The sequence below is a fragment of the Mixophyes fleayi genome, chromosome 10, assembly GCF_038048845.1.
Source record: "Mixophyes fleayi isolate aMixFle1 chromosome 10, aMixFle1.hap1, whole genome shotgun sequence".
Taxonomy (NCBI): Eukaryota; Metazoa; Chordata; class Amphibia; order Anura; family Limnodynastidae; genus Mixophyes; species Mixophyes fleayi.
Window position 1 is genome coordinate 7,071,366 of NC_134411.1, and position 72,089 is coordinate 7,143,454.

General features: G+C 42.4%; 1 protein-coding gene across 1 annotated transcript; it reads right to left on the reverse strand.

The window, feature by feature from the left end:
• Nucleotides 1–9,258: 9,258 nt before the first annotated feature.
• LOC142103399 (solute carrier family 22 member 6-B-like) lies at nt 9,259–48,853 on the reverse strand. Its single transcript, XM_075187463.1, has 10 exons — nt 48,560–48,853; nt 47,727–47,830; nt 41,123–41,277; nt 35,260–35,428; nt 32,689–32,809; nt 27,106–27,218; nt 23,389–23,603; nt 18,138–18,246; nt 12,647–12,850; nt 9,259–10,787 (listed from the first exon to the last, which is right to left on the reverse strand). Exons 1-10 carry the CDS (start codon nt 48,851–48,853, stop codon nt 10,730–10,732), a joined length of 1,542 nt encoding a protein of 513 aa, XP_075043564.1. The 3' UTR covers nt 9,259–10,729.
• Between the last annotated feature and the right edge of the window lie 23,236 nt (nt 48,854–72,089).

The following is a 72,089-nucleotide window of genomic DNA, read 5'->3' on the forward strand; positions in this document are numbered from 1 at the left end:
GCAACTAGTTAAGTGTAAAAAAAAATGATTATGGCTGTGTAGCTGTCTGTGATTATAGTGTAATCTTTAGGCCCAATACCTTTATATCTATATGTATGTATGCAACAGTATTTTTAACTTTTTTGTCAGTATTATGACAGAAGCTCTGGGCAAGAGGTAAATGGCAGGTTCCCAGGTTCCTGTCGTTTGTTTTAAACACCAGGGAGATTGTTTGTTTATGAGGAAAAGCTTCTCATTTGGTTTCTTAGCTTCAGGAATAGTTGGTAATGGGTCCCTGGTGTTTTGTATGGAGAGAGTAGGGTGGGCTCCATACAAAAGGACCAGTCCGGGTCTTTGGCTCTGCAGACTTCCAGCAGAGTAATAAGGACACACATCTGTGTGGGGCTTATAAAAGGCTCCAGCCCTGATCTCTCGCTTTCACTGTCTGGGGAGGAGATCAGGGATCTCCTGAGAGAAGCTGCAATCTATGCTGTGAGTTCCACTTGTTTGATTTAAAGTGAGGGACATTAGACCCTTCACTCTAGAGAGTGTACTACACTGTGTTAGCTAGTAGCCAGACGGTGAATAAAACTAGCTGAGGCTATTAAGCTGAAATGTTGGACTTATGTCATTTCTCTGGCTGAAGTGCAACTGTCCACCCCAGAGGACGGCGACCCAGATACAATTCTACTACAGTATGTATTGCAACTTTCTTCACTTTGAACATTTCACACAGGAAGCAATATTTCAATCGTCATCTAAAGGACAAACTGAGAGACCGCAGGCATGCCAAGGGGACGTGCGTCGGTCCCATGGAGTCCTTAGACCTCTGTTCCCTGGAGTGCACTGCATTGGCCGTGCATAGGTGATCAATTGGTGCAAGGTGTGGGGTGCATTGATACCGGTGTGAGCCCTGTTCTAAATGCACAATAATCCCCTCCAAGTAACATTCATACCAGAATACATGCATACATTTGTTAAATGGCTGTAGTGCCGTGACTAAAGAAATCTAAGTACCCACACCAATAATGTAAATATGCCTGTGTTTTATAAATTATTCTCTACTTGCCTTTTTACAAATGAGATTGTGAATTTGTTATGAAAAACCCCACCAAAGTCTAACTCCCTAGACCGCAATCTAGTAAGACTATTGCATAATCTTGGAGTGTATTCAAGATTAGGGCAGCACGGTGGCTTAATGGTTAGCACTTCTGCCTCACAGCACTGGAGTCATGAATTCAATTCCCGACCATGGCTTTATCTGTGTGGAGTTTGTATGTTCTCCCTATGTTTGCGTGGGTTTCCTCCGGGTGCTCCGGTTTCCTCCAACACTCCAAAAACATACTAGTAGGTTAATTGGCTGTTATCAAATTGACCCTAGTCTATCTCTCTCTCTCTCTCTCTCTCAGGGAATTTAGACTGTAAACTGCAATGGGCTATGGGGCAGGGACTGGTGTGAATGAGTTCTCTGTACAGCACTGCGGAATTAGTTGCGCTATATAAATAAATGATGATGATGATTACTATGTATTTTCTGTAATGATCCCTTGGAGAATAGGAAAATGGAAAGAGATGTGTACATCCCTTCAGTTTCTTAATCTACTCTGTTGGACATTCCGGAGCCCATGCCTCTCTTCAGAAGATCGTTCTCAACGGCGTTCTCTGGGCCTTTGTATGTATTGTGGCTACTACTCCGTGGTTGCCCTAATAAGCCGCGAAACGGTCAGCCCGAGGCGCTGGAGAAGAGGTGCTCCTAGGTCTTCAAATAATCTGTTCAGAGAACTCTCTTCTGATCTCTGCACGTCTAATCTTTGGTTCTCAACCCACTAATGTCTCTGGTGTCTTTGACAGTGGAGCAGCGGGTAACTTCTTGGATCTTCAGTTGACTCAGACTCTGAGTTACTGCCATTAACTTGGACTCAAGCATCACTGTCTGCGGATTGGATGGTAATCCCCTAACTGGCAGCAGAATTCTCGCTAAGACTCCTCCTATTCAGTTGTCAATGGGTGCCCTCCATACTGAGGTGCTCCCATTCTTCTTGATCTTGTGTCCCTCCGCTCTGTTGATTCTGGGGTATCCTTGGCTTCCAAGCCATAGCCCCCTCATTGATTGGAAAAAGGGGGAGATCATTCGTTAAGAGCCCTGAGTGTCCGTCTACTTTCTTCACTTTGCCTCTCCGAGTTCTTCAGCCTGATCTAGAACCTGTTCCTGCTCCATACGAAGAATTCCGTAATGTATTTTCTAAGAGGAAGGCAGATTCTCTCCCTCCTCATCGGGAGTATGACTGTGCAATTGACCTTATTCCAGGCTCTAGGTTGCCTAAAGGACGTTATTAATATTTGACCAACTCAAATCAGCTACCATCTTTTCTAAAATTGACCTCCGGGGTGCCTATAACTTGGTACGGATAAGAAAAGGAGATGAGTGGAAGACAGCCTTTAATACTCACTCTGGACACTTTGAGTATTTAATCATGCCATTTGGTCTCTGCAATGCTCCGGCGGTGTTTCAGTATCTCATCAATGATGTTCTACGGGAGTTCTTAGGCAAAATGGTTGTGGTCTATCTGGACGACATTTTGATTTACTCACAGTCTTTAGCTCTGCACCGTCAGCATGTTCTGGAAGTAGTGCAGAAACTTCTCCAGCATCAATTATATGCGAAACCCTAAAAGTGTAAGTTTGAAGTCTCCCGTGTGACCTTTTTGGGATATATAATCTCCTCATCTGGAGTCTCCATGGATCCTGACAAAGTCCGGGCGGTTCAGGATTGGGTGCTCCCTACTAATTTAAAGGCCATCCAGAGATTTCTTGGTTTTTCCAATTATTACCGGAGATTTATACAGTCTTTTTCAACTATAGTAACACCCATTAGTGCTCTCACCCGCAAAGGTGCAGACACAGCTAATTGGTCTCCAGCAGCATTGGCTAGTTTTTCAGCTCTAAAGAACGCTTTTACCTCTGCTCCAGTTCTTAGGCATCCAAACCCAGAACTTCCCATTATTGTTGAAGTAGACGACTCAGACGTAGGAGCTGGTGCCATCCTTTCTCAGAAAAGCTTGCAGAGTCAGAAATTGCACCCCTGTGCATATCTTTCCTGGAGATTCTCGCCCGCCGAGATCAACTGTGATGTGGGAAACTGTGAGTTACTGGCCATCAAATGGTCTTTGAAGAGTGGCGACACTGGTTAGAAGGTGCTACCCATCTAATTACCATCTTCACTGACCACTAAAACCTTCAATATATTCAGGCAGCACAGACCTTGAATCCCAGACAGGCTCGCTGGGCTCTCTTCTTCACTCGTTCTAAATTTATTATCACATTCCAACCAGGCTCCAAGAACATCAAAGCTGACGCTCTGTCTCAAAGTTTCTTGGCCTGCCATGCCCTGCCTCCGGACCCACGGCCCATCATATCATCTTCTTTGATTCATGTGGGTTTGACCCAAAACCTTGGAGCTACACTCTGCCAGTTCCAGAGAATTGCTCCTGCTCAAACTCCTACAGGCAAATTATTTGTTCCTGTTCATCTTAGGGAATTGGTACTTGCTGAATGTTATGGGAACAAACTCGCAGGGCATCCTGGAACATCTAGGACCATCAAAATGTTATCACGTTGAGTTTGGTGGCCCACTTTATCTTCTGATGTTAGAAGCTATGTTCCCTCCTGTCAAGAATGTGCCAGAAATAAATCCTCTAGAACTCGCCCATCGGGTCAGTTGGTTCCTTTGCATGTTCCAGTTAAACCATGTACATCTCATTGGACTTCATTGTGGATCTTCCATGGTCCTCAGGTCATAATACCATCTGGGTGGTCATGGATCGCTTCAGCAAGATGGCCCACTTTCTCCCGTTGCCCAAACTGCCTGATGCTCGGACCCTAGCTTCATTGTTCATTCAACATGTTTGCCGTTTGCATGGGATCCCTGCGGACATCGTCTCTGACCATGGTTCCAAGTTTGTCGCTCACTTCTGGAGGTGTTTCTGCCGTGTACTTGGTGTGAAGATTAGTCTGTCATCCGCTTATCATCCACAGTTCAATGGTCAAACAGAAAGAACTAATCAGTTCTTGGAACAGTTTCTTCGGTTGTATATTTCCAGATTTCACGATAACTGGTCTTCTCTACTCCCCTGGGCTGAATTCGCTTATAATAATTCTTATCACTTCTCAACATTCATTTCTCCTTTTTTTTTTGGGAAATTACGGATTCCATCCCAGGGCAAACTCTCTCTATTCTTTGCTGGATTCTGCTGGTCCCAGGATGCCTTCCACAGCCTAACGGCTCAGATACATTTGGATGAAAGTACATCACATCATGCATCTTTCAGATTTAAATCTCTTATCAGACCGTCATCATAGAGTTTGCCTTTTAAAAGTTGGTGATAAAGTTTAGCTTTCCAATCTAAATATTAAACTCAAACAGCCGTGTAGGAAGCTTGGACCCAGATTCATTGGACCATTTATGATCATTAAAAAAATGAACCCTGTGGCATTTAGACGTAAATTGCCTCCGTCTCTAAAAATTCCAAACACCTTCCCGCGCTCTTTGTTAAAACCTGTTGCCGCCTCAAGTAAGCTTAATCGGCACAGGTCACACAGACCACGCCCAGTCTCTATTGATGGAAACTGTGAAATCATTGTGTGAAAAAATCCTCGTCTCTAGGAGATTTCAAGGGCAAATTCAGTTTTTAGTATATTGGAAGGGCTATGGCCCGGAAGAACGATCTTGGGTTCCACAGGGACGCCTCCATGCTGACAAACTTATTTAAGAGTTCTTTAGAAAATTTCCTGGGAAACCTGGATGTTGGGGTACCTCGACCCCTCCTCAAGGGGGGGGGGTACTATCACGAGCCGCTGGCTGCACCGGCTTGATTCCGGTTGCCTCTGGTGCCCAAGAATGTCCAGCAAGCGCCAGGATCGTCTCCTAAAGTTGATTCAGCTGCGGGATTGGGGCACCACCAGTGCAAAGCTTGCTCAGGAATGGCAGCAAGCAGGTGTGAGTGCAACTGGATGCACAGTGAAGCAAAGACTTTTGGAGGATGGCCTAGTGTCAAGAAAACCAGCAAAGAAGCCACTTCTCTCCAAGAAAAACATCAGGGACAGACTGATATACTCAAAAGGTACAGGGATTGGACTGCTGAGGACTGGGATAAAGTCATGTTCTCTGATGAATCCCCTTTCAGATTGTTTGAGGCATCTGGAAAAACGCTTGTCCGGAGAAGGAAAGGTGAACGTTACCATCAGTCCTGTGTCATGCTAACAGTGAAGCATCCTGAGACCATTCATGTGTGGGGTTGCTTCTCAGCCAAGGGAGTGGGCTCACTCACTATTTTGCCTAAGAACACAGCCAGAAATAAAGAATGGTACCAAAACATCCTCCAAGAGCAACTTCTCCCAGCCATCCAAGTACAGTTTGGTGACAAACAATGCCTTTTCCAGCATGATGGAGCACCTTGCCATAAGGCAAAAGTGATAACTAAGTGGCTCGGGGATCAAAACATCAAAACTTTGGATCCATGGCCAGGAAACTCTCCAGACTTTAATCCCATTGAGAACTTGTGGTCAATCCTAAAGAGGTGGGTGGACAAACAAAAACCCATAAATTCTGACAAACTCCAAGCATTGATAGGCAAGAATGAGTGGCCGTCAGTCAGTATGTGGTCCAGAAGTTCATTGACAGCATGCCGGGGCGAATTGCAGAGGATTTCAAAAAGAAGGGTCAACACTGCAAATATTGACATTTTGCATAAACTTAATGTAATTGTCAATAAAAGTTTTGACACTTATGAAATGCTTGTAATACCATAGCAACATCTGATAAAAAGGTCTAAAAACACTAAAGCAGCAAACTTTGTTAAAACAATACTTGTGTCATTCTCTAAACTTTTGGCCAAGCCTTTCACTGGCTCCCCCTCCACTTCAGAAGCTTCTTCAAACGTTTCACACTCACTTTTAAAGCCCTCTCTAATTCCACTGCTCCATATGTCTCCAACCTCATCTCCACTCGTACTCCTTCTCGCCCACTGCGGTCATCCAACGACCGTCACCTTACCTCCCAGCTGATCACCACCTCTCATTCCCGTATTCAAACTTCTCCCATGGTGCCTCCCTTCTCTGGAATGATCTCCCCCATTCTATCAGGCTTTCACCTAGCCTGCCAAACTTCAAACACTTCCTTAAAAACACCTGCTCAGGTTAACATATCCTTCCTCCGCCTTACCCTGCCCTTTTCCATCCCTCTCCTCTCTCACTCTAACTAAACTTTCTATACCTCGCCCCTCTTTCTTACTCCCTGCTCCTCTCACATCAGTGTTTTTGTCCCTCACCCCCGCTTGCCACTCTGTGTCTCCTGTCAGTCTCCCCCCTCACCTTTAGATTGTAAGCTCTCTTGATCATGGCCCTCTTTACTCGTGTCCTCCTCCTCTTGTTTTCCTTTGTCCTTAGCCATCCGCCCCTTCTCTCCATTTTGTCACTTGACTCCTGCCCACATCGTTCCTCTCTTCCGTGCCTCCTCTTCTCCATCGTCCTGATCCTGTAAGTGTTGCCCACTCTATTGGGCACAGGGCACAGGTGCATCCCTTCACTCCCCCACCTCTCTCCTTCCCTTCCTATCTGTACATTAGTATTCACTTTTACCTCTTTGTCCTATGTACTTCTCTCTGCTAAAGTAGAACTTGTTTATACATATTGCTCTTCGTCTATATTTATTACACTTCGCTTACTGCACTTTGTTTTGTACTACCTTGTATGCCATGTTATGTATGCCATGTATTGTCACCCTGTACTGTTTCGCCAACCTCTATGTGCGGCGCTGCGGACCCTTTGTTGCGCCTTACAAATAAAAGATAATAGTAATAATAATGTCTGCACTTCCAGCTAACATAGCTTGGCCCATACAAGTATACAAAAAAATAATTTTTTTGTGTTGCAAAAAAAGTGTATGCAACTATGTCTAACCTGCGTCACATAACCAACAGTTCTAAGATCTTAAAATATAAAACCACATTGCACAATGTATGCAGCTATGTTTATACATTTGAAGTAACGCAAGACGAGAATTCATTTGATGTATTTTATAAGTCTCAGATTGAACATTTTAAAGGGTCAGTTGGACAACTTGAATCATTCTCACATACTAACGTATGCCATGCTTTGGAAAAGAAGTAGTTTTGTTCCTACTGAGACGCTGATGTGAAAGTTTCACCTATCTCTTTTCAGTAAGCAGTCAGCAATTTCTTTTATTGTGCTTTCTATGTTGAATCTAAACGACACAATGGCGTCCATCTGCCATGATGTTATAAAGTTATTTGATGAGATGAGTGGTGTCAGGTGTGTGTGTATGCCGAGCTTAGTCATCACTATCATCCGTCACTTACACTTGACCTGGAACAGGTGCAAACCTTAAGTCTGAAAAGGAAATTCTTCTGTGTACGCTCGAACTTCAAGCGCTCGGATCTGCATGACAACACCTTTACTGTACTTCCACCTCTTCCCACCCCTGTTCCGCCCTTCATGTCTTAAGTATCCTTTGCTTTCGAAGATAAATTGCCACCATTGTGTTCTCTGGTGCATATTTTGGTCTTGCTTATGCGCAGAGCAATATTACACAAAATACGGCACGTATTGGCATCTGCGTTCCTTGATTAATCAGGCCCTTGGTGTGCAGTTTGATGTGCACTGGACAGACCATCAAGGTCATTGCACATCCAGTGTTAGATTCCGTTTGTACTTCCAGACCATGAAATGTCTGTGAAACATCAGTGGTCTCATAGACCTCACTTTCTGGTGCAGATCCTGGAATATCATAGTATTTATGCCCATACTTAATTGATTTACACCAATTAATTTTTGAGGAAAATATAACTAAACATGAAAAACATCTCAGGGTGTGGAATATTTAATAAACGCCTAGACAGTGGATGCAACCAATACGTGAACTGAACGGATACACAAGTGAATACAGCCTATTTACTAGGAATAATTGCCTCATGAATATTGGTTATGAAGTTCCTCAGTGATGTCAGTGGTTCCTAGTAAATTCCTATGCTATATTCTTATACTTAAGCCCGCAAAATGGCTGCACCCTTGTGAATACTTAACAGGTGTCACTTGCAGAAGCAACTATTCCTTTTGTCTGTCAAATTACTATCTTTAGCTAAAGTGTCAACTGTCTTGCAGATTACCCTTCACTCCACAAAATAAACAATTACCCATTTCCTTTACCAGATTGATACTGATAAATAAATAGAAGGATTTAAATGTGTAAGATTTGTAGGTCTATTTAGAAAGCGGTGACGAGCCAAAATACTCTATGAAGGCAGCAGCATTTGCTAATTTATTAAGCTGCGAAAAGCAGGCTGGTGTTATGGGTTATTTTCAATGGGATCCAGCTAAAGCCTTTCCAGCTTTGCTGATTCCTCACCGGTAAAGAGCGATGCTCATAACGCTTTCTCCATTCTCAGGCCGACTGCTCAGCCAGTGAAGAGGGAAAATTCTTCCTGGAGGAGGAGGGGAGTCAATGCCAGGGCTCCCAGAGCAGCCTCAGCATCAATAGATTGCTTGGTTTCTATCAGTAAAGAAATTAAGACTGGGTGAAGAAAATGCAAAGATTGATAAATAACCATAACAAGATTTACAATGTGGTTTATTTAGTTGCGGTATGACACAGTTACTTTTATATTAGTTTGGACAACCCTTTAGGTATTCAAAAGTCTCAGAAATGTCAGTCTAACAAAACAAATGCCTTGGAGCAAAAACGGACGGATTGAGGGCATTTCGTGCTGTGTGTTTGCACTGAAATGCAAAATTGAGACTTAATATTGCAGGTTGGGATTATTTATTTCAGATAAAGTGGTGAAGACACGCAGTGCAATTCTGTGATTTGGGGTAGGGGTCACAGCCTTTTCCTCCGTATAAAAGGGTTGCTAATTTTCCACCAACTTAAAGGTCCCCTTTCATCAGGGGCAGATCTAGACCATTGTCCTACTCGGGCGATTTTAGGGGGGGGGGGGTTAGGCCCCACCCCTTTCCTGATGTCTAATGCTGCCGGCGGCTGCACAGTATGTGCAGGTCCGTTCAGCAGTGGCAGTGTGCTGTCCCGCTGCTCTGATTGTGTTTAAAACACAATCAGAGCAGCCGGGCAGCACACTGTCACTGCTGAACGGACCTGCACAGTGTACAGGTGTCGGCAGCAAGCCCCTGGTCACCCCCCCCCCCCCTCCCCCTGGATCCGCCACTGCCTTTCATCTACAATTCTGTGAAAATGCTTTTTTCTATTTCTAGGCACATTTTGACCAATGCAATAAAAATTGGTAAAAACACAAAAGTGACATGCAATAAAGACGGTCACCAACTAATTAATGCAAGACATTGATGAAGATAAACTGACAGGTATCGCAGGAGGACAACTGGAAAGTTTAATGAAGTGGTTGATTGTACAGCAGTAGGAGGTAGGCTTTTGATATGACATTTTTAATGTCCCCACCGTGCACCTTGTCAAGTATCTAAGCAGAACTAGGCACAGATAGCTTTTACTTGGACATTTTTAAAGACCGCGAAGTGAGCATGGACCCTGTAATGCTCTTGACAGACAAGTAAGCACACAAATGTACATAGAGGTATTGCAGATACATAGATTTTGTAGTTTGTAAATGACCCTCTATGTGTTAGATAAACCATTGTACAAACAATTAAAATGGTAGAAAAGCAGAAACAATTAGTTGGTTATATATAGACATAAGGTTGCGTTTCCAAAGGATCTACTAAAGTCAAAATCTTTTTTCTTCATGTATAAAATGTGGGTTCCGTTCTGTAAAGAATATAAAATATCTTGGCCAATTGAGCAATACTTAATAAAGCAGATTTCAAGACTGCTGCTAGAGCTAAGTAGTAGTAAGTAAAATATAACAAGTTAAGCAATTTAATATTGCACACAAAGTAACTGAAGACTGATACAGATAATGTAATGGTACTGGAACGCCCACATATCACCAATATCAGGAAGAGGCCATGGAACAATGCAATAAAGCTTAACTGATGCAATTTGTTGAGGTTTACATGACTGTTTCTGTCAGTTGTCCCATGTCAGGACATAATCGCACACATCAGCATACAAACATAATTAGATGGATTAATTCTGTGCAATATATTCCTAAAGTGGAATATATGTATAAACAGTGGAAATGTTGGACACATTTACTTCTAAATTGTTAGTTGGTTCTCCTGTACATGTGCAGCTTTCACTCAGGAAAGCTGAGGGGTTGATCCAATACACTGCATGAATGAAGTAGATGCTATTCCACCTATGTTTATTTTTCTAATTATGTACCTGATGTTAAGTGCCTTTATGTCCTGATGATGGTGAACCCAATACACATCGATGTCAACGTCAGTAAATTTGCAACAGGTTAAGCTCAGCTCTGGTTTTCAATTTCCTCTTTTTAATGCTCAAGCTAGGAGCTTATTGTACAGATAAGAGGTGTGTACATAGGGATAGGTGTTTGGGTGAATAGATCTTGCAGCAAGCATGGCTGCTTTCCCAGATCTGTTTGTTTAATGTTCTGTGTTCTATAGTCATGGCTAAAAGTATTGCTTGTGCTGTTTGCTGACTAAAGGTGTAAGTACAGCCAGAGCAGACGATGGAATGGCTATGGATCCCGGTGGTGAATGGCGTCCAGGACAGGTACTTCAGCTCCAAAAAACTACTGATCATTTAAGAGAGCTCTCCTGCGTGATGTGACATGAACATCCTCTAGAGTCTGGTACCATGTATGGATCCTTTTTCCTTGGCCTGAGATGTAGCGAGGTCTCTGAAGAGAAATGCAAACAGGTGTTAACTTTTAAAGCCATAGGTAGTATTTTGATACATGAACATACTGGAATATTGGTTGTAAAAAGAGCCTAATGTACTAATAAGCAAAACAATCAAACATGTTTTGAGAGTTTCACAATTTCAATGATTTTGAGCCTCAAATAATACTGCATGATCTAAAAATATTCAGATTTTTTTTTTTTTTAAATGAACAAATCTAAATGCATGGATTTCTCATATAGTTCCATATTTCAATACCTTCACCTTACACTAGGACACTTTCCAATTTTAGCTCATACTGACAGAGAACCATTGTGGTGCTGTCTTTGTTTTAAGTACCACTGGCATTGGCCACTTGTAGCTATAAAAGAGAAATGTGACCTGATTCAGTTCTTAATGAAAATCAGAATACGTGTAACCCTGAAGAGAATTGGATTTCACTCCTTTTCCACTTGTAGTTGGTCATCGCTACACATCTAAGCACACTGATTACCTTAGGATGGTGGTTCTCATATTTCTCTGTATATAGTTTGTGTGTTTATGTGTATAATGGTTTTATGTACACATTAATAAACATATTACACTGTCTGCAATGCCATCTGATTAGCTGCTAGACTTACTCTTGCGTCTCTTTTCACCCTTTGGTTAATGTTTAATAATCGGTGCATTATGATCTGTTCATTATGTAACTTAGTATTTGCTTTTGTTGTTAGATATTCTGTAATTTCATAGATTGATTGGTTGATTTTTGATGGTGTTTTCCATTGTGGTCCAATACTACGAGCATTCATTATTTACAGCACACAATGTTCCGTTTACTTTAGCACTTGTGACTTGTCAGTGTGATTAGGAAGGTTAGATTTCAGTTTGCTTCACTTACAATTGTTTACTTAAGTGCCTATTAGGAGGTTTATGTCTTGAAATTTAAAATGCAGTTCTCTTTCAGTTTTGGTGCAGACATTGAAGCCATTCATTGGCTAATGGTCGGGGGAGTCTCCCTAAATGTCAGATATATAAGGTGAACTAATAGGCTTTCTATTATTGGTGGATTTGTTTGATACAGGGTGATTTTCTTCCCAATATGTCACAGCTTGGGTGTATTTTACTCTGCCATTGGATACACTTTATTATCTAGCACCAACTAGAATATATTCTTTCACGCATGTATTTGAACTAAGAAGCAACACATGTTAAATAAAAAAAGGTTTGCTGTTGAAAATAAAACTCTATCTTTCATTATTGCACAGGACTTGGCATTTACAGCTTTTAGATTATAGTTTCCTATACTCTTAAGTGTGCCAGGTTCTCCCCAACATGTAGTGTTGTCCCATAGCAGCCCAATGTTCTCCAGTCTGCTGCCCTCCAATTCATACGATAACCGCAGCATGTGCAAATCTGTTTATTCCATTCATTTGGGGGTGCTTTGCAATCATGTGAGATTTGGGAATGTATTATTAATATTGTCCAAATATATAAATTTAATGGTGTCTTGTGACATGCACAATCTGTCCTTCTTTGCAACCTAGAATGCTGAAAGATGAAATTCTATGACAGTCCCATAGATACAATCCAACTATTGTCTGACTGTCCTGTTTGCAAATGTTTGATACATAGAACAAGTTAATAACAGCATATTTAATTACATTTCCTTAATAGCTATACATTTGTTTTTAGATATAAGGATATCTGTGTCTATCAAGCTTGTAGTGGTTATTTAAATAACTGGCCTTTGTTAGGCAAGTTAGGGGAACACTAAATATTGATTGCAAGTAGCTCCCTTGCTTTTTTTTGTAGGTCAGGCACAGTATGGGGTTTCAGAATTTTAGATATATTGAATTACGTTCTGTCAGTACTCACCTGGCTTCTACCTCCTCCACTGTGTCCAGCAGTGGAGTGTTACGGGTCTCTGGTAGCCATAAAATAGGCAATCCACAAATAATGGGCACCACTCCAAAGATTACCAGGGGAAGAAATGATACGTACACCTTTGTCATCATCACAACGGGGGCAACTACTGCACCTAATCTCATCATCATGTTGGTGAATCCCATTCCAGTCTGTCTGTAAAAAGAAAAGATCACATACAAGTATGTGTTTAAACATATAGGGCGGGATTCATTAACAAGCGTGAAACTAATGTAATGTGGATTTTTATTTTTTAAAAAACGCACGTATATTGGAAATACACATGTCCGTATTCAGCAAGGAGCGGATCTGAAGAAACATTTGTTGAAGAATACGGGTCTAGGTCCACTCTGCTCTAACAGACAATACACTGCAGGATACGTCCAATACATATGTGGAATATAAAGTCCCAAAACAACGCACAGAAGAAAAAAGTATTCAATTAATGTCACCTGTCAACAAAGTAGTCATTAAAGACAAAACATTAAAAAATAACAAAAAAATTGTTTTTGTTTTTTTTTTATAATTTTCTCCATAAAATACATTGGGATGTTCTTAATATCTACTGTACATAAAATGCATTTTTACAGTTGCGCTTAAATGCAAACACATGTTCTAGCATACATACACAGCCATCATCATTAGTAATCGGTACTTATACCAGACGTGTAGCTGGTGCAAGTGATACAACTGAAAAACATGTACCTTAGAGATGACCAAAGCTTGAATTGGACACTGCTGAGTGCACTCGAGCTTGGCACGACCTTACTGTAAATTGACTACGTGCATACACCCATTTGCCTCCCTTTAAGGGTCCTTTGCATTCACAGATCAGTTGGACATATCTGCATTCTCTGGTGTATGGTTAATTTCTGGACATACACAATTCAATTTTATGCACAATACGGCACATATCTGCATTTATCTGCCTTAATGAAATCGGCCCATAATTTTATTTTTCCAATACTTTTATTTTGTTTCAATACTGGTTATTCGCAGATATTTTTTTGAAAGGCACCCTCTTTTCTGTGTTTCTCAAATATATTGGTTGACTTTTTCCTTGCTAACCAAAGTCAGCTTTAAGTTTATTGTGGACACATAACTTTCAGGGTTTTCAATAATCTTCACTGGTAACAATGTGTCATAGTGCTATCTTCAGGAAGCCTATTTATTAAGCTTTAAACCATTTGGTTTAGGCATACTTTAGTATCATAGCTATGTAACAAAAGCCCAATATAGGCGATATAGATATCTACTCCATTTGGCTTAGTATTGCATTATACAGCAGTCCCCATAATTCTCAATGGGGACTGCGATCTTTGAGATGACTAACGCTCCTATGGAGAGAGCATTGTTGGAGAGGTATCTTCGGATCCCTTTCCGGTAGGCTTTGTGCTCTCCCCTCTATTAAATACCGAAAATGACACCGAAGTTATGGCACAGAGCGCATTAAAGACTCAGAGTCAGGTCCAGGAATTATTGCTAAATTAAAGTCATTGCCGGGACAGCCTCTTATCAGATGCGCAGTCCCTTGATGATATTTTAATAAATGGAGGCATTACATCATCTCTTATTGCGATAAGGGATGATAAGTATCGAAGGAAATGCTGAGATTAATAAATAGGCCTCTTAGCAACATGCTGATGCCAAGCAGATGTTAGTGAAAAGGACATTTATGAGAAGACGAGTGCATACCCCACATGTTCCATTTAACAATGATCTTAGCCGTATTGCATTTAAATAATATTAATTTTGTTTTGTAAAGTCTTTCTTCGCATTCTTGCATAAGAGAAAAATACAAAATACAGGTATAGGGTCTTTATCCAGTAACACGTAATGCAACAAATTCCAAAAACTAGAAGTATTATATAAAAGTAATTATTTGTTTCTGTTCAGTGCTAAGGTCATGCACAGAGACAAGAGACCTGTTTTCTCATGAGAGTAACCATTTTATCATCTGAAAAACTTTCCAATAATCCACACTTCAACTACTCTACCTTCTTTGGAATCCAGAAGCATGGGGTGGCTGTAATAGCTGAAGACAATTTCTGGATGTGCTGGTTTTTTTTATTTCAAAATAATGGGAGCTCTAAAAATACCTATATAATCAAACTTGTGACATCTATTTGCAGCACCTATAGATAGACACTCAGATCATTTTTTATATTTTTTTATTAAACACTCTGAACTATCACGATAAGTGTATTCCAGTTGTCTTATGTCTAAAATCCTCAGCAGAGGGGTTTTCAACTAGCAGTACAGATATTTCAATCTCTGGGGGCTGGCAGCATTTTTACATATTTTAGCTTTGACTGTTCATATAGTATATTCAGTAAACTGAACATCACACGGTGGTCTGCCACATAACAGCACAGTGGTAATTTCAGCCACTTCGTCATACATAGATTATATGCATGATGTTGATGGTTGCAAATTACCATAAAATGACAGAACAAAGAAAGCAGTTAACTACCAAACATGGATTAACCAAACATTACTTAATTTTTCCTGAATTTAACTTTAACCTAACTCATGATTCTATGTGGAGGCCCCGAAGGTCAGCTGCCCCTCAGTTGTGAGATAACTTAGTTCAAGGATGACCACCTACATCCACATTCCTTCCCACATGACAATGCCTTTGGGGGCACCTCTACAACTGCACCAGGCTCCTTTTAAAATGGCGTAACTCCATACTTGCCAACTTATGGCAAGAATGATCCGGGAGCCTGTCGGGGAAGGTGGGCGTGCAGGGGACGGGGCCCAAAAATCACATCATTTTGGCCAAACGCCGCGATTCCTGGTGAATCGTGGCGTTTTGGACCTAATTCTGCCCACTTTACTAGGAAGTGGGCAGATACAGGAGAATGCCACACTCTCCCGGGAGTGCGTGAGACTCTCGCGAAATGCGGGAGTCTCCCGGACATTCTGGGAGAGTTGGCAAATATGCGTAACTCACATTTGTCAGAGATCCTCCAAGACCCACGTACAGCCAGCAGGCTTGACCCCTTAAACCTGCTCAACCCTTCACATCGTGTCTCCACCACTTCCTGGATACATGCACATCATGGGCTGAGTCATTAAGCAGAGCAAAGCATAAAAAGGAGTAACTTTGCACCTGGGCAAAACCATGTTGCATTGTAGAGGGGGGGGGATAAATTTAAAATGTGGGGACAGATTTATAGGTGGAATAGGGCATGTCTTAGATCAACTTTAAATTTCAGTGTAAAAATAAAGCTATCAAGTATTTGTGTGCTAGATAAAAAAAAAACAGCCAAGTATTTAACTTATGTGCAAAATAATAAACTACTTTGCTTTCCTCACAAGTACATTTTTTAAATGCATGCTATAATTGTATGCTCCCTCGATTTTGCAAACATTGTAAATGTAAGAGTATTAAATAAATGTTTGTGACTTATATGTGTTTTATACTTTTTGTTTAGAAAATGTTCATGTCTGGTGACAGTTTATCCTTAAAATCAACAAATAATACAATAAGTGATACTTTAGCTGGTAAAACTATTACTGGTGAATAGATTAATAATCCTACATCCAAATATTGCTAGCCAGAAAAAGTATTTCAGTTTGAACCAAAGTTTTATAGCACTAATGTCATACAATAATACTTCCACAGACAAGTCATTTTCATTAGCGAAAGAGTCTGTTCCTTTGCATCAACCAAAGAATGTACATTATTTAGCAGTACACCATCTACATGATCTCACTCAGAGTATCATTAGCAGACATTACTGTACTTCAGAATTATTTATGGTTTAAATGGTGCATTTTCATTATCCTCATTGTACCTTTTCCATTTGTGAAGTTAAATGTGCAGAAATTGTTGATAAAAGGTTAATAAATGATCACTATCAAAAGGTTACAGATTATTTGGTATTTTGTTTTATGATACATCCAAGGAATCTCTATACAGAAAGTAACAATACTTCAGATCCAAATGCACTAATTCAAATGCTTTAATCTCATTGCTACATATATTGATTGCACTTATAACTGAGGATACCAATCTTCCCTATGGGATGACATGGGAACTGTACTTGAGAAAATCATTGAAACCAAAGGAATTGACAAAGTGGTCCCCAAATGTTGGGTATGGAATGTGGCTCCCCAACAACTTTCGACCATCGTGTCATTATACACACTACACCGACCGAACGGTCGTATGTCGTGTCGGCTGATTTGCCTGATTATTGGACGAAAAAGCTCCACTTTATATGTTGTGATATAAGTGTGTGTATACATCCACCCCCCCAGTCAATGCCGTGATTTTCAGCATGTTATAGTAGGTGCGGGGCTATGGTGACAACATCACCACGCCCCCCGGGTACAAGGATCCGGGAGGTTTCCCTACTCCCTGAAATTCGGGAGCCTCCCGAGGGAGAGTAGGCAAGTATGCCTTACAGGTAGTGAGGTATTTGCCTGTATGCATTGATTAAGGTGCCAGAATCCCTAAAATACATTTTTGTAAATGGTAAATTAAGTTGCACATCTTATTACAGAGCATAGCCAGTAACTGGAGCTTCAAGGGGAAATAAGCAAGGTATAGGAGATGAGATGAGGATCTCCTCTTAACTAATGGCAGGAATGCCCTGCATGTACAGAATTCTTAAAATGAATAAAGTATGACCATTGAAATAGATACTGTCTCAATATTTTCCTTACTTTTTTGAGTTATATTAAAGCAAAATAAAGATTAAATGAGCAGTGAACATGGGTTGGATTCTCAAACATGGCCTTATCTGTGTGGAGTTTGTGTGTTTCCGTGTTGCATGGGTTTCCTCCCACACTCCAAAAACACACTGGTAGGTTAATTGGCTGCTAACAAAATTAACACTAGTGTGTAAGTGTGTTAAGGAATTTAGAGTGTAAGCTCCAATGGGGCAGGGACTGATGTGAATGACAAATATTCACTGTAAAGTGCTACGGAATTGGTGGCGCTATATAAATAAATGGTGATGATGATATGAGCAGTAAATTTGTAGAGAAAGGTTCAACTTAATAAGTTGGATGGGAAAATAGTAGGCAGTTGTTTGAGCAATTTTTTTTTTATACTTTTGGAGACTATGTATATTTGAGCCACAGTAAAAAAAATTTCACTTCTTCCTTAGGTTTGTTTGCATGTTGGACATGCAACACACCTGCTCTAGTAGACTTTAATGTAACTCGCATAGACATGATCCTATATATGCACCATTCAGTAAACTAGGCACAATTAAATACTGAAAGTGTGCTATGCTTTTCTTTTTAGCATAAAAAAGGAGCTTTATTATTTATTTTATTGCACTGTTAAAAAAAATATATAGTATGTGTAACTTTTGTAGGAGCTACTTAACTTGTGAAATTAAAATGATCTTACAACGGGCTGTGTGACGTTGGCAGCTGGAAAGTAAAATAAGCAATATGAATATATGTTTCATGCAAACCTTACCTGAGCACAGTTGGAAAGAGTTCACTAGTATAAAGATAAGCACAGACAATGGAGGAGCCAAGAAATCCCTTGGCCAAAACAGTAGCAGCCATCTCCAAAAGTATGAAGTCTGAAATATATAATGAATAGATGTATAGTATCATTATAGTGATGGGGACCTTAATCTGTAGATCAGGAAAAACATGGATTGCCACGAAATTTACAGTGGTCCTCTTGTCAAACCTATATTCTACTGCTAGCTAATAAACTAATTGTTAATTCTGCTTACATATAATTATTTTTGTAAAAGTATTCAATATTCTACTCATTCAGAAAACTGTAATTAAATGGAAGTCCATGATTTATTAAAATGTAACAATGAGTTGCAAAGCCAAATGACAGACACAATTTGGATATTCCCACAAAAGATTAAAAGACAACTCAGCCTAAAAGATATAATAGTATTGGTGCTTGATTCTCCCCTCCGTAACAGTTAATATTTAGACTTTTTGTGCAAAATTAACAGATGTTAAAATATACTGTATTCTTCCAAAGGTTATATTTAAATTAGAGATGGGCGGGTCCGGTTCCCCGAGAACCGAACCCACCCGAACTTTGCCTATCCGAGTACCGAGCTGAGTAGCTCGGTACTCTCCCGCCCATTCCGAATCGAAATCGAGGCCGAACGTCATCGTGACGTCGTCGGGGCTCGGTTCTCGCGATAATTCAACATTATAAATACACGCCTCCACAGCAATCCATCGCCATTTGACAGAGGGAGAGAGCAGGGTATAGTCACAGGCTGATTAGAGCAGGGACAGAGAATACAATATTCTTCTTGCAATTGCTCTAACAAAAATCGCTATAGAAGAGAGGAGGATAGAGGTTTATTTTTTTAAAAAATATTTGGCACTCCCCAGTGCTTTTGGGGTGTCCCCCATAATTGTGCATAAATATTTCTGGCTGTCAAAAGTCATATCTGCCAATGTGTGCCTTAATAGCCCGAGTGTAGCCGGTGATACACAAATTGAGGATGCCACTTTGGAATTAGAAGAGGATGAGGGGGAGATTTGTGGAAGTGGCGAAGGCGCTAATGAGGATGTTGATGATTATGATGCAGACAGATACCAAATTGCCTTTCTCAATTTCTATTTATATTCTAGATTATATAACGGCTGAATAGTTTTCTATTTTACTCCTAGTGGAGAGGGGATCTGATGCAGACAGATACCAAACTGCCTTTGTCCATTTCTTTGTATATTCTAATTTCTAGTTCTACAGTCTATGCAGGCTGCTTTTTTTTCTATTTTACTACAAGTGGATGGGGGGGGGGTCTGATGCAGACAGATACCAAACTGCCTTTGTCCATTTCTTTGTATATTCAAACTACTAGTTCTACAGTCTATGCAGGCTGCTTTTTTTATATTCAACTACAAGTGGAGGGCGGGGGGGGGGGGCATAGTAAGCCACCAAACTACCGTGGTCCATTTAATTTTACTTTCTAGATCCACAGTCTGTGCAGGCTGCTTTTTTTATATTCAACTACAAGTGGAGGGGGTGGGGGGCGGGGGGCATAGATAGCCACCAAACTACTGTGGTCCATTTAATTTTACTTTCTAGATCCACAGTCTGTGCAGGCTGCTTTTTTAATATTCAACTACAAGTGGAGGATGTAATATACACCCAAAGACGATGGCTACATTGCCAATAATCAAAGATGGAGGAGGTAGACAACCAGGTTTGACTGTATAATTTGCAGACAAGTGTTCGCATTAAGGACGGCCTACCAGAGATTAAACTGTTTTTTTCATAATTTATTAGCTTTAGAATTACCTCACTTATCTAAGAAACTGGTGGAGCACTAAATTAGGTTATTTTACACCAAAAAAATTGTATTTTTTTCAAAAATAGCAAAACAAAACCAAAACCAAAACACGCAAGGGCAGTTTTGCAAAACCAAAACACGAAGGTAATCCAGATCCAAAACCAAAACCAAAACACGAGGGTCAGTGACCATCTCTAATTTAAATATACATTTAAAACATTAATTTTCACAATTTTGCCACTGGGTGGTGCTATTTTGATTTAAAGACACCAAATTGTTGAAACAGAAAACTAACTTCCCCACCTAAATATATTCACTAAAACTATTACACCTCATTTTAGCAAGGTTGGCTACTAATTTGGATAAAAGTGGTCATAATTATTGGTGTGGGTATGTAATATGGTGATATATTAAGCTTCTTGGGGGCATATTCAATTCTTCCGTTCCCGCGCCACGTAAAAACTATTACCGATATTACGGTAATAGTTAGCTGGATTTCAGCTCGCGGCTCAGGGAGCTGCGAGCTGAAATCCAGCGAGAAAATTACCGTATTAACGGTAATAGTTTTTACGCTGAATTTTCAGCGTTTCTGCTGAGAATTGAAGATGCCCCTTGGTTTCTAATATATTTTATAAATAAAAAAGCGCTATCTTATGTTAAGCGATTTGTGCTCCTCTCTATAATGTAATATTAAAAGTGTAAAGGAAGATAGAAAAATAAATATTGTTCATTCAGGCGTACAAACACAAAAATAGTGGTCTTTATTTAAAAGTGGTAACAAAAATGGGACTGACCAGGGAAAACCAGGGCCCATGGAGATCTGTATTTGTCCTAAGAGCATACTTGCCAACTCTCCCGGAATGTCCGGGAGACTCCCGAAATTTGGGTCGCTCTCACGTACTCCGGGGAGAGCAGGCAAGTCTCCCGCATCCCGCAATTGCCTGGCGAAAATGATGCGATTTGCTATGAATCGCGTCATTTTGGCCCCGCCCCCCCGCAACACGGCTTTCCCCGCCCCTTCCCACCCTCTAGTCACGCCCCTCTCCCAGAATGCACTTGCCAAAAGTTAGCAAGTATGCCTAAGAGCTGCTAATATGCCAGTTTTCACTTGTATTCAGACCTGCCAACTCACATGCTGCTACTGTACGGCATACAGTGTCTGAGACTATGTCACATGGGTCACCAAGTCAGCTGATCACATGGGGAACTCCATCACTTGCAAAAAATGTTTGTTCAGTCCCAGTATAAAAATTATAAGCAAACAATTTATATTTTTATTGGCCATGGTGCTAAGGTTGGTCTCCAGCAGTCAATCTGAGTTTCCATTAGGAAAAGTAATCATGGTTTTATAATAAACACCCTTCAATTGCCAGAGACACGCCTGCTTCTGATGTGCGGCAACTGCTCACCATGGTGGTGTTCTGTGGCTTTTTCTTCAATTTTTATTTTTCACTTCTTCCTTAGGTTTGTTTATTATAACATTTTTGCTTTCCAATCCTTATGCATTTTTAAGATTAATTTTTTTTTTAATTGTTCTATATTCAGGTTTGATATGGACAGTCCTTTATGATTTGGACTTAAGTGCTAATAATTGTTTTTATTATGTTCTATAGTATAATAAATGTCGCTTCTATAAATGGACCAGGCTCATGGCCTGCTCACTGAGCACCGCTAGTGTATGCTGGTTTGTAATATGTTGAATATGTGGCTATATATGCTGTAGTTGGGGCTCTGTACATGCAACAATTGGTTATAAATGTTGATCATAGTGTCATATATCAGAGCAAAACTGCCCACAGTGTAAGCAGCATATTGCTTCTTGGCATGGAAACAGAAGCAGGGCCATGTGTTAAATGTATGGCGGGGGTTCTAATAGACCACTAAGAAGCTGCTACTCATGTCATGTAAGACAGCGGACGGTCCCAGGCCAGCTCTACAATCAGCAGACACTGGAAGAAGAGGGTACAGTGGCAGCATTAAGGGGATAAGTACTGACTACAGGGTACTTTACTGGACATTACAGTTTATGGTCATCTTACAGCCAATTAGTCCCACTTATTGGATATTACTGTCATTGGACACGTTACTGGCCATTACCACTACTGACATCTTATTGGACATTCCTATTAATAGTCATCTTATTGGCCATTACTATAACTGGGCCGATACCGATGGCCATATTACTGATCATTATCAATGACATCTACGATTTTGTCGCATTATTACATATCATTCAAAATGGCTTATTAGTTTTTGATGATCATTATTACTGGCATATTAAGCATTGATGGGCATTATCAATTCTATAGTAGATTTTGTTTATGACATACAACGATGTATTTTTGGAATTTTCTTTAGCACAGAGTCTCATTGTCAAACCCCACTGTGTACTGCCATTAGGCCAGAGATGAGTTGCCACATTAATGGCATAATATGTTGGGAAACAGGCTAGCATAATATGTACTTCACTGTTGGTTATAATACAAGGGCCGCTGCTGGCATAACATGCTGACACTGTGTTAAACACCTGACACTGTGTTAAACACAGGGGAAGATTCAGTTCAGCACGAGATGCCGCTGAACATCGCCTTGATGTTCTGATGCGCATCTTTCTGTCTATTATGGTAAGGAATCTCCGTGCCTCAATATGGAGGCAATTTTTCATTTCTGCACTGTAGCCCTCTGGTCTGCCAGTGATGTAAATACTTGATATAGAACTGTATGTATTGGATATCAGGTTATAGGCGTGTTCCTTTCTTTTGTTCCCATGTTACATGCACCAAGAATTTACTTTTAAAGCTGCACTCCCAGGTAGGATAAATAAATGACACTACCCTCCACCACCTCACTTTTCCATGCAAACATTTTTCTTGAGGGTTTATCACTTGTCTCAGTCTCATAGTCTGGGGCATGATCTGGGGGATGTGTGACACTTCTGTTGTGTGACCAATAAGAAGTCGCAATTATGGAAATTGCAGCTTTTTATTGGTCCTCCTGCTCACATTCATTTTACAGTGATGAATGAAAAAGATTTGTGGTTTCAGCCTGCAGTCCCTGGACCTCTGCTAAGAGGAAGGAGCAGGTAAATGAAAATGTATCAATTAACTGGAAATTCAAATATAAAATTTAAATATATTCCTTCTCAGCCTGGCTTGAACCATGCTAACTATTGAGAGGTGTAGCAATCCCCTCAGTTACTGACCAAGCAGCTTTTTATAATTGGATGATTTAGATATTAGTAGCATTATAGGCCATATATTCGTTTGTCTTAATTATGCTTTATTAGTCCACTTTCTTATTAGAGTAGGAAAGTCTTGACAGCTAAGCAGGGCACAATTCTGGGAGACTTATCTTCTACGAGTTTTTGTTAAGTGCCTGACTTCTATCAAGATAGTATTATAAATAGATGGAAACTATAATAGAATAAGTGTTGTACCTGACACCCACCTGAAGGAATTGCCAAACTGCACAGTATGAGGACCCCAGAAAGGCTAAGGAAAAAGTAAATGGCGAAACGTCTGCCAACGTAAGTAGCCATAACCGTACTCAGGACTCTGAGAGGGAGATCCGTACAGCCAAAAACCACCTGTACAAGGTATATACTGAGCCCAAACCGCTGGATATCCATAGCAAGAGCAAAAAAACAGAAACTACTAGAGAACCTGGGTGAGAGAAAAAAGGGAGACAAGTGAAAACACTTGAAAGAAACTATTGTATAAGCAACAAAATAAAAGTAAACAACTAAAGCAAAAAATAAAATGGATGATATTGTCCCACGCTCCTTGCTATTATGGTTAGTTCACATCATGAAGAATAGGATAGATTGAATCATCTTCACTTAATTTACATTTCTTAAGAGAATATATTTCACAGTTTAAACAGGAGCTGATTAATATTAATACTAATCATAGTACCGCTAACTCCGTAGTACCAACCTCCACTGCATCACAATCGTATAAAATAAATACATAGAAACAATTTTTCCCAAATTGATGCAATGCTTAAATGTTTATAATGTAAATAATAAATATATTATTAGTATACAAGATAGAAAGAATGATATTAAAAGTGAGCATGGTGCCACCCCTCAACTCTGCTGCCTTATGACCAGCACTCTGTGCCTTTGTACAAGTCCAGAACTTAGTATACATAGGGAGCTCATATGTTTCAGAACAGTAAACTTCATTGTCTTCCCATTCTGTGGTTGTCAAAATAGCTATGGTCACTGCAAATAATTTATTAGATCTGCTGACCCCTAGTTAGATGTTTGCAGAGGCAGAGGGAAGAAGTTGGGATGAGTGACAACGTTTATTGCAAGACTTGTTTTGCAAGACTTAATTTTGCACAGATTTAGGAGTGTTCCTTGTTGTGCAGAGGGGAAAACAGTCATTTGTGCACCACAACAGGACTTCATTTTTACAACCACTCAGTGGCAGCTGGCCTATAATTATTATTGGACTTGTTTTTCGCTTACATGTCTGCATACCTCCCAACATTTGGGACAGGGGGTGTGGACACACACAGGGGCATGCCTAGCACTTTCAAATCGCTTTGTTACCCTGTTCTCCCCTCCAAACCCCTTCATTGCCATGTGCGGGGCACCCATTTACCACGGCTGTGCCATGCAGTGCAGCAGTGAACAGACAATATTAACCAAATTTCCACTGATCGGGACAAAGCTGTCCCAATCTGGATGGCGGGACATAACCCTCAAATCGGGACTGTCCTGCCTAAATCGGGATGGTTAGGAAGTGTGGGTGTGTCCGAGAGGAACATTTACCAGGGCAGATAGTCAGATAAAATATTTCACACAAAATTGCCACATGTAATATAAAAATCCCAATGTCCAATTTAAGCCATACAGAATCTCAGGTGACTTTGACTAGGATAATCATTCTCAAAATGTGTAGTACTTTACTACTGTTCTGCATCCCCTCTTATTTGAACACAGCTCTGACCATCCCACAGCAACCAAATAGAGAATCATTCCTAAAGTTGTAGATGTATGGACATTCCATGGATGACAATGGGACTGTGGTCCATATCCATAACATGGGACTAGTGGACTATCCATACCGTCGTGAAGCACCTTTAGGTACTTAGGGACCTTCACTGAAGTAAGATCAGCATCTTTTATCTACATCTTTCTCAAATCTATGTATACTGGATATTTCTTCATTGTTTTGCACTTCTACCAGACCACTAACCAGTGAGACGATTGTTCCTGGCTTCATGGACCAGTCTGACCACATGACTTGGTAATTTTGATCCCCATTTACTACGACATAAGTACTTTTCTCTAATGGTATTACAATATTCTTCTGCACTTCTTTTTGTTTCCAACTGCTTTTCACTGTATCAGTTATGACCAGGTAGTGGCAGCCCAGTACCATCTCCTGGGGTAGATTGTGTTTATAGCAGCTGAGAGATTTCACATAAGTCCAAAGGTTTTGTGCAACTGGCCTCTGCCAGTTTTATTCAGTAAGAAAAACAAAATAAAGCTCCAAAATAAACTCCTTGCCATCCAGCTATAACTAAACATCGGTCACTCCTGACTAACAAACTAAAAGAAAAATAAGTTTTCGCACAGTAACTTAAAGGCAGATATCAGGCTCTCTCTCACAGACACTCTGCAGCCCCTGTCCCCAGGCAGTGAGAGACTGACTGAGCTGCTTTGCAGCCATAAACTAGCACCACTCAGATGCAACTTCTGATTACCAGTAGAATCACTGGTAACTTGGAAGTCCCGGTTAATAGGCCTAATGGATGGAGCCCACCCTCTCTCTCCATTCATAAACCCCAGGACCATTTTCTGGCTTTTCAGCAGGCCTATAGCCCTTCAGCAGCTCACAGACATTACAGACAGACATTCTGCTGGAGTTTTAAAACAAGTATGTTAAGAATCTAATTGAAATATTCCTGCCATAATATACTAAACCAGTGACATTGTCTGACGGTATAAAAGCAAGTACCAGGCTAATCTAGTAATTGAAACAAAATATATCAGCAGGTAAGAATAACTTTTGTACCATAAGAAGATTAGTCGCACAAGTGAGATTTAGGGACTGTAAACTCCTAAATTTATTTTTTATTCTATATATTATGCCACCAGATAATCTGAAGTTTTCATTATTTTAAACATCAAGTGGAGATGCGACCAGCCAGCTGCCATTAATGTCTATTATCAAAAGAACAAAAAGAGAATGCTGGATCCTCATTGGTGCACTGTTCAGTCCCACAAGAATTGGAAATATTGCGTGTTCTAGACCAAAATAGCTGGTATTAAAACATAACTTTTATTGTTCAGATCAATAAAATATCAATAAAAAACAGTGAAATGTATATGTGATATGTGAAATAAAAAGAGTGTACGACTTTCGATCTCTTCATTTAACATCATGGGGTAAATGTATCAATATGCGGGTTCTTCAACACCCGCGTGTTCAGCCTCTTCCGCGATTATATTTCAAGCGGCGCTGCATTGTAAAGGGAAGTTAACCCTTTACAATGCAGCGCCGCTTGAAATTTAATCGCGGAAGAGGCTGAACACGCGGGTGTTGAAGAACCCGCATATTGATACATTTACCCCCATGTGTTTATGTGACTGATTTATAGTGTATATTCACTTGTGGCATATGAATATATAATTACCCTTATATTGGGAAAACATATCTAAATAATATTGTCATATTGGTTTCCCATATTTAGATTACTGATCATTGCTGATCACAATGCCAAGTAATGAAAAAGTTGATCTAGTGCTAGAAATTAAGCCTCAAATATTGGTATAGTGAAATTCTAACAGCAAAAGCCAGAATATTGATGCCGGCTCATGGCTATATGAGTTGATGACGGGGGTGAATTGCTTACTGCCTTATTAGAACATAACCATCTAAGATAAGATTAATATTGTGGATCTGTCAGCAAACGCCATTGCACGTTTCGCTGTATAGCTTTTTCTAGGCAAGAACACAGTATTTACAATTCTTGTGGGACTGAACAGTGCACCAATAAGGATCTATTTCTTCTTTCGATAAAAGAATGACTTTTGTGTAATGCTCTTGTAGAAAGACATCGGACCTATACACCTAGCAAGTCAATAAAATAGATAAGATAAAATAGGATGTAAGTAGATATGTTTGTTAAAGAACAGACGTTTATCACCATGTAAGAGACAGGCTGGTGGTCATTTTTCGCATGCCAGGGGTACGAAATAGGTCAATAGGTGTCAGTTTGGAATCCACTGAAGAATTTTTCTGAGCCTCAAGCTTCAACATCTGGAAAAGCAAATAAAAATTAGGTTCAGTGTCATGTGATGACAGATCTTTTCCCAAGCTACATGCAGATGAACATCCTTTTTGGTTACCGACCATCCAAAACAATATGAGAGAAATGTGCACTGCACTGACTCTGCACACATTCCCATACAGGTGTGCTCCTTCTGTAACTGAAAGAATGGTTGTCTTATAATCTGCTTCATGTGATACACTAATTAACAATGCAATAGTGCACTGTAAATCAAAGGGCAAAAAATAGTGGGCTTGATTCATCTTTGAACGCAATGTGAATGCAACTTGTGTTTAAAGGAAACAGATGTAACTTGCTCGCATGTACGCCTGTATTCAAATATAAGCAAATCTCAAGTAAATTTCCATGTGAATCTGGGTATAAGTAAGCTCTGGCTATATGTCGTGAACATAGAGAACTTACAGTTATTTATAAGGGTTAACCCTTCACATAATTGTGGGGAATAAAGCCTAAATCATAACTGCAGTGTAAATACAGTGTATTAAATGAATCCATTGATAAGTTGAGCTACTGAAGTGTAGAATATGAAGTCAGAAAGTCAGTTGTATGTATATTTGATGGCTCTGCACATCTCAGTGTGAGAAGATAGCAGTGTCACCTGTGGCAGCTTCAAAGAGCCTCTGCTGTGAGCTATATCCTGACACAAGTTAGTTTTTGGACACCGGAATAGACTTTTAGGAACCGCTCAGCAGGGTGTCTGGCTCAAAGAGACCATGTGCTGACATAGCTATAATTTTATATAGACAAAAGAAGTCAGTTTTGAAATGTGCCACTTAAAATCAATAAAAGTAGTGATCAACCACATATTCCTCAATAGCATGATGAAGGGCAGCTCATTTGCCAAATTAAGCATTCTGCCACACAGAGAAGTTGAGGAAATGAGGGTTAGCTCTACTAAGACACTGTATCTAGACCTGTTTGGCATCAAAAGATGGACAAATTCATAAGGGATTTATTAATAATAAAATTGGGTCTGTGTGACGCTCCACAGAAAAGTTAGGTCACATAGTAGAATTGGATAGTAAATCAGACAACATGCAAATAGTGATTGAAAAAAGTATCACAGACCACAACCCCTGGGAGGTGGGAAAGGTGTCTTTAAAAAGCTGAGACCAGTTATAACAAATTGTCAGTCTTTTGGGAAAATTATGTCAATTGTTATTAAGTGTTTTTTATATCTGAATGCCCTGTACCTTTGTATGTTAAATCTATGGGGGGTATGCAATTGACGGCGGGATCGCCGAAAATCCCGCGCTCTAAAAATATTACCGTTAATACGGTAATATCTCGCTGGATTTCAGTTTGCAGCTCCCTGAGCTGCGAGCTGAATACTTGATAGCTTATTTGTACACTGAAATTTAAAGTTGATATTTGTGTGCTACATGAAAAAACAGTCAGTATTTAACTTATGTGCAAAACAGAATACTAATTTGCACCCCTTGCATTGTAACATGGTTTTGTCTAGGAGACTTAAATAAGAAGTTTCTTAAGTTAAGATCCTTAATGAATCAGGCCCGTTGTCTTTATGCCGTTCAAAAAAATTAAAACATAATCCTCCACCATTCTTTGGATGTTGATAGTACGATCAGGTGGAGTTACAGCAGAGGTGTCACTAATTTTGGTCAATTCTTTTACAGTAGACCAGACCAGATGTCAAAATGTTGTGTTGAGTCATCTGCATCATCAGTGGGTGTCTTTGAGTTTTGCAAAGCACACAACAGTATATAGCACATGTAGGTATCACTGGCACACAGCGGTAGCTAAAAGGAAAAGTGGTGCAAGATGGAATTGTCCTTGGGCTCTCCCAGCTACCCTTATGTTGGATCATAAAAAGGACATGCATACTTTAACAAACCAAGCACTTCAGCGACAAGAAGTGCCACTTTTGTGGCTGAAGTGCTTGGTTTGTTTGGGCCCCCACAAAACAAGCTAACAATGCGCTTAAGGCACCTAAGGTAACAGTGCTATTAATGAACTCTACTGTGGCAAGATGTTGTTGTCATCATCCTCAGCCTCATCCTCACCTTCATGAGTGTGTATATCATCTTCACACATTATTAATTTATCACCATTGGAATCCACCATTACAGAAGTGTCTGTATTTAGATGTAATTGGCGGGAAAGGCCTTCCTCATGGAAATTGTAATTCATTTTTTATGAATATCATCTTTTCCACATTTTGAGGAAGTAGCCTCCTACGCCTATCGCTGACAAGGTTCCCACTTGTGCTGAAAACCCTTTCAGAGTACACACTGGAGGGTGGGTAGCTTAGGTAGTGCAAAGCGAGTTGGTACATGGGTCTCCATATTTCTTTTTTTTCCTCCCAGTATGTAAAGGGACTGTCTGCCTATTTCTATGCTATCGTTAAAATAATAATCCTCCACCATCCTTTGGATGTTGATAGTAGGATCAGGTGGAGTTACTTTTACACCAGACCAGATGTCAAAATGTTGTGCTGAGTCCTCTGCATCATCCCTGGGTCTCTTGGGAAAGCTAAGTTTTTTCCTAGCAGCAGTTGACTGAGAAACTGAAGGAGGAGATGCCGTCCTGTCACGTAACACTTGAGCTGTCATATTGCTCACCAGGAGCTTCTTGCATCTCTTGAGATCTGGCTCAGTTGGAAATGAGAAGACATAGCTATTAAACCTAGGATCAAGCACAGTTGCCAAAATCTAGTGATCCAATTTCAAGATGTTGATAACTCTTGGATCCTGGCAAAGCGAATAAAGTTCTTGATCTACAAGTCCGACATACTTAGCGTAATTGCTTTATTTCATCTCCTCCTTCAGTTTCTCAAGCTGCTTTCCCAAAAGTCTAATTAAGGGAATCAATTGGCTCAAGCTAGCAGTGTCTGAACTCACTTCACAGGTGGCCACTTTGAATGGTTTCAGTACCTTGCACAACACGAAAGTATTCTCCACTGCGCTTAAGTAAAATACATCCCCCTCCTTTCCCAATGTCATGGCTTGTGGAGTAAGCGTGGATGGCTTTTCGCTGTTCCTCAATCCTCCAAAACATATACAGGGTGGAATTCCACCTTGTTACCACCTCTTGCTTCAGTTGGTGGCAGGGCAAATTAAATTGCTCTTGTAGTTGCTGCAAACTCCTACATGCTGTTGCCGAATGCCGGAAATGTCCAGATATTTTACGGGCCACAGACAGAATCTCCTGCACGTCCTTGTCATTTTTTAAAAAGCTCTGCACCACCAAGTTGATTGTGTGAGCAAAACAGAGAATGTGATGGAATTCACCCAGCTGTAATGCTCTCACAATTTTGGTGGCGTTATCAGAAATGACATAGTCTGAGGAGAGTCCAAGTGGGATAAGCCATGTTGCAATGACATCCCGTATCTTTTGTAACAGATTGTCAGCTGTATGCCTCTTAGTGAAGACGGTGATAAACAGAAAAGCCTGCCTCTGAAAAATGAGACGTACTTGGGTAAATGCTACTGATGTTTCTGCTGGTAAAGGCGAATCACCAACCCAGTGGGTTGTCAAAGTCATATAATCTTTAGTTTGCCCAGTTCCGCTTGTCCACATATCTGTGGTTAAGTGTACAGTGGGTAGAATGGCATTTTGTAGTCCAATAATTACTTTTTTTTTAATTACATTTTTACGAACCTTCTGGTAAAGGAGAGAAATAGCTTTTCTAGTAAAATGGTGTCTTGATGGTATTTGGTAATGGGGAAAAAATTCCTCAACTAACTGTCTAAAACCAGCTGCATTAATAGTGGATGTTGGATGCATATCTAATTCTAGCATAGTCGCCATGGTGTCTGTGATCCACTTTGCGACTGGGTGACAACTTTCATACTTGCTTCCTCTTGCAAAGGATTGTTTAACAGTCAATTATTGTAAATTAATAGTAGTCTTCTTCTTGGTCTGCTTCTGGGATTAAGATCCACCCCCAGCAGTAGCAGCAGAGGAAGGTGTTGTGGGTGTAGACTGTAGGTGCCGGGATCTAGCTGAGAGAAGGGACCTAGCTGACGCTGGACTGCTTGTTGTTATTTTTTTAGCATAAGTTTCAGATTTTCCGAACAGCTTCCTATGAACTTGCTTCAAATGACATAGCATGGATGAGGATCCCAGATAGTTAAGGTCCCTCCGTTGACTGACTGTAGCTTTACAAACGCTTAGGATGGCTAGACTATTGTTGGCAGGATTTGGGTAAAAATAATTCCACACATAAGTGGTGGATTGAAGAACTGCTTCCACTGGTGCAGAACTTACACAAACAAATCATCCTCATCAACATCCATTAGTGCCGTTGTCAGATACACAAATATCCCCCTCATCCTGTTGCAATTTCAAAGTGGCATGCTCAATTTGTGTATTACCAGCTACAATTGGGCTGCTCATCCACACATTTGCAGAAATGCTGAAAGGAGGCTTCTTTATGAGTATTAGAAAGGTCAGGCTTAAACATAGCACTTGTGGATAGACTTTCCTCAGGGATTTGTGTCATTTCTGAATCTGAACATACATTTTCTTCTAATGTCTTACTGTTTTCTTCCAGCTCGGCTTTTACATGTAAAAGTATTTGGGCACCACTTTTTGAGTCAGAATTACAAGGCCTTGCTTGGTCATGACTGACCTTACAAGAAGATGCCTCGATGACAGTTGCAGAGCTAGCACACCTAGAGAAAGACGAAGACCTGATTCTTTCCTTGCCACTGTGTGTGTAGAATGGCATGTTGGCAATTTTATTTTTTGCTGCAGTTAACTTTGCCTGGATTACAGGTCTTTATTTCTTTACCAAGGTGAAAGCTGTTTTTTTACATTTTTGGTTTCCTGACTTAAAAACACTATACACATTAACATAGGCTTTAGCAGATGACATAGAGGGATTACTATCATCATGACTGGTGCCAGCAGCTGCTTGGTGCTCCTGGTCTTCTGTGTACTGCTGTGAATCCATTTTGATAACACAGTACAATGTGACTGCAGATTTTGAAGAACACTGAAAGCCCTATTATTTCTATTTCTGCAATGACAATTAGCAATGGAGCAATGGTACGTAGACTGAAGACTGTCAACAACACTGGGACCTCTCCTGTTTCTGTCTGAGCTATAACTCAGTAGAATGTCACTGGAGACTTTTAAGAAAACTGCCACCCCTCCTCTTTCTGTTTTAGATATGACGCTGCCCAACTGCACTAGAGACCGCCAAGAACCGTGCTACTCCTTCTGTGTCTCTCTGTGAAATGGCACCGGATAGCCGTGGAGGGTGGTATTTATAGAATACAAAACTCATGAGATCCAACCATGCAATGATGACGTTTTGCCTCGTTTTAACTTCCGAGGGTGCACAAAAGAACAGAGCCAGCTCGACTCGGTACTCGGATCGGTGAAATTCTCAGAGAACCGAGCCCAAGCATCTCTATTAAAGATACAAGAAGACAAATTGAACATTAAATAACTTGTTGAAGTACATTTTACCTCAAGAGTGACAAAGCTTCCTTCTTTTTTCCCATTGATTCTTGCTGCACGATTCAGGTTAAAAAGAGCTTGTTGTGAATGTTTAGTAAGTGCAAGCCAACGGAACGACTCTGGAGCCCACCTGTTATTGGTGAAAAAGGCAGGAGATGAGGGTGGGTAGATGAATATAAAATAGCAGAGAAACAATGAAATAATATAGCGGGCATACAGATATTTCAGAATTAAAGTAATGAAAGCCTTTCTGCTTGCAAAATATGCGGAAATTGCACCCTATTTTACTCAGTATTCAGAGCCACGTGTATCTTACGCATTGAGTCCCTACCCCACCCAAAAATCAATTACCAACCCTAGTGCTGCTAACCTAGGCTGCAACTGGCAAAATGTGACCATACAATACTAGCTCAGCTAAGAGCTCCCACAGCAGTTACACAGTTATAATTATAACCAGGGGATTTTCCATGCTGAGGTCCGGGAGTGAGAAGAGCTTTTAGTGAAGGTAGTCTTGTGTCGTCACTTATGTTTATTTTAATTTACCAGGACAGGGATCTGTATTTCCAGAACATGCCAGCAATGCCAGCCTGAATCTCAGTGAGCTAATGAGAGAGTAAATGAGAGATTTCATGTAAAATATTTCTCTAAATGGTGTGTGTATTATTTCCATTGTTCCATGGTGCACTACAGGTCCCAGTATGCCCTGGGTGACAGAGCATGCTGGCACTCGTGGTTCATAGACCCTACCCTTTTCTTCCCCCCGATTTTGAAAGCACCAATCTAGACTGGCCGCACTAGGGCTGGTTATGCTTTTTTGTGGGGGTTCCACTTTTTTTTTGGTGTGTTTTTTTAAAAATAATTATTATTATTTTTTTTTTTTTTACATAGCAAAGTCTGTGATGATGATGGCGTATCTGCGGCTTTTTCCTCCACAGCATAGTAAGTTACGTAAGGCGCATCTTTACTATATTATGCCTGCCAGCCCATTCCTTCCTGTCTTCCACCTCTCTAAGCGTAAAAAGGCGCAGCAGGGAGATATACTATATGCACAAAAGTATTTGGCCACACCTGTTAATTATTGAATTGAGGTGTTTCAATCAGACCCGTTGTGGGGTGTATAAAATCAAGCACCTAGTAATGCAGTCTCTATTTGCACACATTTGTGATACAAAATGGGTCGTTCTGAAGAGCTCAGCGGTACTGTGATAGGATGCCACCTTTGCAATAAGGCGGTTCGTGAAATTTCATCCTTGCTGGATATTCCACGGTCAACTGTAAGTGATATTAGAATGTGGAAGCGTTTAGGAACAACAGCAACTCAGCCAGGATCAGAAGACCACGTAAAATCACAGAGCAGGTCAACGACTGCTAAGGTGCATGGTGTGTAACGCTAACGCACTGCTGATTTCATAGCTGAAGAGTTCCGAACTTCCACTGGCATTAATGTAAGCACAAAAACTGTGTGGCAGGAGCTTAATGAAATGGGTTTCGATGGCCGAACAGCTGCATGCAAGCCCTTATATCACCAAGACCAGTGCCAAGCATTGGATGGAGTGGTGTAAAGCACATTGGACTGTGGAGCAGTGAAAACGTGTTCTGTGGAGTGACGAATCACATCTTCTCTGTTTGGCAGATGGGCGAGTCTGGGTTTGGTGGATGCTGGGAGAAAGTTACCTGCCTGTCTGCATTATGCAAGCTGTGAAGATTGGTGGAGGAGGGATAATGGTATGGGACTGTTTTTCAGGGTTTGGGCTAGGCCCCTTATCTCCAGTGAATCTTAATGCTTCAGCATACCAAGTTATTTTGGACAATGCTATGCTTCCAACTTTGTGCCAACAGTTTGGGGAAGGCTTTTCTATTGCAACATGACTGTGCCCCAATGCACAAAGCAAGGACTACAAAGACATGGTTTGATGATTTTGGTGTGGAAGAACTTGACTGGCTCGCATAGAGCCCTGAACTCAACCCTATCGAACACCTTTGGGATGAACTGGAACGAAGATTGCTAGCCAGGCCTTCTCGTCCAACATCAGAGCTACATGAAAAAACAGTCAGTATTTAACTTATGTGCAAAACAGAAATCTAGTTTGCACCCCTGGCAATGTAACATGGTTTTGTCCAGGAGACTGAAATAAGATACTTCTTCATTTAAGATCCTTAATGAATCAGGCCCTAGTCATTCCTGTGCAAGGCGATTTTTTTCATAACATGAATAAGCAAGTTGAAAGATAAGGAAAATTTCTAAGTTAAAGGAAAAACTCATATCAACGGTAATAGTTCCTCTATCAATGTAGGTAATAGTAAATTCTTTGAATTAACTATAATAAAGATTTCATTTTAAACAGAATATTTAGGGGTAGATTCAATTAGCTGCGAGCAAAAATAAGTGGAGAAATTACCGCAGTAACGATAATAATGCGCAGCTATTACGGTAGTAACAGTAATAGCGCGTGGGGCGCGTTGTTCTTTGGAACAACGCAGCTAATTGAATTTGCCCCTTAGTGTCTAAAATGTGCACCGCACTTAAGCAACCCTCTTTTTCCTTTCTTGAATTGCTACCATTTGAAAGCACCAACCTACCAGATAAGAATGAAGAAGAGGAAGTAGGGTAAAGATAGTGCCAACTGCAGCCAGCGCCAGTCTGTTATGGCATATGCTACTCCTGCCAGGATGATCTGGCCGACGGTGAGGCAGCCACTTTGAAACAATGACACAGTTGCTCGATATCTCTTTGGAATCCATTCCATAGCTGCAAGAGTAAGAAATCAACTATGAAGATATACGTCTAGCTCACCTTTGTCAACTGTAACATACAGGCATAGCAGCTGCATAACCTACACTACTACTGAAATTAGATAACTTCATATTTACAATGAAAACTCCTTAAAAATGAATTTTTATTTGAATTTAATTTATATAAAGATATGTCTAGTAAATTATTTAGTTGGTTTTTAAAGTATCCTATAATTAGAGTGGCTGAGGTAATATAATTTAGGCAAAATTTTTAGATTGGAAGAATTATCCTTGTTGTGTATGGGCTGCGTAGATATTAACTATCCTAATTTATATCTGGTGAAGTAAGCCTGTTAAGATCATGGGGTATATTTACTAAACTGCGAGTTTGAAAAAGTGGAGATGTTGCCTATAGCAACCATTCAGATTCTAGCTGCTCTTTTGTAGAATGTACTAAATAAATGATAACTAGAATGTGATTGGTTGCTATCGGCAACATGTCCACTTTTTCAAACCTGCAGTTTAGTAAATATACCCCAATATGTCTGCGATGAGGATCTTTCCATATGTCATTCACATGTGTGTATTATGGAATAAAATGGCTACTCCATTAGTTTTTGTACTGTCACGTGCTTGTAGTATTTTAGAGCGTAGTTTCTATTCCAAAATGTGGATCCATGACCTTTAACATTATGGGCCTGATTCATTAAGGCACGCAAAAAGAACGTATTGCACTTTTTTTTATTAAACGCTTGTAAATTGTGCATACACATCTATATTCAACAAGGATATATATACATCTGTTGTTGAATATGGGTCTAGGTGTGCTCTGCTGTAAGAAACAATACACTGCAGGACACATCCAAAACATATGGGGAATATAAATGCACAGAAGAAATATAAATATGTAATATATATATAGTGTGACATAATAAGGGTAGATGGCTTTGAACAGCAGCAATAAATCACGCAAGTGCAGGATTTCTTGTACAACTGACCTCAGACAGTTTTATTGAGCATGTACAAATAAGCAAAACATAAACAAAAAAGCCTTGCCTGTTTGTCACTACCTAAACATTCCTTAGATGCCCTCTCTCAAGTCTAAAACCTTTTGTCCCAGACTCAAACACCAAACAAAGCTTATTTCCTCACCCTTAGCAGGTTCTCTCAAGAGGCATCCAGTCTCCCCCCCAGGTCTGAGAGACAGAGTGATCAGGGTTGCAACCTTTTACACACTCCACACTGGTGCAATTAGTCTGCTGAGAAACATACGCTTTTCCCCACTGAACTAAACAATCTCCCTGCTGTTAGCGTATACAAGGCAGGAGGCATGGGACATAATTTGTGATTTAGCATTAATCCAGTGACTTTGTCACTATATATATATATATATATATATATATATATATATATATACATACACATGTTCTAGCATGCTAACGTGACCGTCATCACTAATAATCGGCACTTTCACCAGACCTGTAACTGGTGCTAGTGATACGACAGAAAAACAGGTACCTTTGAGATGACCAGGGCTTCTGTCGGATGCTGCTGTGTGCGCTCATGCATAGCATGCCCTTACTGTACATTGACTACATGTATTAGATGTTGCAATGTTAACTGGCGTATGGTCTGGTTTTGGGTATACACAGAAAGATTTTATACAAAATACGGCACGTATATGTATTTACGTTCCTTAATGAATGTGTCTCTTGTAGAAAGTCAAGGGCTGCATGGAGTTTATTGTAATCAGAGCAGTTATCTATATTTTTGTTGATTATTAAGGCCTTTAAGATTAAGGGAGATAATACATATATTGATTTGTTATCTCCCAGAATGTTTTTTTTCATCATCAAAAGCTGCAAGATTGGGATCACTTGGGTTTGTGGTAGTGTGAGGATGCAAGGGAGAGGCCTCCAGCCCAGGAGAGCAGACGGAGATGCACAATAGGTCTTGAGATGAGCGAGAGAAGAAGGGTATATTTACATAGAAAAAATGGAGAGAAGAAGACTAATCAATCAGTTTATAGAGGCTCATGGAGAGACACCACTAAAGAAGAAAATATTCAGTAGGGGTGTTCGGTCAGTCAAGTGATTTGTGTCTATAGTCAGTAGGAATCTATTACCTAGCTAGGCAGCCCCAAACAGAATATTAAACTTAAACTGATATATGTAAACACTGCTATAATGTATCCAAATTGAGTCTTTATTTTCCTGTTTTACCTTATATGCAAAATAAATGGGAGAGAAGTAGAGCGGGAAAAGAAATAAAGCGTTGAGGGCAAATTTGGATGGGGTGAGAAGATGACAAAGAGTCAGAAAGCTTGAAGAGGAAGACAGGAAAGAAACAAAAATGGATGGGATGATTAATGAATTATTTTCTAAATGTCCCTTACCTGTTAAATAGAGGAGTAGCTATGTAAACTTACAGGAGTGAATATTAGTTTACTTTTTCTTTTTGGAAGGACAGGGAAGTTCGTGTATAGAGGTAGTTTTAGGGTCTGATGGAACTGTGAAATTGTTTCCATTTGATATTGTGCTGATGTAATATGTGGGTCTCTTTATGAAAAGTGTCCGCTGATGCAGATTTCTGTCATTAGGGCTTATTTAGAGCGAAAAAAGTTTAGTCTAGTGATCACATCCCATTCGTGAATAACTAGAGGGGCGGTATAGAGCTCTGTAAACATGGTCTAACTTCCAACAATCCGAGGGGGAGGCTAGATAGAACAGAGTTAAATAATTACTTTAAATACGTTTTCAAGCCCACTATGGTCTCTGGCTCCCTTTTAACCTTGTGTTATTCTTGTGTGATCTATTTTCTGAATCTTCTTGTTAATTGCTCAGATACTTGGTTTTGGTTACTTTATTAGGTACACCTGGACACCTACTCGTTATTGCAAATGTCTAATCAAATGTCTAAATGTCTGGCAGCAACTCAAGGCATAAACGCATGCAGACATGGTCAATAGATTCAGTTGTTGTCCAGACCATACAACGGAATGTGAAAGAAATATGTATCCAAATGTCTTTGACCATGGAATACTTGTTAATGCATGATGGGGAGGTTTGAGTATCTCAGAAACTGCTGATCTCCTGGGATTTTCACGCACAGAGTCTCTAGAGTTTATAAAGAATGTTGTGCACAACAAAAAACATCCAGGGCCTGATTCATCAAGCCATGCAAAACCAACTCAATGTGCTTTTTTTTAATAAATGCATATAATTCGGGCATACGCACGTCCATATTCAACTACATGCGGATCTGAATAAATATTTTGTTGAATACGGATGTAGGTTGTCAGGCGCCATCCGAGCACTTTCCCTAGGTGCTGGGGAAGGCTGCTTGCTTCTTCTGATGCTCCTGTTGCACGCACAGTGCGTCCCGTTGCTAGGCACTGTGTGTGCTTGTGCAGTAGCACTCGCGTCCTGCTGGCTAGCGTCGGAACGCCTCCTTGGGTAACCATCGGCAGTCAGCTGTGTTCTGACTGCCGAATATTCCCCTGCTCAATCAGCGCTAACCTTATACTATTTAAGGAAACCTCTGGCACCACTAGGCATCTGTCACACCTACTCCAGTGTTCCTGTTTGGTTTGCTCTCTGCTTCCTGATTTTGACTCCTGACTTAATCTTGTTTCTGGATTCCTCTTTTGGATCTTGCTCAGGTATCGCACTGTTTGTTCTGGTTTGACCTCTGGCTTTTTTTTAACTACTCTTAGATCACCCCTGTGTACTGCGTTATCAGCTAGTTCTGACCCGGATCGTTTGACCATTCCTGTCCTCAATACCACTGCGCTGATGGCTATCTTGGAGAACCGCGACCTGCGCACCCTTCACAGCAAGGTCCATTCTTCCTTGCGGCATTCTCTGATGCACACCGGGGGTGCGTTAGACTAAGCGCCACCTTGATAATATAAAAACAATTGGGGGATCAGCGCTTCCCACGTGAGTGTGAGGTGGGGCAGCCAGGGGAACAGGAGGATAGGAGTTGGTCTGAGGCTCCTAGATAAAGCAAAACATAATATACATGGTTCCCCAGCGTAATACAAAGTGAAAAGGATATATAAAAAATGATGCAAATGTTGAAGTATAACTGTATAAATGGCAAAACAGGCTTAAAAACCATGCATAAGAAAAGCTGGAAATAAAAATGAATATTTAATAGACAAAAATCATAGGAGTTTTTCCAAACAATGGGGGCTAGGTTGTAGGACTAAAATCATAAGTCTTTGGCATCCGGTATAGGCACACTGACCACTGGATTCCAATTCAGGGACAACAAAAACAAAAAGGGTTGCAATTTTGTTATCTCTTATCTGGGAAGGGTGGGTAGTGCACTTACCTTCCTTCCCAGGTAGCCACGTCCCGCTGCTGTCAAGTAGAACTGATGACCAATTGTAGAGATCCCCCACGGCCGTGGACTTCTCCTATGGACTCGCTGGAATAGTTCAATACGTGCAGTGAGTTGCGCGTATGCGCCCGGTTGGCGTCGGCGATCTAATGATTTCTTTGAAGAAACAGTCTCCTAGGTATAATTGGTGAGAGCTGTGCGAGAGCCGCTCTCAGCCAGAGGTGTATTCATTGAAATCCGCTGGGTGGTGAGAGTTGTCCACACATGCGCCTAGAGTGAAATTTGGCGATTCTGTTCTCAGTGTGTGGATAAGAAAGAATCAATGTTCAAAGTAAAAGTTGGTGTCAAATAAAGTATCCTACGCGTTTCACCCCGCTAGGGGCTTCCTCAGGGATATTTGTAGAAGCATACCTTGATAAGTTGTCCTGATATCAGCAAGAGGTTACCTCAGTGCCATCTATGTGATATAGGTCCGCTCTGCACATACGTCACTTGCCGTATTAAGACAGACACAACACACTTAAGGATGCGAATAATACAAATGTGCAATATAAAGCCCCTACTATTGCTGCTATTTGTAAACAGATGTTTAGGCATGCACACACATTCATCATCATTATCAATTGGCACTTACACCTGCCCTGTAGCTGGGGCAAGTGACATGTTCCAAGCTCTGAGAGATGCCCATAGCTTAAATTGGACAGCTGTGCATGCGCTCAACCTTGACATGCCCTTACTGTACATTGATTGCATGCATACGCCCCCTCCCTCTCCTGTTCCACCCATGACCTCATAGGCTGTCGCAATTTCCCCTGGCGTTCAAGTTCACAGTTCTTATCTGAGCATGCGCAGTGCAATTTTATGCAAAATACAGCACGTATCAGCATTTACGTTCCTTAATGAATCAGGCCCCCAGTGAGCAGGAGTTACGTGTGCAAAAAGTGCCTTGTTAATGAGAAAGGTCAGAGGAGAATAGCCAGAGTGACTAAACTGACAAGATGGTGACAGTTACTCAAATAAACATGTGTTATAACAGTGTAGAATAATATCTGCATGTTGAGCTTTGAAGTAGATGGGCTACAACAGCAGAAGACCACACAGGGTTCCACTCCTGTCAGTTAAGAACAGGAAACGGAGGCTACAGTGGACGCAGGCTCACCAGACTGGATAGTTGAAGGTTGTAGAAATTGCACAGTGTTGCAGCCTACTATGCAATAAATATAGACCTGACATTAGAGCTGTGTCTCTCATGGTGTCACTATCTGGACAAGATATGTAGAAGTTCAAATATCTGTCGGTCAGTCTTAAATGTGTTATTCACTATGGTGAAGATGTCCCATCTATCTATCTAATACAGACTCACTTAGGCCAAGGTCGTTAATGAGGAAGCCACTAATCCCCATGCCATTCAGGAAGCGGAAGGTGCAGTAGAGGGAGAAGTTAGGAGAGAAGGCAGCACCTGTTCCCATCAAAGCTACCTGCAATAGACAGAACAGAAGCACTGCCCGACGTCCAAGCCTGGAATGTATGAGAATACTGAGAGTAAGTTAAATTACATTGTAAAATTCGTATGGATTTACTACTATTATAAAAACGGTCATTAATTATTTGGTAGAGGAATTAAAATAAGTAACACAACTATCAATGACTGCTGCAGATAGGGCTTAGGTGTAAATACTGAGATTTGTTTTGTTGGTTAGACAGTGATTTAAATATTTGTACATTTTACAGAGAAAGGATACAGCAGAATAATAATAATGGCAATCATTTCTTTGCTTTTATTAAACACAATGAGGTATATGTTACTCAAGTGGCTTAATATCACCTTATCTTTAGGATTGTACTTGTTTTTATCCAATAATCTACAATTTTATATCTCCATTTTTTTCTTTTATGCTGAGTAAAAAATGATTGTGTTTTGTTAACACCTAAATAAAATGTGAGTTTTATAGATTATGGGATTAATGTATTAAAATTCGATATTGTATGCGGTTTTCAAACTGCAACAAATTGCATGCTGTGTTCAGTTCCCAAACCGCAAGATGTATTAACACTTCCTCATTATCTTCAATAGGGTTGTGAGGAGACTGGTGATAGCAGAGGAGAGGGGATTTGTGAGGTATTGATTATTGATTTGTAAGAACTGTCTTGTCCTTTTTTGTAGAAAGAGTGCATGCACCAGGGGGGCATTGGGGGTGGGCACAGAACTGGACAACAACCACAAAAATAGAAAAGAAGTTTGAAGATTTAGCCAAATTGTGCCTTTTTACAAACTCATCAGCAATGTTAAAAATAAAAAATATAAATTTCATAAGAATTACGTGTGCAATGTCTCTTTATTCTGTTCTGCAAACTTCATATCCCTACATTGCACTGTTTGTATACTTGCCATGACCAAAAATTGGGATGGCTGTTTCAAAACATGTTGTTTTATGTGCGGTTTTACCTTTGATACATTGCATAGTTTGTAAACCGCAAATAAATCCACATAAAAACATGCAGTTTTGTAAAACCGAACTTTGATACATTTCTCCCTATATGTTGGTTAATTGTTTTTTATTGACTTTTTTTAGATTGAATCTGTGTATATGTATGAGCTGTTGGGGCTGGGAGGAAGTGACATCTGTCACACAGGGCATTGTGGGAGGTTCTATTTCCTGTTGTTCATTCTGTTATGTTAGCTCTCACTGAGTAAATGGTTCTGTGTTCCACTCTATGAAGTGTCATCTCCTGCTGTCATCACACACTTCAACATGGTGTCAGATGATTGGCTTACATTGCTCAAGGTCTGCGGCGCATTAATCCCACAGTTGTCTACTCTCCCGGAACGTCCGCGAGACTCCGGAATTTCTAGGAGTCCTCCTGGACTTCCAGGAAAGCAGGGCAACCTCCCAGATTCCGGACAGTTCGGTAAATTAAATGGAGGCGGTGGGCTTAGCAATGCGTTCCTCCCTGCCGTGCCCCAACACGCCCACCTGCCGCCCCGGACCTCCCGGAAAAGATTAATGATTAATCCGCTGATTTTCGATGAAAACATCGCTGACAGCTGGCTCAAGTTTAAGGGACTGGCAATGTGCCTCATTGCGGGACTCTTCAACAAATCTAAAAGGGTAAAAACCTACACTTTGTTAAGTCTGATGGGTGCAGAAGCTGTTGACAAGTCAGACATATTTGTATATGTAAATAGGGAAGATAAGACCCTTTAACACTGCTATAAAAGTTTGAGAGATCTGTTCGTAGGTAGAAAATGTAATAATGGACATGTACATATTCAGTACCACAAACCAAAAACGTGATGAGACAATACAATCCTATGCATCCATTTTAAAATTACTGTCCAAGAAATGTGAATTTGGTCCCAAATGAGCTCATAAAGGACAGGATAGTGTACGAGATTCATAATGATACGGTCTATGTGTAGCTTCTAAGAGAAAAATGGCTTACCCTAGAGGCACCGCTTATATTTTCCTGCTTAATGAAGAATCAGAGAGGAGTGCAAGGAAAATGAGGAAAGACATTGAAGTGTGTGCCATTAAGTATATACCACACCAAAATTGTTGGACCTGCCAAACCCTTGACAGACAATGGTGCCCAGCCTTCAACAAGCAGTGCAAAGCTTGTGGAAATTGGAACCATTATGCAGGTCAAAACACATGCCTGCACCCAAGCAGCAGCGTGAAGCCCCCAGATAAAGACTGCTCAACAGAATTAACCAGATAGAGACTGAGGCAGAAACAGAGCCTGTTTGCAAACTATATTTTGAACTGCAGTTCTGCACATGTGAAATTTAGCTGTGCGGCAGCCTTTCTCTTGGGGGACTGTGATATTAAACCATTGCTAGGCTTACCAGAGAGTATCAAGCTAGGTCTGATACAACTTGGACCAGAAGTACACATGGTACAAGAGAACCCAGAAATAACTGAATTCAAGGATCTGTTTGACTGTGACACAATAGAAAAACTTCCGATAGTTTATCATATGCGACTAGATGACAACAGTATGACAACAGTATGTGCCTCCAGAAGAAAACCCGTCCCCATGAAAGATAAAGTCATTGCTGAACTAGACAGAATGACACCACGTGATGTAAATGCCCCAATAGAGGACACAGCTCACTGGGTCTCATCCATGGTGGCTGCAGCAATAAGGATGGCACAGTAGGACTCTGCATTGCTCCGATGCACCTCAACAAGGCTCTCCTATAGCCGTACCATCCCCTAGGTACAATAGAGTACTGTTTACATGCCTGATGCAAAAATATTCAGTACACTCAATGCCAACTGGTAGGTTAATTGGCTGCTAACAAATTGACCCTAGTCTGTGTATCTGTCTGTGTGTGTTAGGGAATTTAGACTGTAAGCCCCAATGGGGCAGGGACTGATGTGAGTGAGTTCTCTGTACAGCGCTGCGGAAGTTTCGCTATATAAATAAATGGTGATGATGATGTCAAGTGTGGATTCGGGCAAATTCCTTTGGACAAGGACCAGTCCAAATTCACCACATTTATGACCCTAGCATTCAGATATGCCTTCCTACGCATGCTCTAGGGAATCTCCACTGGCAGTGAGGTGTTCCATAGATGCATAGAGCATCTCTTCACAGAATACCTATGTGAAATTATAGTGGATGATATCCTGATATGGGACAGCACCATGCATTAGCCTAGTACTTGAGATGGTACGAGCAATTAACCTCAAGCACAATCCTGAGAAGTGCCAATTCTGAGTTTCAGTAGTATCATACATCCTCACCGACCAAGGTGTCAGACCTGATCCAGAAAACACAGCTGCCATCTGTTACAGTCACTGAGGGAAACTATCAATCAGGATTGGCGCAGGCCTTCCCGAGGCCTGAAGTGTAACGTTCCCACTGGTCTTCACCAAGAACTGCTGCAAGGCAGGATGGATTTTACTACCTGGAGCCCACAGGTCACGACCCTCAGGGTAGCCCCCTGATGCAATAGAGGATAAATGGATGGATGCAACTGGATACACGGGAGAGGTTATCCGGAATAGCAGAATGAGTCTGAGTCCCCAAAGAGCTGCTAGGATAAAGGCAACTACAATTTACTGCTAACGGGAGTCTCCCAGACAGCGATCAGGAGAAGAGTCCGTTCCTATGCACAGGCTGGATAAACACAGGTAGGAACAGAGGTTGTGGTCAATACAACAAGCCTGGATACACACTGAGGTATGTGGTACCAAGGACAATCTAGTAAGCCAGAAGTCGTAGTCAATAAACAAGCTGGGTCGGATACACACTGAACTAAACTGCACAAGGGTTAATCCAGGAAATTTAGTCAGACAAGTCAAGAGAAATTCACTAGGAGCCGAGAACCAAAAATTACAGCGGGAGCCAGAAGCAGTTGCTCTGACACAGATAGTGTGTCAAAGCGGATCTTATATAGTGCAGGGAGTTTCAAACTCAGTGTCACATGATCACAGCACCGTACAGGATGTAAACACTGTGATCGGGAGCGTGGAGCAGGTAAGTTCTTACACCATCCAGCACATGCTCCAACCTGAGGACAAACTAGGTTTCATCGCTTCCTGCGATGACAAAATAATTGTCCCAATTCATCCCTCACTAAAGTTATACCATTGCACCACTGAGACAACTTCTACATCAGGATGTGGAGTGGTGCTAGAAGGAGCAGCAGAGTGCAGCTTCCACCAACTCAAAGTCTCATGAACTCTCCTGTTCTACAATACTTCAACATGAAGCAACCGTACTGCTGTCAGTCGATGCCTCCAGTGCAACTAACCTTTTCCCTCTGACATGGAAACTCATTTTTTACAAATAGAGAAGGAAATGCTAGCCTTGGTGTTTGCATACAACAAGTTCCGTGACTTCATCTATGGCCGCCATGTCACGGTCAAAACCTCAAACTACAAAGATACCAGTGCAAACACTGTTTTGTGACTGACACCCTCTCCCTTACTTACATGCCATTCCCCACACAGGGAGCTCAGGAGGAGAAATATGAATTTATGGCCATACAAGTGCTATGATCACAAAGAATAGAGGAATTCAGACATGTATCTCTAGCAGATGATTTGTTTCAAAGGCTCTCAAAGGTAATTCTGTAAGTCTGGTCACCCTCCTTCATGGAACTCCCACAGGACTTACACTGCTTTGCTATAAGAGATTAACTAACGCTGTCTGATGGAATCCTACTACAGGGTCAGTGAGTCATCATTCCGTATGCCTTACAGAAATACTATAGACAACAAGGTCACCCTGGCATGGAAGCCACAAAGCACAGAGCCTGAGAGTCCGACTTCTGGTCTGCCACCTCCGGTGATATTGAATGCAAATTCTCTGTGTGCACCATGCAATGCACTCAGGACTCACCAAGCTAAGTAATCAATGCATCTGGACATCATTCCAGCCCTTCTCTGATCTGCTGTTGTTGCCAACATCTTTAATTGGAGAGCGAAGGAACAATTGGGGCTAGATTTACTAAACTGCGGGTTTGAAATAGTGGAGATTTTGCCTATAGCAACCAATCAGATTCCAGCGGTCATTTTGTAGAGTGCACTAAATAAATGACAGCTAGAATCTGATTGGTTGCTATAGGCAACATCTCCACTTTTTCAAACCCGCAGTTTAGTAAATCTAGCCCTTGGTCTTCATGGACTCATACTCTGGCTGGTTTAAAATTGACCACCTTCCCAACCCCCATGCAGAATGGTCATTACAAAACTAAAGAGATACTTTGCTGTACAAACTATCCCGTAGCAGCTTATCACTGATAACACAATGCAGTTAATGAGCAGGTAATTCAAAGACCTTGCCAACACATGGGGTTTTAAACATGTCACCAGTAGCCCACACTGCCCTCAATCCAATGGCTTAGCAGAGAGGATGGTACCCTCAGCCAAACACCTGCTAGAGAAATGCATACATGATGGCACTGACATATTTTCAGAACTATTCAGCCTGCGTAACACAGCAAGGAATGTCCTACCATCGACTTTCCAAAGACTGCTATCACGATGAACAAGAATATTCATACCTATGACAAATCAAAGGTAAACTAGCCCTTAAAGACATTGCTGTTTTAAATTTAGCCATCAAAGTCGGGAATATCGGCGAGTTGCAGAAAGCGCAGCATAATACATTTACCCCCCATATGTTTTATACTATTTTGTATGTTATGTGCTGATGTGATTGGTACTTATATTGTGGATGGAATATAACATCTTTTTTTGGTATTCTTGCATTTTAACTAATAGAATTTCTGCTAGTGTCTACAGATTTTTTTTACATCTTTTATACATTTTTGGTTTACATATCTATATGTATTTTTTCATGCATTATTGGTCATGAGCAGTGGTATTAAATTCAATTTTCGTTATATGTTGGTATCTAGCATGTCTTTAGCCTTTCAGGTTACTATATTCACAGTGGTGTCAGGAATTATCCGTTTATATACGCTGCGTGGCAGTTGTTATGTCCCTACATAGACTGCTATGTCAGTATACAGGTTTAGAATGTACGGCACACCCGAGCTGTCTCTGTCAACATGCTGACAAGGGGGAGAGAGCAGAGAGCTCAATTGATCCAGGGGAGGTAGGCATTGTGCAGAATACAAAATGTAAGGAGAAGAACTGAGCAACAAGCAGATTTTGAGGAGGTTAAGTGAGTAGAAATGAGCGATGTATATAGGATGTTATATCTTATAAAAACCTTAAAGTACAACATTTTCTCTCAGTGCAATATCTTTCCTGGACTGCAGGCATATAATGAGTGTCTTCAAGCATTTTGGCATTCTATTGGTATGAATTGTTTTATGATGCTATGTAATGACCTGTCTCAGATTTCTAGATTTTTATTTATTTTTTTATATATTTTTTTTGGGGGGGGGGCGGGCGGGAGGGGAGGGGTAAGAGTGATTTTTGCAGTATGTTTTATATGATGGTCATAGAAATGGAGATTGTGCCCAGCTTCAAATTATATCTTACCTATCAGCAAGAGCTCCATACACAATTGCACCCACCAACACCCCCGCCATGTAAGCAGACTGCGCCAGTTCCTTCATCCACTCTCGTTCACATACCAAATCCCACTGCGTGAAAGGGATAAACATGCTCAGTGGGATGCTAGTGAAACTTGCCACAATATCTTAGAGGGGACTCTTGTGAAAACTGATACAAAGAAAAAGATAATGATAATGTCACCCATAGCAACAGACATTTTTCTAGTAATGTTTATAAAAGGAAATAAAAGTCTGACTTTTTACTACAACACCTTTTTTCTATGCATTCGATTTCATAAATGACCGTACGTATTTTAAATGGATTGCATGGCCAAAAAAATGTTGTATTGCCTTGATTGCTCTTCCGGTTGGAATCTAGTACGATGGATGGGAATGATAGCCGTATGGAAATCATTACATGCATTGCATAGTTCAACTAATAAATACTTTTTTGACTATTCAGCTAATGATCATGTTATCTTATCATTAATGCAGGACTGTGACACTATGGGTGATGTAACTTGCGGCATAGGTTTGGTGGAGACAGTTGTCACCTAAGCTGGTTCACAGTTTAAATTGAAAGGACTGGCAAACATGATAAGTCTTCCAGATATTACACTCTCTCCAATGTGCTGGTCAAGGGAAGGGATGGAAATATAATTATTAACTATGTGGGGATATTCTTTAAAATAAAGTTAATGGTGAATATATCAACCGGTATTATACCAACTAGCTTTCTACTTCTCCTGTAATCGTAAAATAATAGAGTAAAACATACAATATACATCTTCCATAGGGATCTATCCAAACATCACTTACCTCACTGATGATTGTGGATGTGTATATACTCAGATCATATGTCCAGTTCCCTTGCGTGCAGGGTTCTGTATCATTGGACAGTAATGAGATGAAGCGAGTGCATGAATCACTTGGTAAGTGAGGCTGTTCCAGTGTGAGGTTGGATTTGCAGTGATGAGGTGGAACGGCGGCTGTGAAAATTTGCATGAGATTATGAGTGGCAACAAGCAGGAGTGGAGCAGAGAGAAGACACACAATACGAGATTGAAAAGGTGAGTACAGGCTGTCCTTTTCCAGAGCATCTCTCAGTGCCATGGCTGAAGAAAAGTTACCCTAAATCTTCTGAAGGTTAGTTCCTAGTGTTACGGCGAGTCTATAGAGACCGTTTTCTAATATCTATAAATGGCCTCCAACGACTTAGGGAATGGACACTAGCTTTAAGGCTAACGTCTAATGACAGAAACCTGCCTGTATGACTAATGACTTTGTCTAATGACAGATACTGTCCTCAAGTGAATTATATTGACTTCTAATGATGGAGATTGACCGCCAATAAAAGATTTTAACAGTGTAGACTATGCTTCAGGGAACACGGCTTAACTGTCTATTGCTGATTTTGAAAAATAGAAAATTTCCTTCAATCAATGGGGGTGATTATAAACAACAGAGAATATCCCCCAGTGAATAAACCGACTTTAAACTATAGAGATTATCCTCCAGTGAATGTAACAAGCTACTAATGATAGGGGCTGTCTTCCCGTGGAAGAAATCAACTCCTGATGAAGAAGACTGCCCTTGAGTGATGAAGGGGGGATGTTTTCCAGTAATTGAGATTGACTTCTAACAATGGGGACAGTCCTCATGTGAAGAAGGCCAAGTTCTGATGAAGACGGCTGCCCTCCAGTAAATGAGACTGATTATTGGCGATGGAGGTTGTTCTCCACTGACTAAGAGTGACTTCTGGAGCCTGCTAAATAATAGATTGGGTAACCCTGTGAACTACAGAGAGTAAGCATGACTTAGCATCTAGTTATAAATGTTAAAGATTTACAAGCTTTTCCAAACAAGGAAAATGTTAAAATAAAGCTAACAGTGTTTATATTAAACACGTTTGTAAAAGATTAATTAAAACAAAATGGAAGCTGAACGGCTAGAAGTCAGAAAAAGAAACTGTGTCTTTAAGAGTTTTTAAACTTTGTAAGGTTGAGTTTTGAGCAATATCAGTTTCTCAGGTTAGTCATTATTCTAGTGGGAGCCAGTCTCACAACATAGTGGAAACTGTCTCAAAGTACACGGTTATGAGGTTCTGATCAGTAGAGTTGTTTCCCGGTAAAAAACAGATTTGTAATTGTGTGAATATTATTAGGTAAGAGTTTATATTTTACATGTTTATGACATATGTATTAGAAATAAGCCAATTATTAGGCAATATACTAATACATTTATCTGTAATAACTTATAATGTGATGATTTAATAAGATATTAATTAGCCAGGAGTGATTTATTATAAGTTCATACCTAATTTGATAATGTAGTAGTTTAGCCTTTATAAACTTTTGTAGGATTTTTTTCTTGGCTTGCATTCTGATCTCGAACTGCTAGCTCTGTACATACGGTTAATAAAAGCATCTTGGCAAGACTTTATCTGTTCTCCTAAATTATTCGGTAACGTTTTATGGAGGTCCCATTGACATAGCTTAAATGTTACAACATGAAGAAGGATGGAAAACTGGAAACTGAATTCACTGATCTAAAGTTGGAAGAGATAAGTCCCTTGATCTTGGAACTTCTCCGTGCTTTCTGCTTCTGGTAATCTGAATTTGTGTAGTATTGTTGATCCATCTTGAACTTAAGTCTTGTTAATGATGTTATGTTAATATTTGGGTAAATAGTTGGTTTAATGCCATATGTATGCCATTTATTTCAATGTGTAGCAGAGAAGAGTAATTCAGTGAGTGATTGGGCAGGCCTTGACCTCACCTAAATGAACAGGAACAAGGAAGCTGTGATTAACCTCTTGCAGATCAGATAGTGTCCGGGACCTAAAAGTTCATCACACATAAGACACATTAAGACAAGACAGCAGAGTGTGTAACATGTATTAGCGTTGAAGCGTTCAAAACCAGATTATGAGATCTCAATAAGAGAAGTGATATTGCCTTAAAGAGGAGAGCGACGTGCGGTGATTGCTGGACTATAAATATTAGGTTTTAAGACAGCATGATGGTACAAAGCAGTTCTGTGTTGGTATAAATGACAGGAATGAATCCCGCTAGTGTGATGTATGCGAGATGTGGTGAAATGAGTGTGAAATTCTTGACAAAGTGGCATACGAAATATCCAAGTATACCGTTAGAAGGAATATTTGATAGACACAAATGGACAGGTCTTACTGAATGTTTCTGTGTGTTGGAAACAAGGAAAGGGGGGCTGTGTGGGGGCAGGGACAGATTGGCCATAGACCTTACCAAGAGTTTTCCCGGTTGGTCGATGTGTCACTCACCGGAGTGTGAGTGCCTCCACTCTGGTACGTGGTTCTCCATCTTTCCCGCTCACACCTGTGTGGAACCACGGCCGTCCGCCATCCTGTCGCACTGGGCATGCGCAGGTCCCTTTAACGACTACACCTGACCACTAATGTGATTGATGGATCAATCACCCCTCCCTACTTAAGGCACCTGCAGCCTTAGGTAGTTGCCTGATCTTGAAGTCTCACTCCCAGTGAACTTCTATAGGTGTGTGCAGTTTCCAAACTGCTTCCAGCTCTACTCCTGTGTGCAGTTTCCAAACTGCTTCCAGCTCTACTCCTGTGTGCAGTTTCCAAACTGCTTCCAGCTCTACTCCTGTGTGCAGTTTCCAAACTGCTTCCAGCTCTACTCCTGTGTGCAGTTTCCAAACTGCTTCCAGCTCTACTCCTGTGTGCAGTTTCCAAACTGCTTCCAGCTCTACTCCTGTGTGCAGTTTCCAAACTGCTTCCAGCTCTACTTGTGTGTACAGTTTCCAAACTGCTTCCAGCTCTACTCGTGCTTCAGCTTCCACGCTGCTCCCTGCTCAACTCAGCGGCGGTTCCCATACCGCTACAACGCTTCACTTCTCAGCGGATTCCGGATCTACACAACTGGGTATGCTCTACTGACTATTGACTATTGCCTATTGCTCGCATACCAGTTGTATCCATTGTTGTTTGCTGCACAGGGTACAAGTACCCATATAGACTGTGTTACTGCATTGCTTCATTTAGGACAAGCTTTCACTCAAGCTATGATATCTCCTCACGCTACTACTTAGCGTTATTGTGCATATCTGCTGTGACCAGCTTCTCCTCACTGCAAGGCATCTACTCCATACAGACTATTCATTGTGCCTTCCATCTCTGTCTCACAAGACATTGCTCTACTTGCGCTGTTTCCATACAGCCACAGTTTGCCTTTCAAATTCACTCTCCTGCACCTGGACAAGTCCTCATTCCTTCTCACAGCAGTGGTACAACTTGCTGCACGCAGACCACTGACTTCCCTGCTACCTACCCGCACCTGGACAAGTCCTCCTATCACAGCGGTGGTACAACTTGCTATACGCAGACCACTGACTCTCCTATTACCTACCTACACCTGGACCAGACTCCTCACCATAGCGGTGGTACAACTTGCTGAACGCAGACCACCGACTACCCTGCTTCCTACCTGCACCAATCCTATTCTTCCCATCACTGCAGTGTTACAACTTGCTGTACGCAGACCACTGACTCCTCCTCTACCTACCATCACCTATCCACGTCCACTCCTCGTGTCTACATTATCTTCAGCCTCCAGTTTACTGCTCCAAGTCGCTGACTTTCCTCTAACCATAGCTGCAAGTCGCTGACTTCCTCAGACTATCTCTACTCTCCTGCTGTTGTGTCGCTCCAATCATTCACCTGCCTGCTTTGAGGTGCGTGCCATAACCCCGCCTCTCTAGCAGAGTTCCATCTGGTGAAACTCGGGTAAGCAACTCCTAGTGCCCGTGACACGATGGTTGTCCTATGGGAGTGCTTGGGGGCAGGGGCAAGCTGATCTGGTCTCAAATTGAAGGATTTCGGCTGACATCTCTAGTCTGGGCTGGGCACTGCTTGTTGCCTCAAAGAGTAAGTGCGCGGCCATTTGCTCAGGCAGCAGAATTGTTACAAACTCTCAAGTGCTCATACCTCTAGGATCTATTCTATCATTAAACTTTTGTAAAAAGAAGAACAGGCTAAGGTCGCTCCCTATCATAGGAGTGCCAGTGCTAAAAATATATTATAAATTAACTGAATGACTGAAATACAACACGGATATATTGGAGCGTAAAATAGATAAAAGACTTATTTAACAAACAAAATAATTTACATAAAGTAAAAAATAAATATGAATAAGTAATAAACAATAATATTATTAATAAAAGTAAATAATAATAAAAGGAATTTTAGAAACCACAGATGTTAATATCAGCAGCAAAGCAGTAACATTAAACACTTGATCCAATTGGCGCACCGTATGGCACAAAAAATATTTAATGATAAGTAATACCAATTATTATATTTAAATGCACAATGAGTGACGCAGCTGTCAAGGGCTGTGCGGCCCTACCATGCAATGCATACAAACAATTGGAGAGACTAAGATAGCGCTGAAACTGATTGAGATCAAAGCTATGTTTCATTCTATGAATATAACTTATATCGCACTGTCTAATCTCTACAATTAATTGTCTTTGGACATTTCAACTCGAGATATATTCAATTCCCCAGAAGGGGATAGAGTTTTTATTTCATTTAATTTTTTTAATTGCATGTATATTGTATATATTTGGTATGTGAATTAAATCTTTATTATCCATTTAGTATCGTGTTTGATCTCAATCAGTTTTAAGCGCTGTCTTAGTCTTTCCGTTTGTTTGTCAGCAACAAAGCATCTGATAATTATCCAAAGTGCACTGTTATTATTAGAATCTTATATACATTGCTATGAGTTCATCACAGACACAATTTTAGACAAATATGCAGAACCAATTTCTATGCAGTACTTGTTCAGAGACTGTTTAAGTATAGTCTTGAAGTGAATGGCCAGTTCACCTAGTTGGTAGCAATAGTAAATTACTTTTATATGCTTCCTATTTAAGTTCTAATCAGATCCAGACATTAATCTTATGGGACTTGGTCAAAAACACCAGATCATAAGTGAAGTTGTTTAGGGATTTCTCCCATTTTTAGATTCCAAACAGATGCAAAAGCACCTTCTGTAAATCGCGGCGTTTGGCCCCGCACCAGCTGTAAAATGACGCGTTTTGCGTCATTACGTCACGGGGGCGGGGCCAAAATGAAGCAAATTTTTGCAGCCACGCCCCCTGCACGCACACCTTCCCCGGCAGGCTCCCGGATCATACTTGCCATAAGTTGGCAAGTATGTGAATGAGAAGCAGAGATCAGATGAACCAAACGCCTGCTTGTCATAATAATAATACTAATTTACAATAGGCATAAAATGTGGATCATTGGATACAATCAGATACTCTGACAGAGATATTAATAATAACAAGTGTGACATGAGAACAATGGAACATTGTTGGGCCAATTCTGCAGTATGTATGTCCTTGTAACGCCCCCTGCGGGGAAAAGACAGGGACAGACGCAACAGAAAATAACTCACCTTGTAAACGATGGTCACCTCCAGTCCGCTTCTGATTTCCCAGCTGCGATCCGATCCCAGCAGATCCGCAGCCACCTCCAATCACGTCCCTCTAAGATAGAGGCAGAGATTACGGCCGTGCCTACCAGGTAAGGGCTGTCCGAGACTACGGCAAAGGACAAGGACACGGTCAGTCCAAGCTCCTTGCCGCCTCCTCACTTTGTTCTTGCCAAGACGCGGGGGACTACAGGCACTGAAGGCCAAGACTAATCCGAGGACTAATCCCGCCTCAAGTACCTCACACACCTGCCGGTGAGGGCCTAACCGAAAGGGGGAATCGAGCGTGATACTCACCGGGACACTCCCACTTCCGATCCGGTTCTCCTGCACCTCCCCGACTCCTGCGGATGACAAGAACACACAGCCTCCCTCTACGCTCTCCGTGAACTAAGATGGCACCCACAAAACTGGACTAACTACAACGGCGACCCGACCCTAACAACGTTCTAATGGTCGGCAACGCAACTAAGTCAAACACTAGGACTAACTAAATGTGGTGCACTAACGGAACTACTAGTTACACGCTACGGGGAACACCAGCCGGTGTTCACAGCCTAAACCGGAGGGCGGTTCCTAACCCCCTCACCCAGGTCGTACCAAGAAGCTGCCTTCTTGCTATGGAGTCACACACAGGCCCTAAGTACGGGTTCTTTAAGCCCGGCTGAGGCTCAGTAAAACAGCACACTAACCCGCGGGCCGACTGCCGCACGGAACAGCCGATCGAACTGAACCGCCCGACTGCCTGTACTCGGGTATCTCACACGTGTCCCTACGTCCGGAACCACAGGTCCACCTGCACGGAACCGGCCTTGAGGACCCTTGATCAGAACCACGGCCGCCCCTGGAACTGCCTCAAGGTGTGCTGTACTGCCACCAACTCACTCAGCCACCCCCTCTGGGTACCAGTGTGACCCCGGGGACCTAAGGGACAGGGAAACTACATGTGTTCTCCCCTGACTATGTGTATGCTGGTACTTACACTTGTCCCCCACAGCACGGGTTAGCACAGGAAAACCACAGGAAACAAGAGCCTACCTTTAATGGGGGCCTGACGTCTTGCCCCTGGACACAGTTAGAAAGCACACCAAAATACTGTAATGTAAACTACACTCGCCACACAGACAGAATAAATAGATACAGTATACAGTACCTTGCCCGCTACTTACCCGAACACACCGCTGCTAGCCAACCAGCAGGTTGCTACAGCACCACAGGAGCCTACGCTCGACCGTACCTCCTAACCACGTGTGCTCACCTCACACAGGACCGCGCCTACACTCACAAGGCTCTCACGCCTCTACCTCACACCACCAGGGCCTTATGCCCTACACACCATGGGTCTCTGCCCAGCTACACACAGAGCCTTCTGCTCTGACTAATGGGCCTCAGCCCCCTCTCTACCTCAGGGCTCTGAGCCCACTCACTGGGGCCTTATGCCCTACTACCTAGGGGTCCTAGCCCCTGCCTGAGGCCTGTGGCCTCCCTAACTAACTGAGGGCCTTGTGCCCTTAATAACCTACAGGCTACCAGCCTCTAACCAGGCCCTCTGGCCTTCCTATGGCCTCTAGGCCCCTAACTACCTAAGGGCCTTGTGCCCTTGTACCTCTGGGGCTCAGAGTCCCCCTCTCTATCTAACAGGGGCTTGTCCCCTTTATATCAATATACTAATGGCCTACTGGCCCACTAAACTCGTTGGGGCCTAGTGCCCAGGTCCCTGGGCCTTGTGCCCCTAATTCACGTGCCACGGGCCTTGTGCCCGACTGTGCCCACGGGCCTAGTGCCCGAACTTAACGTTGAGTATACTTACCTGCTCTGCGCAGGATACTCAACTTGACACGCCGTCTTCTGTTTCTTCCTCCGGGTCTTCCAGACCCTCCAGCCGGCGGCGCCTCTTCTCCTCTTCGGCGCTGGGTCTCCAGTTGCAGCTGGGGCGGGGGCGCTCTCAGCCCTGACAAGGGCTCCCCGCCGACGATCTCCGCTCCGGCGGCTTGCTTGAAGTCTTCTGGCGGCAGGGTAGCTCACGGCCCTTACAAGGGCCCCCTGCCGCCGCTGCTGCTGCCTCAGTTGCTGGACGTCTGGACGAGACGTCCTCTCTCTTCCCCGCCGACGGACTTCTGCCAAAATGGCGCCACCCGGCGACTTATATAGTCGCCGGCGTGACGTCATTAGCCGGCGCGAGCGCTGATTGGCTCGCGTCGGCGCCAATCTTTTGAATGGCCGGGCGCGAGCCGCGATTGGCTCGCACATCCGGCCGCTGATTGGCCAGCGGGGAAAGATGAGCCCTGATTGGCTCATCCTTCCCCCGCGCACAGGACCTGCAAGAAAGAAGTTATACTCACCGCCGCTGGATCGATGGACGGGTAAGTTCTTCTTCTCTTCTTTCCTGTAGCTGGGCACCATCGGGGACCTCTTCAGCCCCTCCAGGGGCACAGCGCTGCCGGATATCTTCGCCCTCTTCACGGGCACTGGCTCTGACATCTTCTGTCCCTCCACATTTCCGCCGCCTTTTTCCATTGTGGTCCCCACAATCAACGTCTTCTCCTCTACGTCCACCTCCAAGGGTCGCTTACCGGCATCCCTGACTTGCGTCCACCGGGTCCTTCGCGGTAAAGCCCTCTCGCGCAGGACCCACACCATCCTGGCAACTTCCTCGCCCGAAGTCGGTATCCAGGGAGTCTCTTCCTCGGCACCTGCCGGAACCTCCCATCCGTCCGATACCTCCTCGGTTGTGCGGGAAGCTTCTTCAGAAGGTGACAACATCCACCACTCTCCAGCTGCGCTCTCTAAAGTACAGTCTTCTTCAGGCGGTACTTCTTCAGCAGCTCTCTCTTCCGGGGTACTGATGGCTTCCATCCTCTCAGGTACCACCGGGCAGACATCTTCACATGTCTCCGGACACAGCGTTGCCCCGTGGAGGGTCTGCTCAGTTCTCCCTTCGTCTTCAGGGACCAACTCTTCCACAGCCACGGACAAGTCGTCTGACGTATCCGACGTCTCCAATACCCCGGCTCCAGCATCCGGCTGACGCGGGTATTCCTGTCGCGAATCTTGCTTGGACGAGACGATCTCCTGCGATCCAACAATCAGCAGGCTCTGCCGATCCTTCCCTCCAGATTCCGACTTCTCTTGAGACCATGGATGAAAGGCTTCCTCGTCCTTCCACTCGAAGACTTCTACGTCTTCCCATTCATCGGAGACTTCTTCGTCCTCCCATTCATCAAAGAGCTCCTCGGCAACTGGGCACTGGTATGCGAAGTGTCCAGGCAACCCACACTTCCAGCACAGCATTTCTTCCACCGGTTGCCGTTTAGTACCTTTGTTCTTCTTCTTCCTTGTCTCACAACGTTCCAGGATTTGCTTCGTGAACGCTGCCACTTCGTCACGAGAGATGACACAGCTGTATCCCTCGTACAGCGGAATGATCCCCCGATGAGCCATCGTTGATCCTGCCGACTACGCCAAAATGTAACGCCCCCTGCGGGGAAAAGACAGGGACAGACGCAACAGAAAATAACTCACCTTGTAAACGATGGTCACCTCCAGTCCGCTTCTGATTTCCCAGCTGCGATCCGATCCCAGCAGATCCGCAGCCACCTCCAATCACGTCCCTCTAAGATAGAGGCAGAGATTACGGCCGTGCCTACCAGGTAAGGGCTGTCCGAGACTACGGCAAAGGACAAGGACACGGTCAGTCCAAGCTCCTTGCCGCCTCCTCACTTTGTTCTTGCCAAGACGCGGGGGACTACAGGCACTGAAGGCCAAGACTAATCCGAGGACTAATCCCGCCTCAAGTACCTCACACACCTGCCGGTGAGGGCCTAACCGAAAGGGGGAATCGAGCGTGATACTCACCGGGACACTCCCACTTCCGATCCGGTTCTCCTGCACCTCCCTGACTCCTGCGGATGACAAGAACACACAGCCTCCCTCTACGCTCTCCGTGAACTAAGATGGCACCCACAAAACTGGACTAACTACAACGGCGACCCGACCCTAACAACGTTCTAATGGTCGGCAACGCAACTAAGTCAAACACTAGGACTAACTAAATGTGGTGCACTAACGGAACTACTAGTTACACGCTACGGGGAACACCAGCCGGTGTTCACAGCCTAAACCGGAGGGCGGTTCCTAACCCCCTCACCCAGGTCGTACCAAGAAGCTGCCTTCTTGCTATGGAGTCACACACAGGCCCTAAGTACGGGTTCTTTAAGCCCGGCTGAGGCTCAGTAAAACAGCACACTAACCCGCGGGCCGACTGCCGCACGGAACAGCCGATCGAACTGAACCGCCCGACTGCCTGTACTCGGGTATCTCACACGTGTCCCTACGTCCGGAACCACAGGTCCACCTGCACGGAACCGGCCTTGAGGACCCTTGATCAGAACCACGGCCGCCCCTGGAACTGCCTCAAGGTGTGCTGTACTGCCACCAACTCACTCAGCCACCCCCTCTGGGTACCAGTGTGACCCCGGGGACCTAAGGGACAGGGAAACTACATGTGTTCTCCCCTGACTATGTGTATGCTGGTACTTACACTTGTCCCCCACAGCACGGGTTAGCACAGGAAAACCACAGGAAACAAGAGCCTACCTTTAATGGGGGCCTGACGTCTTGCCCCTGGACACAGTTAGAAAGCACACCAAAATACTGTAATGTAAACTACACTCGCCACACAGACAGAATAAATAGATACAGTATACAGTACCTTGCCCGCTACTTACCCGAACACACCGCTGCTAGCCAACCAGCAGGTTGCTACAGCACCACAGGAGCCTACGCTCGACCGTACCTCCTAACCACGTGTGCTCACCTCACACAGGACCGCGCCTACACTCACAAGGCTCTCACGCCTCTACCTCACACCACCAGGGCCTTATGCCCTACACACCATGGGTCTCTGCCCAGCTACACACAGAGCCTTCTGCTCTGACTAATGGGCCTCAGCCCCCTCTCTACCTCAGGGCTCTGAGCCCACTCACTGGGGCCTTATGCCCTACTACCTAGGGGTCCTAGCCCCTGCCTGAGGCCTGTGGCCTCCCTAACTAACTGAGGGCCTTGTGCCCTTAATAACCTACAGGCTACCAGCCTCTAACCAGGCCCTCTGGCCTTCCTATGGCCTCTAGGCCCCTAACTACCTAAGGGCCTTGTGCCCTTGTACCTCTGGGGCTCAGAGTCCCCCTCTCTATCTAACAGGGGCTTGTCCCCTTTATATCAATATACTAATGGCCTACTTGCCCACTAAACTCGTTGGGGCCTAGTGCCCAGGTCCCTGGGCCTTGTGCCCCTAATTCACGTGCCACGGGCCTTGTGCCCGACTGTGCCCACGGGCCTAGTGCCCGAACTTAACGTTGAGTATACTTACCTGCTCTGCGCAGGATACTCAACTTGACACGCCGTCTTCTGTTTCTTCCTCCGGGTCTTCCAGACCCTCCAGCCGGCGGCGCCTCTTCTCCTCTTCGGCGCTGGGTCTCCAGTTGCAGCTGGGGCGGGGGCGCTCTCAGCCCTGACAAGGGCTCCCCGCCGACGATCTCCGCTCCGGCGGCTTGCTTGAAGTCTTCTGGCGGCAGGGTAGCTCACGGCCCTTATAAGGGCCCCCTGCCGCCGCTGCTGCTGCCTCAGTTGCTGGACGTCTGGACGAGACGTCCTCTCTCTTCCCCGCCGACGGACTTCTGCCAAAATGGCGCCACCCGGCGACTTATATAGTCGCCGGCGTGACGTCATTAGCCGGCGCGAGCGCTGATTGGCTCGCGTCGGCGCCAATCTTTTGAATGGCCGGGCGCGAGCCGCGATTGGCTCGCGCATCCGGCCGCTGATTGGCCAGCGGGGAAAGATGAGCCCTGATTGGCTCATCCTTCCCCCGCGCACAGGACCTGCAAGAAAGAAGTTATACTCACCGCCGCTGGATCGATGGACGGGTAAGTTCTTCTTCTCTTCTTTCCTGTAGCTGGGCACCATCGGGGACCTCTTCAGCCCCTCCAGGGGCACAGCGCTGCCGGATATCTTCGCCCTCTTCACGGGCACCGGCTCTGACATCTTCTGTCCCTCCACATCCTCACGACCAGCAGTGCCAGTAGATCTCCATAGAGTTTACAGAGTCATGATCTTTTCAGCAGATGGTTATGAGAAATGAAGAGCACAGATCTGAAGGTAAATTGTGTAAAGTCGTGTAGGTATGTATACATGAATATATATGTTGTTTAAATCGTTAAAGATATAGCATACATTTTCTGTAGTGTGTACCCAGCTTAAGTGTCTTTGTTTTTACTGCATAGTGGTTACTAGAGAGTGCAGAATAATGCTTTTTTCTGCTTTTATATTTTAGATATGTATAGATAGATGCAATTGTTTGCCGTCTATATTTGTGTCAGTATACTTTAATACATTTCTGAATATCAATCTGAAGGGATTTTATTAATAATTTGAACTGTGACAAACTCTTGATGTTCCGGCTAGAATACTTGGTTGTATTACAGCAGTGTGTGAATGATTAATTTCCTTTTTGTGTGACACACGCTATAGGTATGTTGCTTTTTGTCCCCTGTTAAAACTGTTTTATTGTACTATTGTGTTGAGTTTGACTGTGAATAAGCAATGTCTATTCTGTTGTATCCATTCTCTGTATGGGCTGCGTAGACATTACCCATCCTAATTTATTTCTGGTGAAGTAAGCCTGTTAAGATCATGGGATATATTTACTAAACTGCGGGTTTGAAAAAGTGGAGATGTTGCCTATAGCAACCATTCAGATTCTAGCTGTCATTTTGTAGAATGTACTAAGTAAATGATAACTCGAATCTGATTGGTTGCTATAGGCAACATCTCCACTTTTTCAAACCCGCAGTTTAGTAAATAGATCCCTGTGTCTTTAATAGTGTTTAAACTTTGTGAAATTGAGTTTTGAGCAATATCAGTTTCTCAGCTTTCTCAGCCTTCAAGTGGGAGTTGGTCTCAAATCTTTCCATAAAAGATGTGTAATAGTGTGAATATTATTAGTTATAATTGGTTAAGAGTTTGCACAGTATTTTGAATACATATTAGGATTAAGACAATTATTAGACAATATGCTAATATGTTTATCTGTTATAGCCTGTAGTGTGATGATGTAATAAAATATTAATTAGCAAGAAGTGATTTATTGTAACACCTGGGGGTAAATGTATCAATGACCGGATTCTTCAACTCCGGCGAGATCGGCGTCTTCAGTGCTTAAATTTAAAGCGGCGCTGCCTTGTAAAGGGAAACTAAGCACAATTCTGCACCTTTATACTAACGGATATATGTCTTGTTGCATGATTTCTGTATTGCTCTGTGTAGTGAACATAGGGTGCTTACAGTTATACGGATTAACCAATCACATAATTGTGGGGAATGAGGCCTAATCATAACTGCAGTGTAAATATTGTATTTCAAATGAATCCATTGATAATTTGAGCTACTAAAGTGTAAAATGTGAAGCCAGAGGTTCTGGTGTGTGTTTACTTGGTGGTCTTGCCCACATCTGTGTTAAAAGATAACAGCGTCACCTTTAGGGGAAGCTGAGCAGCTTCAAAGACCTCCTGGGGTGAGTTACATCCTGATATAAGAGAGTTTTTTTGACACCTAAAAAGATGTGGGACAGACGAGAGGGAGCCATTCCCAGCAGGAGTCGCACACGATGAGACATGAGCAGTGTGACGATGGCCTGCAATATTGTATATAGACAAATATAATTACATTTTCAAAAATGCTCTTTAAAATCAATATATTTAGTGATCAACTGCATATTCATATATAACATAATGAAGAGCAGCTCATACGTCAAATAAATCTGTCTGTCAGGCAGAGAAGGTAAGGAAATCAGTTTCAGCACAGCTGATACACTGGATCTTTGCTATTTGCTATCTATAAATTGGTAAATTTATATTGAATTTATTAATAATAAAATTGGGTCTGTGTGACACTCCACAAGAAAGTTATGTCACATAGTAGAATTAGGTATTAAATAGGGGAACGTGCAAATTGTGGTTGTAAACAGTGTCACAGACTGCAAACCGCCTGTAGGTGGGGAAAGGTGTAAAAGTGTCTTTAAAAAGCTGAGACCAGTTAAAAGAAATTGTCAGCTCTTGTGGTTCAATCTAATTGAAACCAATTGTGTAGAAAGCCAGGAGCTGTAGATACTGCCTCCTGCTTCCTCATCCATCTGAGGCTCTTCCACATCACGGGTCACCTCCGCCAGGTCCTCCTCTTCTTCAGCTGTATCTGCATCTTCATCTAACATAGTGGAAGGAGGAAAAAAACAACATTTATGCTTGACTCAATAACATCCACATTTTTGCAGCCTATTAGTAGATTTTTTAATATTTGTTTTTGGTTTTATTAAAATGCAAGTTGGTGTGTATATGTATAGTCATATTTTCTACATGTAAAAAAAAATTGGTTACATGTAAATTTTGCAACCAGCATATATGTGTGTGGAGTACAATGTTAGCAACGCATCCTGTTGAAATCTTGAACTGATCTTGTCTGAAAATAGTCTGCAATCTTGAAGACCATAGTCAGGTTCTAGACTAGGCTGGGCAGGTTGCAGTATAAGTGTCAAGGATTTTGGAGTTTTATTTGCATTTCAATTGGCAAACATCTTTTTGGGTTTTTTTTGGAAGTCAGCTATTGTTGTTTTGTGTGTTTTGAAATCTGTAAACCAAAGGTTTGCAATTTTCTATTTCCCCACATATTATAACTAGAAAGTGGTGTTGTTAGGGGTGAGCTTGCTCCGGTGTCAATCCTGCACCAACTGATCATTGATGCAGGCCAATGAGGTTTAAGGGAGCTGGGGGACTACCGCCTGTCCCCCTAGCATGCCTGCGCTGCTCTCTTATTTTGTCTGTAAGGCGAAGCTTAAAACCTTGCAAAAAATTTTAAGTTAGTAAATATGTTGATCTGTCATACCTTAGACATTGGTTTTAAGGTTGTTCAATTTTTCCAAGACCTGCACTATGCATGCTGTGCACAATATATTCATTTTGCTCCCACCACAAAATGTTTTCATTTTTTTTTATCTCAGTCACTGTTCATCTAATCGTAGCCACGGCATTGACCTACATCGTGATGCCCTCCCATATTCTGGATTTTGCTTGGGCAGACAGCTGCTGGTTGGTAGAGTGCAGCTTCTCTGCCACCAGCTCAACCAGCATTTACACCTCCTGAGTGATGAAATTTGGCTGGCTCTGCTTCGGGCCTGAAGTGAAGGAGCCAGAGGCCTGACTTGGGCCCCGTTGCTATGGCTCAGCCATTTTTCTAAACAGGAGTAAAAAGACAGTCATTCGTAAAAGGACTTAAATGCCCTGTAAACTGTCTCACATATGGCCTTGTACTCAATAATAATTTCAAAGAGAAAATATGTTTGCCAAACAACTTCTGAGCTCCTACTACCAATTACTGAACTCCTACAAAAATGTGATTAGAATTCACAAAATGTCAGAGCTGAAGGATTGTCTCGCCAGTTGTCTTTTAGAGTATGTTGGTGTGTTCTGCTGTGATTGCCTGTGTATGAATGGCTAGGGACTGTCATGCCCCTAATTGCCTGGATATGATTGATTATTGTGATTAATTGACAGGTGAAAGTCAGACATTTTACATATGATATTGAAGGGATCCGCGACTGACGTGTCTGTGCCCATACCTGCACTGAGAGCCAATCAGTGATGAGATTGTTGAAAAATCTCAATCACTTGCAAACATGCAGACAATAACATTCACAAGAGCAGAGTGCATTACTGATGAAGATAAAATGAATGCCTACAGGGCTGTCTTCAGGCGATTGTGGTTAGAATTTACCTGCAGACGCAGCATGGTCAGCTCCAGCGGCAGTGGAGCGATCTCAGGAGGAAGCAGCTGGAGCTCCTTGTCGATTTGAGGGCTGAAATTGCGTCAATTAAGCTAAATGTTTTTAAAAAAATAAAATTACTGTTTTATTTGGTCCATTATAAAGCAATATGACTTTGTAATAACATTCATTGGACAAAGTACAAGGCCAGCTATGTAATAGTGAATTTTCTGATTCAGTACGTGATTAATATTGTGGCAGTCAAATAATTGGATGAAGTCGGCTAAATGAATTAAGATAGGTTTACCTTGCGATAGCGATTAGTACGCCATGTGTAATGATGCAATCACACGGATTAATATCACACACATTTACATTCACACATACATTTGTGAATAGTACACATTTAATAAAGTTCCAGCACATATTCTTTTATATTTAAATGTAATAGACTTAGAAGTTTAATATAATAATGTTAAAACTACAGTAAAGATATCTAAGGCTCATGATATAGGAAATGTATCATGTTTAGTGCCATTTAAATCTGCATATTACCATCAGGAATCTGCTCGGTGAAGCGATTGCTAGTTATGGAAGATAAAGGATTAATGCTTAAAATGATATTGTGTTTGGGATGCAAATAGTTTGGTTTAAACTGGAATTAGGTCGGTTCCCTCAGGCATAACAGGTGCTCAGCTGTTGGAGTGAGCTGGCCCCCATCTTATCAGGGGAATCCTTTGACCTGACCTATGATTTGCATTGTACTGGACTGACCTGACCCCTGGACCAATGACTGTGTTTTATGTTAACTGAAGCTGCATATAAATAAGCCCTGGGCCAGTGTTAAATCTCTCTCTTCCTTATTGCAGACTACAAGGCTGAATATGGACCTGGGCCCAGAACGCGCTTGCATAATGTAATGTATTCAGTTTATACTTTCCTGTTTATTGTTATACCTGTTATGCGTCATCATGGCTTGCTGTAAATCCTGCTATCTTTTGCTATCAAATCTTTGTGCATTGGAACCACAAACGAACATTACAATATAAACCTCCCAGGTCAAGTTGTATGAAAGGAGTGTAGAGATGTGTTTATTTGGCCAGTGATGGTCCATGTGTGGTATTGAATATTTCACCTTGCAAACTAGGCTTAGGCAAAGTCACATTTAGTAAAGAAAAGCTTTCCAAAGCCTACACTTTTATGCTGCTAAATTAAATCATTAATGTACTAGATTATTCAATCAAGATACTTAAATTCTTCTAGGGGCCTGAGATGTTCCTGCCTCCTCAGTCTCCTTCATTTTGGCCTTCATTTGGGGCTCCTTCAGGGGCACCTTCATGTTAATAATTTGGCCCTGCCACTCTGAATCCGGGGTTGAGAAAGGGATTGGTGATGGGATGAAGGAAGGGATTGAATGGTTCCTGGGGAAAAGGAATGGTCGTGGGTTGTGGAAATGGATTGTATGATGTGTGGGGAAAGGGAAAGAGATGGTGGGTTGGTGAATGTTTTGCTTTCTCCTGGCCCTCTTTCTGGCCCTCTTCCTCACCCTCCTCCTGGGCCTCATCCTGGCCTTCCTCCTGGGCCTCATCCTGGCCCTCCTCCTGGGCCTCATCCTGGCCCTCATCTTGGCCATACTCCTGGGGTTCATCCTGGCCCTCCTCCTGGGCCTCATCCTAGCCTTCCTCCTGGGCCTCATCCTGGCCCTCATCTTGGCCATACTCCTGGGGCTCATCCTGGCCCTCCTCCTGGGCCTCATCCTAGCCTTCCTCCTGGGCCTCATCCTGGCCCTCATCTTGGCCATACTCCTGGGGCTCATCCTGGCCCTCATCTTGGCCATACTCCTGGGGCTCATCCTGGCCTTCCTCCTGGGCCTCATCCTGGCCCTCCTCCTGGGCCTCATCCTGGCCCTCATCTTGGCCAAACTCCTGGGGCTCATCCTGGCCCTCATCTTGGCCATACTCCTGGGCCTCATCCTAGCCTTCCTCCTGGGCCTCATCCTGGCCCTCATCTTGGCCATACTCCTGGGGCTCATCCTGGCCCTCATCTTGGCCATACTCCTGGGGCTCATCCTGGCCCTCATCTTGGCCATACTCCTGGGCCTCATCCTAGCCTTCCTCCTGGGCCTCATCCTGGCCCTCATCTTGGCCATACTCCTGGGGCTCATCCTGGCCCTCATCTTGGCCATACTCCTGGGGCTCATCCTGGCCCTCATCTTGGTCATACTCATGGGGCTCATCCTGGCCTTCCTCCTGGGCCTCATCCTGGCCCTCCTCCTGGGCCTCATCCTGGCCCTCATCTTGGCCATACTCCTGGGGCTCATCCTGGCCCTCATCTTGGCCATACTCCTGGGGCTCATCCTGGCCTTCCTCCTGGGCCTCATCCTGGCCCTCCTCCTGGGCCTCATCCTGGCCCTCCTCCTGGGCCTCATCCTGGCCTTCATCTTGGCCATACTCCTGGGCCTCATCCTGGCCTTCCTCCTGGGGCTGATCCTGGCCCTCCTGTTGACTGTGGAGGCGGAGGCAGCGGCATTCTGTTGGATGAAATATGATACCTATTTTTCAGATAACTGTTATCTATCTCTCCCACATACATACATAGCCTGATCTAAAGTTAGGTTGAAATGTCGATGATCAAATATGACACATGGGCCATTATTCTATCATTGTCCAATTAAATACACCACTTGCATGGACTTGACCTAAGAGATTTATGAAAACTTCTACAATAATCACTTCCTGATACTGAAACATAAAATCTCATAGCAGGCCTTGTCCAATGAAGGTTATTACAAGCTACATTGTTAGATCCAATATGTTCTCTTCTACACTGGGATCTAGCTGTATATTATAACAGTTTATTCTAATTCTTTATTTTGAATCTTGAGCTCATGCCCAGCAATTTATGTCCTTAATTCTATGAGGTGCTGGGGTTGCCTCCTTCTGTGGTTGCTCCACGGATGTTGGAGCTGCACAATGCAACGTCTGCAGCCGATCCGTCGCCGCAGACACAGCTTTGCAGCCTATAGGCAGCATTCTTCTGCTTGTTGAAAATGTACTGAGCTGCGGGACCAAAACAACTGTTCATTTTGCCAGTAAGTACCCCTAGCTCGGCAGGAGTGGAGCTTGCTGCCCTCATGTTTGCAAGTTATTATTATTATTATCTTTTATTTATAAGGCACAACAAATGGTCCGCAACGCCATACATGACATAGAAAAGCACAGAAAGCAGTGATCCATGACACATAAAATGATACATGAAGAACAGAAAACAAAGACCAGACATACTGAATGAATAAAAATACAGGTAACATGGCAATGTAGATCAAATGATTTGCAGGACAGTGAGTGAGAGTGATGGTAGTAACCAGCGAGAAGCAGGGCCACCTTAACTACTCTTTGGGCCCCCGGGCAATGCAGTGTACTGGGCCCCTAAAAAAAAAAATATATATATATATAAATAGTGTGTGTGTGTGTAAAAAAAATATATATGTATGTAAAAAAAAACGTGATTATATATATAATCACTTTTTTTTTACATATATATATATATATATATATATATATATATATATATATTACATATATATATATATATATATATATATATAGATATAGGGGCCCCCTTAACTTACCTTAAGTCCGATCCTCTTCTTTTTTCCGCGCCGCTGAGTCTCTTCTGCCCTCTTCCGTGCTGTGGTTGCAGTGGCGTGATATCACGCCCAGCATTCACTGCGAGCACAGCACGGAAGAGGGGACCAGGGAGGGAGCCGGATCACCGCTGATGTGACCGCAAGGTAAGTACCGGTATTTAAAAAAAAAAAAAAATCTTTTTTTCTTTTTTAGGATTCGGACGGGCCCTCCTTGCCTGCAGGGCCCCCGGGCACCTGCCCATCGTGCCTAATGGAAGAGACGGCCCTAATGAGATCCTAAACACTTTGTAGTGCAAATTCAGAAATATACAGTGCTATATTAGGATTTCAACACTCATCAAATACAGCTTTCTTTTTATAAGGGGGTATATGAGACCCCAAACACTTTTTAGTGCAAATTCAGAAATATACAGTGCTATATTAGGATTTCAGCACTCCGCAAATACAGCTTTTTTGTTATAAGGGGGTATATGAGACCCCAAACACTTTGTAGTGCAAATTCAGAAAAATACCTACCCTCCTATCTATCACTACTCTATCACTTTGCCTGCTCTACTGTGACCTAACCCTTATCTGTCCTTCTCTCAAATGGCGCTAGATCGCCGTGGAGGCGGGGATTTATTGATTCCAAAACTCGTGAGATCCGATATCCGACGACGTCACAATGACGTTTTGCCTCATTTTGGAATCCGAATAGGCGCGAGAGTACTGAGCCAACTCGGCTCGGTACTCGGAACCCCAAAGTTTGGGGGGGTTGAACCCGCCCAACTCTAGTGAAAACCCTATGGGAGCATGTGAAAACTCTAAAGGAGCAGGTGAAAATCCTAAGGGGGCAGGTGAAAACACTAAAGGGAGTAGATGAAATGGCGTTATTTAGAAAATAAAGAGCAGCTCTGGGAGGGCATAATCTTTTTATTGTGTGGCGGTTATGAGGATGCTCTCTGTGGTCTCTAGGATTAGTAGAGTGTTAAATATTACTCAGTTGGGACTGATAGAGGAATGTATTTGATTAAAGCTCTTTGACAACAATTTTCATATATTGTGTTGCCTACATAGGCCTGTTCTATGGGGTAGTTTTATCTGACCATAATTGACTATTTTGTTTGGACTAAAGAGCCTTATCATTCAGGGTTTGTTAACATTTAGCATTAAAATACAATTGCTGCATATTTTCAAAACAGGATCTCAACTTTCTACAAGCCAGCTAAAGGACGGCAACAACTCTGCAAGAGCAGGGAAGAGAGAAGAGCACGATCAGGTAAGAGAGAACGGTACAATCTGTCTAAATGTGAATGCTGGAGAATACTCCTGAGTATTCATATTCAGGAGTATTCCTATGCGCCTATATTGGGGGGAATGTAAGGGGGGGGCGCTATGGCTGTAATAGCCTAGGGTGGCTGGAACCCTTAATCGGGCCCTGGTGGCCAGTAGAAGGAAGGTAGCTGGTCCCAGAGGAGGGGCTAGCCACCAACTATCCTCAGCTCGCTGTCTCCTGGTTCGGCAACCCCCTCAACCTTTATCAGGCCCCATAATATTCCAGGACAGCAGTGACCATCCAAGAGCCTCCAAATGTAGATAAATGATTGTTATTTTCTTTAAAAAACAAAAAAACATTAGTCAGCCTCCTGAGGTCAAAAGTCCCAGTAGGCTCTATGGCCAATCAGCCCCTGCCATTGATTCTACATAATTAAAATTGACAACAATACTCCATTGATTATATATGTTAATTTGAAAGTAATTGGCTTACTAAAAGTAAGGGCTCTGATCAAACCCCATAAAATGTAATGACTTGAGCTTGGTCTAATGGTCAATTGTGCCCAGCTGACATGTTTGTACCATAAGTCCCAGATTGCAGATTATTTTTAAAATTGCTGGGAACCATTATAGTTTATTTAAAAAGCTATAAAAAAATGTGTTACCATAGTGAAATAACATTCTGTGACATATTGCATCTATAATGGCACATGTACCCTTTATGCCGGAAAGATCCGGTCAGGATATCAACTACTTTGGTGTGCAAAATTTTGATCCTTCACTTTGCAGGAGTTGATATGGATGGCAGCTTTTGGTCTAGGTCGCAGCTAGAATAAGTGGCTCATAACAGTTTTAGCCTACCCTTAATATACAATTTAGATATGTTAGCCCAAATTGTGGGCAGGGGAGAGTGACTGAATGGACCGAGAGCTTACTATTGGTTAGTATGGTCACATACCCCTAGACTGCATGGGCATGGTTTTTGCAAAGGCTGCATGTGTAGCCTAGCTGAGGGTGCACAAGTAGCAGTTGCACCAGTGCTCAATAATTCTTTCATGCATTGAAATTCTGAAAGGAAGACTCTGGAACACACAGAGAGAGAGAGAGAAGCTGATGGTGATGCAGAGTTTCAAATTGGAGGTCAAGATTGCCTTCAGGCCAGGAGGCTGCTGACCTGCCCTGTCCATGAGTTTCATAGTGTGCACATCGGTTTTCACTCTGAGAGTCACCTATAATGTCTGAGACTCCACTTGTCAGGATTCTGAGTGTAATTGAGGATGGAAGGATGTAAACCGGTACCCAGTGCGAGTAAGTAAATAAGTGAATTGTACTGGAAGCTGACATTTATAAAGTCCTTCCTCATTTATATTTCAACAGAGGTAATGGTGCCCATTTATGTCAACACTGGTTACTGAACACTGCTTCACCCACTGTATCTGTACTGTAAGCTATTCTGGTATTAAACTTACATGTGGATTGCCACCTATTTGCTAATTCACCCACAGAAGACTGAGATAAGAAAGACTGAACTAGAGCCAAGTTGCTGTCACAAGAGTGTCCCTGAGGCATGTGTCCCTGAGGGTTCTGCTGCACTAAGTAAATGACAAGGATTCCATGTAAATGACCATGAAATAGGACACTTCTTTTAGACCTACCAGTGTCTATTTTTTATTTAGACTTCTACCATTATCAATGTAATAACTAGAGATAAAAATAAAATTGCGAACATGCCATTCTACACACGCAGTGGCAAGGAAAGTATCAGGCTTCATGAGTATGAGTGCTAATTCTGCAACTGTCGTTGAGGCATCTTGTAAGGCCAGTCCTGATGATGCAAGACCTGGTCATTCTGTCTCAAAAAATGGTGCTCAAATACTTTTAAGTGTAAAAGACGAGCTGGAAGAAAACAGTAAGGATTTAGAAGAAACTGTCTGTTCAGATTCAGAAATGACAAAAATCCCTGAGGAGAGTCTATCCACGAGTTCTATGTGTAAGCCTGACCTTTCTGATACTGTACTCATAAAGTAGCCTCCTTTCAGCATTTCTGTATATGTGTGGATGAGCAGCTCAAGTGTAGCCGGTGATACACAAATTGAGGATGCCACTTTGGAATTGCAACAGGATGAGGGGGATATTTGTGCATGCGACAACGGCACTAATGAGGATGTTGATGATGTTGATGTTGTTTGTGTAAGTCCTGCACCAGTGCAAGCATTTCTTGCTAGTAATAAGAAGAAGACCTTTGTCATGCATGGGCATAAGGCCGAAATATCCACTTCTTATGTATGGAATTATTACCCAAATCCTGACAACAGTTGTCTAGACATTTGTAAAGCCACAGTCAGTATAGGTAGGTACCTTAACCGTCTAGGAACCTTATCCATGTTACGCCATTTGAAGATGGGAAGCTTTTGGGAAAATCAGAAACTATAATAGCAAGCATTCCAGGATCAGCTTGCTCCTTTCTCCCACCTAGATCCCGGCTCCTGCAATCTACACCCACAACACCGTCCTCATCAAAATCCTCACTAGCAATCAGAGTTAGTCCTCCATCCAAGTTGCTAAGGCTATATGACTCCTCCACTATCCTGGATTTCTCAGAAGAATTCTTGAGCGTTAGTCCCGCTGCTGCTGCTGCTGTAGGTGGATCTTCATCCCAGACGCAGACCAGGAAGAACACTAATAAGAGTTTACAACAATTGACTGTTAAACAATCCTTTGCAAGAGGAAGCAAGTATGAAAGCTGTCACCCAGTTGCAAAGCGGATCACAGACACCATGGCGACTATGCTAGTATTAGATCTGCGTCCAATATCCACTATTAATGCAGCTGGTTTTAGACAGTTAATTGAGGTCTTGTGTCCCCGTTACCAAATTCCATCACAACACCATTTTACTAGAACAGCTATTCCTCACCTGAATAAGAAGGTTTGTACAATTGTAATTGTTGGCTACAAAATGCCATTCTACCCACTATACACTTAACCACAGAAATGTGGACAAGCGGAACTGGGCAATTAAAGATTATAAGACTGTGACAGCCCACTGGGTTGTTGATTCGCCTCCACAAGCAGGAACAGCAGCAGCATGAACCCAACTACATCAGATTTTTCCAAGGCAGGCTACTCTGTGTAGGGATGTC

Coding starts and splice junctions, on each gene's coding strand:
- LOC142103399 (XM_075187463.1), bottom strand. CDS start 48,853: ATGGCACTGAGAGATGCTCTGGAAAAGGACAGCCTGTACTCACCTTTT. Junction 35,429..41,122: donor CATTAACGACCTTGGCCTAA/GTGAGTCTGTAT, acceptor TTACTCTTGCAG/CTATGGAATGGATTCCAAAG. Junction 27,219..32,688: donor GAAGCTTTGTCACTCTTGAG/GTAAAATGTACT, acceptor TTGCTTTTCCAG/ATGTTGAAGCTTGAGGCTCA.